The sequence below is a fragment of the Gobio gobio genome (assembly GCF_949357685.1).
Source record: "Gobio gobio genome assembly, chromosome: 24".
NCBI classification, from domain to species: domain Eukaryota; kingdom Metazoa; phylum Chordata; class Actinopteri; order Cypriniformes; family Gobionidae; genus Gobio; species Gobio gobio.
The window spans coordinates 2,534,055-2,606,143 of NC_137120.1; the positions used below are offsets into that span (position 1 = coordinate 2,534,055).

The 72,089-nt window shown below is 40.0% G+C and overlaps 1 long non-coding RNA gene across 2 annotated transcripts; it reads right to left on the bottom strand.

Moving 5' to 3' along the window:
- Positions 1–7,046: 7,046 nt before the first annotated feature.
- Positions 7,047–22,537, bottom strand: LOC307120728. Of its 2 annotated transcripts, XR_013815854.1 has the most exons (5): positions 21,858–22,534; positions 21,569–21,697; positions 19,415–19,577; positions 16,335–16,371; positions 7,047–8,078 (listed from the first exon to the last, which is right to left on the bottom strand). It is a non-coding gene; the product is annotated as an uncharacterized lncRNA (long non-coding RNA). The 2 variants fall into 2 exon arrangements; XR_013815853.1 differs by lacking the exon at positions 16,335–16,371 and having other exon boundaries at positions 21,858–22,537.
- Positions 22,538–72,089: the final 49,552 nt, after the last annotated feature.

Here is a 72,089-nt window from a genome sequence, read left to right on the forward strand (position 1 = left end):
GCCTAGATCCAGGAGTTTGTGTGTTAGCTTAATGGGAACTATGGTGTTAAAGGCTGAGCTATAGTCAATAAATAGCAGCCTGACATAGTTCCCACTTTTGCTGTCGATGTGAGTGAGGCAGGAGTGAAGGACGTGAGAAATGGCATCTTCAGTCGATCTATTGGAACGATAGGCAAACTGAAGAGGGTCCAAAGTGTCAGGAATGGAGGAGCAAATGTTGTTTTTAATGAGTCTCTCAAAGACCTTCATGACTAAAGATGTGAGAGCCACTGGACGATAGTCATTTAGGCAAGAGGGTTTACTGATCTTAGGTACAGGGATGATGGAGGATCGTTTGAAGGAGGTGGGGACAACAGATGTAGCAAGGGACTCGTTAAATATGGATGTAAAGAGCCCTGCGAGCTGATCAGCACAGGACCGCAGAACACGACCTGAAATACCATCCGGCCCAGCAGCTTTCCTGACATCCACACGTTTGAGTGCCCTCCGAACCTCGTCCTCCGAGACAGAGATCACGTGACCGTTGCTGCTCTGAGGGACTCTCTCTGACGCGTCACTCGCCGGAGTCGCGCTGCCGCGATTACCATCAAAGCGAGCGTAGAAAGAGTTTAACTCGTTCACCAGCAACGGATCAGCTCTCACCTCTGCAGAGGATTTAGTTCCAAAAGCACAGATGGTCCTCAGTCCCTGCCACATCCGCCGGGAGTCGTTGAGTTGGAAATGAGATTCCACTCTGTCTTTATAGCGGAGTTTTGCGGCTTTAACGGCGCGCCGGAGGGCGTAACATGAAGCTTTGTACTCCCTCATATCCCCCGTTAGGAGACCGGCATTGTAAGCGGTAGTGCGCGAGTTTACTGCAGTGCGAATTGAACTGTCCACCCACGGTTTCTGATTAGGGAAGGACGTTATAGTTATTGTTTGTGTGGCTTGCTCTGTCAGTGTGTTAATAAAGCAGAGCGCCACTTCTGTGAACTCGCTGACGTCTTCAGAACTCGCGCGGAACATGTCCCAGTCGACGTCATCGAGAGCTGCCTGTAGCGTGATCTCTGAATGGGATGACCAGCGTTTGACTTCCCTCCTCACCGGGGGCTCTTGAACGAGCCTTTGTTTATATTCCGGTGTGAGGAAAATGGCGGCATGGTCCGATTTGCCAAAAGCTGGCTGTGACCGAGCTTTGTAGGCGTTCTTAAACGGAGAGTAGCAATGATCCAGTGTGTTTGCTCCTCGTGTGGGACAGGAGACATGCTGGTGAAAGTTTGGCAATACTTTCTTTAGGTTTGCTTTGTTAAAATCACCCGCGACGATGAAAGCAGCGTCGGGGTGTTTGTTTATGAAGCCGCTGGTCACATCATGGAGGGCAGATAAAGCCAGCCCCGTGTCTGCCTGTGGTGGAATATAAACGGCAGTGGCGATGACCGAGGAAAACTCCCTCGGCAGGTAGAAAGGCCGGCAAATGATAGTTAAATGTTCCAAGTGAGGCGAGCAGGATCGCGAAAGAATGGAGATGTTCCTAGGATCGCACCATTTCTTGTTTATCATGAAACACACTCCACCGCCTTTAGATTTCCCGGTCTCGGCTGTTCTGTCCATCCGAAAAACAGAGAAGTTCTCGGACGGCGTCACGGCTGTATCCGGGACCGCTGGCGTGAGCCATGTTTCGGACAGACAATAGATGTTGCAGTCTCTCATGTCCCGTTGAAAACTTATCCTGGCTCTAAGATCGTCCATCTTATTCTCCAAGGATTGGACATTTGCGAGCAAAATGCTCGGGAGAGGAGGACTGAATGCTCTTTTTCTCAGTCTGTTGCGGATCCCAGCGCGTTTCCCGCGGTGTTTTTTGAATCTTCGCCGTCGACTCGAGTGGCCATTGTTCAACTCGGCGTCCCGGCGAATCTCAGATGGAAGATTGGAGAAAGTGTCCTGAAACAGGTCAGTGTAGCGGTAACCAAATTCCAGAAGTGTTTTGCTGTCGTAACAGATCAAAGCAGATGATCCGTTGGAAAAAATAGAGAGTAAAAGAGAGTAGAATAATAAATAAAAGCAAAGTCTTAGCGGAGCGACCTGAACGGCGACCGAACACGGCGGCGCCATCTCAATTCTACCAATTCTACGGCGCCATCTATTCTACTATCGAAAAAGAGACTCTAGCTATGTTGCTTGCTTTGCAGCATTTTGAGGTATACGTTGGATACAGCTCTACTCCTGTCATCGTCTACACGGACCATAATCCGTTGTTTTTTTTAAATAAAATGTATAATCATAACCAACGTTTGATGCGCTGGGCGCTCATGGCTCAATGTTATAATCTGGAGATCCACCACAAGAAGGGAACTGATAACATCATGGCAGATGCCCTTTCTCGGGGCTAGGGTAAATGTATAATTTCATATACGTAGGTGTGTAAGTTTGTATTATTGTAACTATGTTCTTGGTTGCTTTTACTGTTCGCTCCATCCAGAACCTGTCTAAAAAAGAGGACTGGTTCTTTCTTTAAGTGGGGGAGTGTTACGGTTTGTGTCTCGTGTTTTCTTCTCCTTGTAATGACGTCATGACTCTGTGTTTTTTTTTCTCTGTGTCTGAGCTCATTATTAGGTCTGCACCTGTGTGTCATTATACACCTGCACCTCGTTGGAGTCGTTTTGGATCCACTATAATAAAGGCACTGAAGCGGAGCATGGCAGGAGAGAGGAGAACCAGCAAACAAGCTTTTCGTTTTCTTTTGATTTAGTTAAATTACTTTGCTGTTCGTCTTGTTAATATTTGTTACTTTCATATTATTTGAAGTGAAGTATGTTTTTGTGTTTGTGATACGTGTTTCGTGAGTTTCTATATGTTCGTGAGTATAATAAATGTTAATGCAGTATACTCATGTTTCACGTGTCCTTCTTTATGTTGCGAAACCCTTACGTAGCCACTTTTAACAAAAGGGTTCGTAACAGAAGTGTTGCAACATACTTGTCAGTCCTGGTCATTAGACAGAGGAAATTGACTAACAATTTTTAGACAACCACTAGTATGTGTACAGTGCAACAGAAAAGATCTTGTTAGACATTTCAATACCAAACAGGACCACATGGAGATGCCATGGAAAATCCCTAAACCAACCGCATTGTAGTTAAGGTTGCAGCAACACGTCAACGTAATCGATTACGTAAATTAGTAAAATTGCATCGTATTCATTGATTTGTCGCACTGTTTATGTTCCCTAATTACCCTATGCTTGTTAATTTCTAAAAGTATATTATTAAGTTCCCATAGATCTGTACACTATTAAGGTAAGACTATATCTAACCAGGGGTCATGGCCATTACCATAGAAATAAGATGACAAACTGAACTTTTTATAATGGTAAATTACTTTTTTATAGAACAATATTACAATAACCAGGGGTTGAGCCTTATGGTGCGTTCACACCGGACGCGATTCGCGTGAGTGATTTACATGTTAAGTCAATGCAGAGACGCGAAATGGCATTCTGCGGCGCGATTCGCGCGAATGAGGCGGCGAGATTCGCGCGATTGAGGCGGCGAGAAGGACGCGACTTGAGCGTTTTGAAGATTTTTCAACTTGAGCGTTTCGAAACGCTCAAGTTGAAAAATCTGAACTTTGGCGGATATTTCGCGCCGCGTTAACCAATCAGGAGCTTGCTCTAGTAGTGACAACTAGAGGAGAAAATCTGTATATTAATATCTGGTTCAGACAATATGATTATCACTGTGATAACATTAAATGACATGAAACACAACCCAGTCTCTTTTTGTTAAATGCAAGTTTATGTATGATCAATAATACAAAAGTATAAGTAATGTATAACAAGCTATACATGAAATAAAACAAACAATGCAGTCAAACATTCAAAGTCAGTGCTAGTAGGCTAACGTTACAACTGCAACATACAGTTATAGCCTAAAAATATAAAGTAATGAAACTTATCTTTGCCCTCAGCCTAAACGATTTGCCAGGGAACAAATTATAGATCCATGAGACAAAAGATCGGCCGTTACAAGACGAATTATAGCTCGAGACACACCACAGAGACATCAGAGCCAGCGGTAGACGGCAGAAGGACTGGCCGAGGAAAGGTTGCCCTCGCCGGCTTTCACGTGCGCTGAGCGCGCTGTCCGCTGGAGCTCACAGCTCCGACAACGGCAGATAAAATGTTCAAATAGGCACTGTTTATGTAAATACACCACAGATTTGAGCTTTAAACAACTACATTATCGACTGAAAAAGTCTTAAAACTACGTTTTGTCACACATTAACAGTAGATATGAACAAAAAAAAAGACATGTAAACACAGCCCATGTCAGCCATTTCTCAACGAGACGAGCTGCTGGCGGAAGCCCCGCCCATGACGCGAATTCGCATCTGTTGTGCAGTGAATGTCACGCGCGAGTAAACTCAAAATGTACACGCGTCCACCTTCGCGCGATCAGCGCGAATTATTCGCGCGAATCGCGTCCGGTGTGAACGCCACATTACCCTCTTTAGATTGGTCTAGAAATTTCTTTACAAGCCCCTAGAGTCTAAGTACACGCGACTGATGCCAATGTGTTGGCGGAGCTCTAAATCTTCAGTCTGTGTGCTCCAATGCTCCTCCTAATAAAAGTCTTCCCACACTCAAAGCACACGTTTTTTTTGATGATTTTTTTAATGCTGCAGCAGTGAAAAACTCTTTCCACACAAAGAACATGAATGTGGTTTCTCCTGTTAATGAACTCTCAGTTGTCTCTTCAGGCCTGAAGCCCATAAAAATGTTTTGCCACATTGATCACATTCATGCAGTTTTTCAGTGTGGATGCTCATGTGTGTCTTAGGGGTTCCTTGTTGTGTGAAACTCGTCCCACACTGATCACATGTGAACGGTTTCTCTCTAGTGTGGATCCTCATGTGATCCTTGAGACCTTGAGAGTGTTTGCATGTGAAACTCTTCCCACACTGACGGCAGGTCAAACATTTCTTGTCTGTTCTCTTCAGTAAAGAAATACTTTCAGTCTGTGAGCGAGTTTTTTCTTCAGTTTTGACATGATGTTTCTCCTCTTCACTCTCCTCATTCTAAATAAAATGGGGGAGTCAATAGATTACAATTTTTAATCATGCTTAAATAACATCCATATCATATAATTAAGCATACATTTATCTTGTTTAACATTAAAACTGTTAAAAGAAAAGGCTTAATAAACTATTGCATAGATGAGATAAACTACACATATGTATCTCTTCTCTTTGTGCTTTGAAGTTTGAACTTCAGAGATGCTCAATTGGGTTTAAGTCAGGGCTCTGTCTGGGCCATTCAAGAACAGTCACGGAGTGGTTGTGAAGCCACTCCTTCGTTATTTTAGCTGTGTGCTTATCTTGTTGGAAGGTGAACCTTCGGCCCAGTCTGAGGTCTTGAGCACCTGGAGAAGGTTTTCGTCCAGGATATCCCTGTACTTGGCCGCATTCATCTTTCCCTCAATTGCAACCAGTCGTCCTGTCCCTGCGGCTGAAAAACACCCCCACAGCATGATGCTGCCACCACCTTGCTTCACTGTTGGGACTGTATTGGACAGGTGATGAGCAGTGCCTGGTTTTCTCCACACATACCGCTTAGAATTAAGGCCAAAAAGTTCTATCTTGGTCTCATCAGCCTAGAGAATCTTATTTCTCACCATCTTGGAGTCCTTCAGGTGTTTTTTAGCAAACTCCTTGCGGGTTTTCATGTGTCTTGCACTGAGGAGAGGCTTCTGTCGGGCCACTCTGCCATAAAGCCCCAGCTGGTGGAGGGCTGCAGTGATGGTTGACTTTCTACAACTTTCTCCCATCTCCCGACTGAATCTCTGGAGCTCAGCCACAGTGATCTTTGGGTTCTTCTTTACCTCTCTCACCAAGGCTCTTCTCTCCCGATAGCTCAGTTTGGCCGGACGGCCAGCTCTAGGAAGGGTTCTGGTCATCCCAAACATTTTCTTTAAGGATTATGGAGGCCTCTGTGCTCTTAGGAACCTTAAGTGCAGCAGAATGTTTTTGTAACCCTGGCCAGATCTGTGCCTTGCCACAATTCTGTCTCTGAGCTCTTCAGGCAGTTCCTTTGACCTCGTGATTCTCATTTGCTCTGACATGCACTGTGAGCTGTAAGGTCTTATATAGACAGCTGTGTGGCTTTCCTAATCAAGTCAAATCAGTATAATCAAACACAACTGGACTCAAATTAAGGTGTAGAACCATCTCAAGGATGATCAGAAGAAATGGACAGCACCTGAGTTAAATATATGAGTGGCACAGCAAAGGGTCTGAATACTTAGGACCATGTGATATTTCAGTTTTTATTTTTTAATAAATCTGCAAAAATGTCAACAATTCTGTGATTTTCTGTGCTGTGTGTACATTAATGAGAAAAATAATTAACTTATATATATAATATATATAGTGTTATAATGAACAATATAACAGAGTGAAAAATTTAAGGGGGTCTGAATACTTTCCTTACCCATAGTGTGTGTATGTGTATGTATATATATATATATATATATATATATATATATATATATATATATATATATATATATATATATATATATATATATATATATATATATATATATATATATATATATAAAATAGTTGCATAACAATAGGTGTATGGTCACATTTGACGACCAATGAGTATGAGTGTAACCAATTAGTAAGGAATACCTGAGGGCTAAATACAAGAAAAAAAAATTAACATTAAATGTTAACAATGTTGCATCTCCATCACTCTCCATAATAAAATGATACTGTAAATGTGTAATAATCAATGCACACTATGCTGTACTGTTTATCAAAACTTGCTGCAAACACCTGTATAGTGAAGCTGTTGTGTATCCGCGGCATAAGCCATTCAAATGTATTGACACAGCGCTAGAAATATTGAGCGATCCATGAACCATGTGACCGCACGCGCCGCCGCGAGATGACAGGCTGGCAGCAACAGGAGTATCAGACTGTACTTGAGCAACAGCGCAAACTCTTTCGGAATATTTTGAACAGCTGAATATTCACCTCATGATGAAAAAGTAGAGACGATTGTAGACAAAAATGAAGAGGGATTTAATCTTAGTTTTTGTTTTATGCAAAACATTTAGATTTTTGGGTACATTTCAGGTGATCTCAGCATGTGGAGAGAAGAGATGGGGGAAGAGAGGGTGAAGAGAAGGAAATGAAGCGTGATGTCTAGGATGTGGATGCTAATGTTAAAGAGAGAGTTCAAAAGCTAATTTCCAGAAATGTCCTTTGTTTTCTCAGAGAGTAGCCCGCTCTGAGCCCAGGCCGCTTGGCTCCAGTCTTACAACAGTGTTATTGTGTCACGTTTGGTGAGGACGCGGTGTCAAAACTGAAGGTGCTGGATCTGAAAATTAACTATTTACTATGATTGTTTTTTGTATGACTGTGTAGAGCAAATGATTGAGCGAAACTCTTCCCACATGCAGTGCAATGATACGGTTTCTCTCCGGTGTGGAGCCTCTCGTGTCTTTTCAGATGATCTGAATGAGTGAATCTCTTGTCGCAGTGTGAACACTTGTATGGTTTCTCTCCAGTGTGAATTCTCTGATGCTGTTTTAAATGTCCAGCTCCAATAAAACTCTTCCCACACTCAAAGCACACATGATCTCTTTCACCAGTGTGTATTTTCTGATGATCTTTTAAATTCTGCAGCTGTGAAAAACTCTTTCCACACAAAGAACATGAATGTGGTTTCTCCTGTGAATGAACTGTCAGGTGTTTCTTCAGGCCTGAAGCCCTCAAAAATGTTTTGCCACATTGATCACATTCATGCAGTTTCTCTCTAGTGTGGATGATCATGTGTTGCTTAAGGTTTCCTTGATGTCTGAAACTCTTCCTGCACTGATCACATGTGAACGGTTTCTCTCCTGTGTGGATCCTCATGTGAAGCTTGAGACTGTGTCTGCGTGTGAAACTCTTCCCACACTGACGGCAGGTCAAACATTTCTTGTCTCTTCTCTCAAGAATAGAAATACTTTCAGTCTGTGAGCAAGTTTCTTCTTCAGTTTTGACATGATGTTTCTCCTCTTCACTCTCCACATCCATCAGCATCACATCTGAAATGACAAAAAAAGTCCATAGAAGTTTGAACTTTTCAATGCGGAGCGCTGTGACTTGTTACTTTGAGCTCATCATTCTGTGCACGGGCTGTGCATAAACGCTTTGCTGTTTTATTAAATATCAGGGTTTTTCCTGCATAGAGAATTACAAGGCGGCAGTCTCCATCAAATTTCATGCCGCTTCCGTCTGTCGACAAAACGTCTCGGTTACGTATGTAACCCTTATTCCCTGAAGGAGGGAACGGAGACGTACGTTGGAACTGACCGACGAATTGGGATCTGTCTTCAGAGACCAGTCTACTTCGAGTGTATTAGAAACGAGCCAATTGTATTGGCATGCGGTCCACGCACCGCCCCGCACTGCGGGTATAAATTCGGAAGTGGAGTACTGCATATTGCTTTTCCAACTGAGGAGCCGAAGAAGTGACTCGGCCCTTCAGCGGAAGCACAGCATCTGGCGACGGGACGTACGTCTCCGTTCCCTCCTTCAGGGAACGAGGGTTACATACGTAACCGAGACGTTCCCTTTCAGTCAGTCACGTTCGACGTACGTCGGAACTGACCGACGAATTGGGATCCCTACCAACACGCCAGGATGTTGGCCCTTCCAGCGTCCTGCCTGAGCTAGCTGGACCACTCCTATGTTAGAGTGGGAGTCAGGGCTCCCGGGAGGGAAGGTCAGTCACTGCTGTTCCTGCAAGACCCACTCAGTGTGACTACTGGATAACGCTGGGACGCTGCGGAGCCACGTCCTCCAAGGGAGGAGAGGTGGAATACTCATAAGGACTAACCTATCAGGGAAGTGCAACATATGGCAGTCTCTAGGGTGGATCCAACCTGGTCCCAGGGGGGAAAGAACACACCCAGAGACGACAGAGAGGGGCTCTATCAAAGGAAAGACACAGGGCTAGCCGAGTAGGGTAGCAGATACCGTGGAAATACACATATGGGGTCGCCGTGAGGGGACCAACACATATGGAACCCAGCCTACACACACGTTCCACAAGCATACGGGTGCAGGCCTGGCGTCAGACGGCCACAACGTCTGACACCGAAGGGGTGACGGAGGAGCTCGACAGGGAAGAACGCACGTATCCATCCATAGGCGGGAGTGGCGTAGCAAGCCGACACAGGAACGGGCACTTCGCGTCTACCGGCCATTGGAGGCGAGTACACGGGAAGAAACCAGCTCCACACGGAGGCTATAGAATCTAGCGAATGTGTTAGGTGTCACCCAGCCTGCAGCTCTACAGATGTCTGTCAGCGAGGCGCCTTGAGCCAGAGCCCAGGAGGAGGCAACACTCCTTGTGGAGTGCGCTCGCAACCCGAACGGGCAAGGCACGTCTTGCGATTGGTACGCTAAGACGATATCGTCCACTATCCAGTGGGCTAACCTCTGCTTGGAGACAGCCTTTCCCTTCTGCTGGCCTCCGTAACAGACGAAGAGCTGCTCTGAGGTCCTAAAGCCTTGTGTCCGGTCAACGTAAGCGCGAAGTGCGCGGGCGGGACATAAAGCCTAGGGCTGGGTCTGCCTCCTCCGAGGGTAGCGCTTGCAGGTTCACCACCTGGTCCCGAAAGGGAGTGGTAGGAACCTTGGGCACCTATCCCTCCCTGAGAAAGAAGGTCCTTCCTCAGGGGAATCGGCCAGGGTGGGGCTGTCGCGAGGAGAGTGAGTTTGGCGAGTTGGCCAGTAGGGCGCAACTAGCAAGACCTGCTCCTCATCCTCCCTGACCTTGCACAGAGTCTGTGCTAGAAGGCTCACTGGGGGAAACCCATATTTGCTGTGCCAGCTGTGCGCCAGTGCATCTGTGCCGAGGGTACCCCCGTTCAGGGAATAGTACCACTGGCAATGGGACGAGTCCGGAGTGGCAAACAGGTCTACCTGTGCGGCTCCGAAAAGGTCCCATATCAGCTGGACGCTCCGGGGGTGGAGTCGCCACTCTCCCGGAAGTGGACACTGACGAGAGAGCTTGTCGGCTGTCTGGTTCAGCGCACCAGGGATGTGAATGGCACGAAGCGACCTCAGATGCTTCTGACTCCACAGGAGGAGGTGGCGGGCAAGTTGGGCACTCCGGCCCGTAAGAACGAGGGGTCGGACCAAAGGTTGAAGGTTTGGCGACAGTACGGGGTAACTGGGACCCGATACTGGCCGCTCTGCCACGCCCACCTCGGGACTCGGTCGTGTAGCCAGCGCTGAAGCGGTCTCATATGAAGCAACCCGAGCGGCGTTACCGCGGCTGCAGATGCCATATGCCCCAGGAGCCTCTGAAAGAATTTCAGTGGGACTGCCGTTCTGCTCTTGAATGTATTCAAGCAGTTCAACACTGACTGGACTCATTCCTCTGTGAGGCGCGCAGTCCGATTGACCCAACCCAGCTCCATGCCGAGATAAGAGATCCTCTGCGTGGGACAGAGTTTGCTCTTCTCTCGGTTGACCCGAAGGCCCAACAGGCTGAGGTGACAGAGCACCAGGTCCCTGTGTTCGCACAACTGCTCTCGAGACTGGGCAAGTATAAGCCAGTCGTCGAGATAGTTGAGGATGCAAACGCTGCGTTCTCGGAGTGGAACAATGTCTGCCTCCGCGACTTTCTTGAAGATGCGGGGCGACAGGGACAGCCCGAAGGGCAATACTTTGTACTGATATGCCTTCCCCTCGAACGCAAAGCGTAGGAACGGTCTGTGTCGAGGGAGAATAGAGACATGAAAGTACGCGTCCTTCAGGTCGATCGCTGCAAACCAATCTTGGGGACGGATACATTCGAAAATGCGTTTCTGCGTTAGCATTCTGAACGGAAGTTTGTGCAGGGCCCGATTCAGAACATGCAGGTCCAAGATTGGCCGTAACCCACCCCCTTCTTGGGTACAATGAAGTAGGGGCTGTAGAACTTCATATCGGCTGGAGGAACCGGCTCGACCGCGTCCTTCGCCAGTAGGACATCGATCTCTGACCGCAAGACATTTGGGAGGCCGGTACACGAACTGAATCGCGTAACCGAGTCTGATAGTACGGATGAGCCAGCGAGATGGCTCTAGCCAGGCCCCCAGAAACCGCCAACGGCACTATAGACGTACCCGGGGTGGGGCAGCGAGGTGGAACGTTCAGACCCAACCCGGATGGCCCGGAGGCGACCCGGAGTGGTGTCTGATCATTCCAGGGTGGGGCAGTGTGTGGGAGAGAATTTTTTTTTGTTTTTTACCTCCATCTGCTTCTGGGCCACCAAGAACTGCTGGGCGCAGTTCTCGATGACGTCGCCGAAGAGGCCAGCCTGACAGACAGGGGCGTTGAGGAACCGAACTTTGTCGGGCTCACGCATATCTGCCAGGTTAGCCCCAGCTTTCTGGACCACTAGTGTGGACATTGCCTGACCCAGGGAGCATGCAGTGACTTCCGTCACCCAGAGGGCGAGGTCCATCACAACATGCAGTTCCTGCATAACCCCTGGGTCGGGACTACCCTCGTGCATGCAGAACAGAGGGCAGTGAGAGAGGGAAAAAACTTAAACATATTATGGCCCTTTTGGTGTTCCATATTTTGGCACCAAATAGTTCCACACTGCTAAGTTTTTCCAATGCACATCCGGGCAGCCACCCCAGAAAGCATGGCTGTCAACTCTGAATCTGATTCAGCATGAGCACACTATTATAGTGGGAAACTCAGCATTATCATTTCCAGCGCATAACAGCCCTCTCTCCGATGCAGCAATTGACATCTGTACTCCGCCAGAGCACCAAATGAAACGCTAGGTCCCCCCTTTTTTCAAAAAAGGACCAGCAATCCCATCTGTAAGCTACCAGCAGGCATGTGGGACAATTAGCATGGCCGTCCGACTTGACGGCACACGGCGCGCTGAACACTCAAGCCTCCAAGAAAGAGGCACGGTGAACAACGCGCCGACGTGGTCATGTTCTCATAAGGGAACATGAACCACCCACGAACAAAGTCTCAGCATGCTTGTGATGCAATAAGAGGAGTGGGGGCCCACAGGGAATGTACCCGGCGGGGAAGCCCCACTATAATCCTCAGGCCACCAAGGCTTATTAGCCAAAGTAGACCTTTTCTGGTGCACCAGAAAAGGAACAAGATCGGGGAATAAGCAAAGGGACTCAACCCCGTTTGAGGTTTCACAGTCTCGACCGCGCACCAGAGGACCGAGTGACGCGCTGGGTTGCCGTGGCAACCCCCGCTGTCAGCCGGCGCCAGACGGCACACGGCGCGCTGAATGCTCGAGCCCGAACAACGCGCCGACGTGACCACGTTCTCCTGGGAGAACGCAGATCACCCACGAACGCAATCTCACATGTTTATATGCGAGAGAGATCGTGGCCGTCAAATGAGGACAGGAAACAACCGCATCCAGAAACACACGGTTTGAATGACATCTTGAAAAAGACGCAGGGTCAAACCGTGTTGCTCTTTTTAGAAGGAAATGCTCTTTTAGAAGTGCTGAAGCACTCAGGGAGATGACCGCGGCTCACAGTAGTCCGATTGCAAGCCTGCGTGTGAGCACTCAAGAACGGAAACGCCCAGCCAACCAACACAGGAACAAGTGTATGTTGCAGCGGCCGCTCGCTGACTCGCGTCACACCAGCACCCAGGTAAGAGAGCGATCCTCCTAGAGACTCGTTTAAACACTCTTCGCAGAAACAGCTTGATACAGCAAACCGTTCGGCTTCGAAGTTAAAAGCAATATGCGGTACTCCACTTCCACTTTCACGCATGCGGTGCGAAAAACAATTGGCTCGTTTCTAATACTCAAAGTAGACTGGTCTCTGAAGACAGATCCCAATTCCTCGGTCAGTTCCGACGTACGTCGAACGTGACCGACTGAAAGGGAACTTCAGTCACATGCTCAGATTAGACCTGTCATGATAATTAAATAATCATGAGAATTATATATTGTCACATGATCCTTCAGCAATCATTCTTATATTATGATTTACTGTTACAAAGTCATCTAAAGCCATTCCATATCTGAATGTGAGGGACAGAAGAATATTTACCTCGTTAAATTAAAGTTCATGGAAACTCGTCTTTCCATCCACTGTGGCTGTCAATCATTCTCCGTTCATTATTCAAAATGCACGTCACATTCGGTTACGACAGTCAGCGGCAGCACTGTAAAACTCTCTCCAAGATGATATATTCCCATTATAATACTTGATATGCAGATAAAGGGCTGTGGGTATTTGCATAAAATGACTTTATCTTGCTGGAGTTTATAGCGGTTTCTGAACGATGTTGTACACGCTACCAGGTAACATCACAAGGACTATTAATTAGCATCACACGCACAATAACTAGAATTTAAAATTGTGAAGAAACAAATTATCAGTAAACTGTTGGACAGATATACATTAATTAGATCAAGATTTGCGCGCATTTGTGCCGTGAACTTTTCAATGCGCACTCTGACTCCATGTTGCTTTAACTTCTTAACCAGCAGCAAGGAAAAAAACAAGGAAAAAAACAAAAAATCCTACTTTGTTTGGATGAGCGTTTTGAGTTGGAGTAATCAATCATGTCCATTTTCAATGAACGCTGCACGGAGAGCGCTGACACATCAGATGCGCAATTAAAACACGAAACGGTATGAATACAGAACACTACAGTATTTGTTTCCAAATCATTATAAAGTAATTCATTTCTTGACTAGATGCTGCATTAACAGGTAAAGAACAGCAGTGTGTATGTTTGTCAACGAGGCTGAGAGGAACGCTAACATTAGCAGTACCTCAAGCAGTTAAAACAATGTGATTAAAAACACACGCAAGTCAGACCTAAATGTTGCATGTAGGGATGCACCGATACCACTTTTTTTTCAGACCAAATACAAGTACAAGTACTTATATTTGGGTACTTGCCGATACCGAGTACTGATACGAGTACTTAAAGTCCCTGTAAAGTCAAAACTAAACATGTGTTCTGAGTTCCTCACACCACAGATAAATGTGTTATTAACCACCCAGCCAAATTTGAATCATAAAAAACTCTGGCAAGTACATAAAATAGCTTATCAAAAACTTGAAAAAATTAGCAGCATTCTCTGCTCTCAAACGCTGGGGGTGTGTCCGCTGTCGGCGCCGAAACCACGCCCACTCGCGGGACAGCTGGAGTAGCACACAGGGTTGCCAGGTTTTCACAACAAAACCCTTCCAATTGCTACTCAAAACAAGCCCAATCGCGTTTCAGGGGGGCTTCCCCGGTAAAAATCACATTTGGGGGTAAAATAAGGTTTTTTTTGGCATGGTTGCCTACTAAAATTCGCATTCCCGGGGCTAAATATCACATAACTAGGGTCGCTTCAACCCGCGGACATGAAAAAACAGCCTTGGCAACACTGGTAGCACACAAGACAACACTCGGCGTACTGATCATGACTGTCTATGATCACGACGCACCAGATGTCGGCGGGACGGGAGGATGAAGGCCTGGGCGGGGGATAGTCGCTTCTGCAGCGGATTATCAGTGAATCCCAGTTGTCTCCGGTGAAAGTTTGTAAAACTATCCGGTGTAAAGTCACTGCAGAGGCAGTTGTCGGTGGTGATCCTCAGCTCTCCTTCAAGGCAGCTGTTCACAAAATTAATCCATCTCTTCTTGATCATCGTTTTTGTTTTGAAAGCTGTTTTGTAAGTTGTAGGCTGTAATAACTAACACTACTGACACAGTACTGACAGTAACTCGCGATCGAGCGGGCAAACTGATGCGAATGTGCTCTAGTTATGATCGTGTTAGGGGAGGAGCCAGGCTCGGTGGCTCCAGTGCGTCATCGAGCCACCGTTTTAGCCCTGCCCAGAAAACCCTGAACACAGCAACGGTGAAAAAATGTTTAACGGTCTAACTTCTGAATTCAGTACTACATAGTTCAGTCTTTGTAATGTGTTTCAGCAATACATTTCTAACATTTATAATGTGTTTAGAAACAAATCTCAGAATTGCCTTTACAGGGACTTTAATACCATTACAGTTCTTCTAACAATGTTTTATTTTCATCAGATGTCTTTCACTTTCTGACTGTAACAAAGTAAATACACAATTTGATGCTGTTGCTGACATTTTAACATTCAACTTGGTGTTTTCCTAAACAAACATGGCACTGCTGCCCATTTCACATAAATGTAACCTGTAACATTCAGTGGATTCCAGTACCACAACATAGTAGCAGAACAACTGAATTAAATTAGTATATGTTACCATAGCCATACAGCCCTTTTTGGAGATGAAAAGAAGCTTCTCTGCATTATCAGCTATGAGCCTGTTTCTGTTTTCATCTACAATGTGTGGCACTGAGCTAACTTAGGGATGAGCGAGACTAGTCGATTAAACGTTAGTGCTGCTGCAAGACGACTTGGAAAATACTAGTCATTTACATTTTTTGTATTTTTTTGTATTTAAAGCTGCAGTAGGGAGTTTTTAGAAAACGTTGACTTAGCCTGAAAATTTTAACAAGCACAACTCACAGGTCACTCCCCCTTGCTCTCTGCTGCGCTACAGCCCTCCCTACACAGCTCCTCCCCCATCACAGCGGAGCCTGCCGTGAACGCGCAGGCTAGTAACTAGGGCTAGGCTAGTAGAACATAGCAGGGCCACCGATGACGGCGGATAAACAGTTATGGCACATTCACTGGTACAGATGAAACATCAACAATATGATTTACATTGACTATGGCTTGTCCATACTTTGACTACAAACTTGGTTCCTAAAAACATTACGTATTTTGCAATACATGTAATGTAACTATATGACGTTGCACTATTTCTATAAGTAATAGTTAGTAAGATAATATAACGGTAACTAACGTTACAGTATGCAAGTAATTATTCTATCGATATCAGGGCTCAACATAGCGACCATTTTGGGCACATTTGCGCCTGAAAATTACTGCGTGCGACTGTGAAAAAAGAATTAGGCGCACCGGTGCGAGTGACCCAATCGATTCTCATGAATAGATGTAGCCTATAATACAATCGAAAAACTACAACTGCCAAAGTGCATCAACACTGACTGAGCAACAGTTACGTTTCGATCTCTGAGATCGACTGCTTGTCGTGCCTTCTGTCAGCAGAGTGTGCAACGGACTACACTTCACAGATTGTTAACCAGGTGAAACGGGTGTGACGCGGCCTCGCGCAGATGTTTCTTTGCAGCCAAATCCAAATTAACTAGAAATACCACATTTGGATTATCATAAACAAGGTCGGAAATTAAAGGGTTAGTTCACCCAAAAATGAAAATTCTGTCATTAATTACTTACCTTCATGTCGTTCGACACCCGTAAGACCTCCGTTCATCTTCGGAACACAAATGAAGATATTTTAGTGTAAATCTGATGGCTCTGAAAGGCCTCCATTGGCACAATGCACGGTTCACTCTCAAGACCCTTAAAAGGTACTAAAGACGTCGTTACAAAGTCCATCTCACTACAGTGGTTCTACAATAACTTTATGAATCGGCGAGAATGGTTTTTGTGCGCAAAAAAACCCTAAATAGCGACTTATATAGTGATGACGATTTCAAAACACGGCCTCATGAAGCTTCGAAGCGTTATGAATCAGTGAGTCGATTCAGCGGTTTGGATCGCCAAATTTCAGCAGTTTGGCGGTTTGACACGCGATCCGAATCATGATTCGACTCACTGATTCATAACGCTTCGAAGCTTCATGAGGCCGTGTTTTGAAATTGTCATCACTATATAAGTCGCTATTTAGGGTTTTTTAGAACCACTGTAGTGAGATGGACTTTGTAACGACGTCTTTAACGACGGACAGCTATTGCTCCGAGTTGGCATGATTGCAAATGTGATACTTATCTTGTACAAAAGTCCAATAGACAAGCTGATGTTAAGTAACAACGTTTTAGTCAAACTACAAAATCAAAATCAAAACTACACCAGAACTGTTGCGCATTTCCAAGCGGTTCGATTCGAATGAATCTGCGTTTGAACGATTGAATCAATGACTCACACATAGACTTGACACGCCACCTACTGGCGGTTTTATTTTCATATTTTGCATTTGCATCGACTTTGCATTAACTTTTTATTTAAAATATCAAACTTTTAAAGTTTAACTTGTACATAACCCATTTCTAAATTCAAAAACTTATATTTAAAACATTCATACAACATTATTTACCCATGAGCTGCATTAAACAGTCTAAACACCACTTCAGAGCTGCTGTGACACTTCTACAGTGCAAAGATGGATCTTTTGATGCTGATTTAATTAGATTGGTAACAGTCTAATTGTGTCTTATTGCTCTAACTGAATTTATTGTTTAAATTAAAATTTTAAAAACATTTCTATTTTAATTGAAGAAATTGACAAGATGATCCATATATTTAATAAGATTAGAAAACATTGCTCTTATAATGGTAAAAATGCCCCTGGACATTAATTTAAAGGGACAAAGATAGTCCTGTAATGGGAAAGTTATAATTGGAATGCATGTTATTGATCAGAAAGTGCTCCTAAATTTTTTAAAATTAGGAGCACAAGTGCTCCTCAAGAAAAATGTTAGCGTAGAGCCCTGGATATGTAATGCCAAATAAGGTTTGCTAGTACATTATTTTAGCAACATGACAAGCCAGTGAATTAGTAGGTTTCAATAAATGCTTTGCACAGTGCATGACATTTTATCTGTATGTTATGCGGCTAGAGTTTTGACACTGAGTCAATGGGCTCCGACGAGGAATTCACACCCACAGCGACTTCGAGGAGTCAACGGGCGGTGAGAAGAGGAAGCCAAGATACTTACTTGTCAAGCAGAAATGTGGCTAACTCTGCATCGGTTTTTAATCCTTTTCAGGACACGTAGCCTAGCTCCCTGCACCTCGGAAAAGCTGCTCCGATATTTACCCTCGTTTTATTTTGGGCTCATCTGTCTTTTTCCGTTTACCCGCCTTTATTTTATGAGCAGGTGCCACTCGAGGAATTGGCAGTTTGGATTGTTTGTCCGCCATAAGCAAAGCTGCGGCACACCGGTAATCTTGAATTTGAACGAACACGAGCTTGATCGACACTGCTAAGACACTCCTCCTGGCTCTGATTGGTTGTTACCGGGAGCGGTGTATTTCTGCAAAAGGCAAAAGGACCACTGGGAGGAGCCAGAGGATCTTGATTTTTTCACAGATTATCGGTCTCATATTCTACTCTCAGGACATAATGACAGGTTTAACAAATATGTAAAAAAATACATTTTTACAAAAGTTACCAACTGCAGCTTTAAGGTTTTGCTTTAAATATATATTTTTTACAAAGGCTATGTTTAAATTACTGTCGTGTTAATGTTATATCTTGAAATTAATATATTATTTTGAAAAGTGTATATCTGCCGCAAAACACAATCATTTAATTTTACCTCAGGTTTTGCATGCGTTGGTTTTCTCTGGCGCTTGCGGAGGCTTCAGATAAATCTCCACTCGGGTGAAGGAGGATTTTGAAAGCTTACACAAAACTTTTCCATTTTCTTCCATATCATGTCAAACTAGTATAACAATTAAGCTTGCTTAGGCTTGTTATACTACCGGGGTTAGGCTAATCATTGCGCACATCCCTACTAAACAGCCTTTCACTTTTGGCAGTCATTAGCGAGAGGTATCTGCCTCACGAGCAGTTAAGCTAAATTAATCGGTTAATCGGTATCGGTGCATCCCTAGTTGCATATATAAAATTAGTGATGTGAGAACGCAAACTGTATCGTCATTAGGGTTGGGTACCGAAACCCCCTATGTAACCGGTATGTACCGGACCGAATCAGAACGCAGATGCTTCAGAAAATCCCCAAAAGTGACTGAACCAGCCATCGTAAACACTATCTTTTGTGATAAATAATATCATTAGATAAATGTTCATACATAGATTAGTTACAGTTATTATTTATTGGTGAATTATCCAGGATTAATGGACTATTCAGTAAATAAACAATAGATTAAATAAAATAAAAAACATTAAAATAAAAAAAATGTATAGATTAATTGATTAAAAAAAATAATCGTTAGTTTCAGCCCTAATTGTAGTGTCGACTGCATTCATCAACTCTGTTACCAAAGTTATCACAAATAACTTTATATTAAAAAAAAAACGAAAACTATAAAACACTAAAAGTATAATTTACACTAAATCTGCAATTCTTAATTTTGATATGTTTAATGTTTATTTGTTTAATTATTACATTTCTTTAAAAAAAAATCTGTGTCAGGGTTGAAAGTGTATTTAGGCATGTCCCAAATTCTGCTTAGAGCTTTTTTTCCTCCTACAAACTCTAAATCTGATGAACTTTCTATCGTTACTGTTCTTCAGGCTCATGAATGAAGAATCAGGAATAAACACCAACCTCTTTGTTCTTCAGTGTGTTCTGGATCGCTCATGTTCTCACTGTCCTTCAATAAACTCTGTCTTTGCAGATTTCAGCTCTTCCTGATGGGCTGATGCTCATATTCCAGCATTTATTGGTGAATTGCAGTGGGAGGAGCTTCACTGAAGGAGGAGGAGCAGATCTGACAAAATCAAGAACAAATCACTTATTGAGTTTTTAATACTAACTTAAGTACAATAATTAGAAAGTATGAATGTTTGTATACCAATTCACAAATTCTCTCTTTACTTCTAAGAATTACATCCACATATTTTATCCCTACATTTATCTTACCTCTCATTATCATATAGGCAACGAATTATAGAAAAACATACAATTAAAAGATTCCAAATATAAGCAATGCAAGAATAAAAATGAAGAAATAAACATATAAAAATACCTTTACAAATTTCCAAAAAACAAATAAACCAAATGAGTTCGACAACTTGCGCTTGTTCGTTGTGTTTAATATGAAAGATGGTTTATCACAGATTAACGAAATAATCATGTAGATGTCTCAATCAGAGGTGGACAAAGTACACAACTCCATTACTTGAGTAAAAGTAAAAGTACTGCTGGTCAAATATTACTCTGTTACAAGTGAAAGTTGTAAAAAACGATTTTTACTTAAGTAAAAGTACAGAAGTATTTGTTTATAAAAGTACTTAAGTATCAAAAGTAAATGTCCTTTTTTTATGTCAATGCATTATTGTATTATTGTTGTATGAATGCACTCTATGCCATCATGGTGGTTTAAGCCAGTCAGTGATGCTCCATCCGACATGCTAGCATACGACTACCTTAAACTCATTTAAATACTTGTATAAAAGTTACAAAGCTCTTTACTAAGCTGCTGTCACATTAAGGCAGAATGCACAAATCCTATACACCGATACACATCCGAAATTCCCCCAACTGTTTACGTTCACTTAAAGGGATCCCCAGGTGTTAAGACTTGTATGGCTTAATATAACAAATTATGTCTCTTACTGAAATATGTAGTAGAAAACCCATGAAAGATCCACATTATTTAAAAAATCCATTATACATTTGGACAATTAAGCCAGTCAGTAATGCTGGGAAGCTTCAGATGACCCTACAAAAGAGATTCTTGATAGGCTGTTTGCAAAAAAAAAAAAAAAAACTTTTAAAGAAGAAAAAAAATCATCCACTGTCTTGCACAGCTGCTACAGAAACGACTTTCACCTTCGAGGACCTTGATAGAAATGTAGTGGAGTAAAAAGTATGATATTTGTCTTTCAAATGTAGTGAAGTTAAAGTAAAAGTATCCCTAAAAAATAATACTTCAGTAAAGTACAAATACTCAAAAAGTGTACTTAAGTACAGTATTCAAGTAAATGTACTTTGTTACTGTCCACCTCTGGTCTCAATAGCTGATCGTGTCGTTTTCTTAAGTCTGTTGACACCAATAAAAAGGGCATATTGCAGGTTAGAGACCCCAGTGAGTCAATGTATAGAAAAATAATGTAGGAACTACATTTTCTTTAAAATATACTTTAAAATGCGCCATTAAGGCTGTAATCTCGTGAGAAATGCGATACCTGGCAAAGGTTAATGTTGATTGAATAGCTAATGACATCAACTGGACATTTCGTGACCTTTTGTTTCCTTGTATGTGATTGGTTTAAGCCTTTTCTGTCGCTGCGAGTGTTAAAAAAATCGACATTGAAAGGAAAAAAAGAAACATCGTTTTTTCGCCGCAGCACATTCACGTTCGGTGTGGAAGCACTCATTACACAATCAGCTGATCAAAAAATACAACATTATTTGCGCGTCAAAATCGCATCCAGTGTGAAAGGACGCAACGGCCATCTCGTCCATACTTTTCGCTTCAGAACGGCTCATTAGAATCCTATGGGTGACGTCACGGACACAACGTCCATATTATTGTTTTTGACATAAATGCAGATATAATTGTAATTTAAAAAATATATATATTCTCGATTTTCAAATATTGCACCTGTCAATACAAAATATTCTGTAGCCTATTTTGCTGTCAATACTGCCGACTTTGTCTTTGCTGTATCAGTAGGCTATATTTATTTTTTACATGAAGTATAGGCCTTCTTTGGCAGCAGTGCTGGTGTGTAATGACATAAACGCCACACTCACGCCATGCAGCCAGTGTGTAGCCGGGTATAACAATGTTTGTCTTCATCATATCGCCGGGATGATAATCCTCCGGTCTAAAGTGAACTCCACACACCACCGCGTGCTTCCAAGCAGATGTCGTCTCTTCACCTGCACAAAATACACATGCAGGTTTTTCAAAAAAAAAAATATTTTTAGGAAACCTGTGGACTCGATGTCCTGACAGGGTGGACACAATAATTTACCAAGACAATGATAAAATGAAATAGAAAAACTACCGAAAATACACAGACTCATACTGAATACCAACCTATTCTGCACTGAGCCAACGCAGAGCTCGGCAAGCGACTCCCTCTCGTGATGTAATATGACGCGGTGTTGAAAAAAAGCATTTTTTACAAGCGGTCAACAAAACGGTCACTTTATCTACTAAATTGGTGCTCTTCTGTCCTTTTAAAACATTTTAAATCCTGCATTACCTTTTCATATGGTATTTTCATACAAGGTTATATTAATTTGGAAAAAAAAATTTAATTTATCAACTTTAATGTGACAATGTACGGATGTGAAGACATCAGCATAATGAATGAGGTGAAAACAGGATCTATTGATATGAAATAAAGAGGCTTTTCAGCTGCTCTGATAATAGTGATGAGCCATAGACTATCAATACTCATTCAGGATCAGCAGCAGATCATCTCACTTTATTCACACTATTTGCTGATAGAAACAGATTGTTTGAGTCTGAATATATGATGAAAGTGTCCCATATGGATCTAAAAATAGTTCTAAAGTAATGAGTTTGTTAGCATCTTACCGTATGTGAAGAGCAAATTATTAAACTTTCTTCTTAAAGCGTTCTTTAGATAACAGACACACATATACCATTCAGATATGACCGCGTAAGAGGATTTTTAAACTGTTTTTAAACTGGAACTGTTTACCTCAGAAGATTCGACACTGACTGACGGGAGCGCGCCGCGCACTGGTGATGACGTCATCGCATTTTATCTAATACGGTTTAAAACGGTTAAACGTATATAAAACGACATATCAAACCAAATAAGTGTATTCCATATGGATTTTAGATCGAACTAAACTTACGAATTAAATATTTATTATTTATTCTTGATTCAAGAAGAATCAGCAGAAGTTTAGTTTGTGTGAAACAAAAATAAAAAGTTAAAGTAGAACACACTTGAGATAAGGGAAAAAACATGTCCTAAACACAAAAGCGCTATTTATGCTATATCAGTTACATCTAAAGGAAATTTGTATACTCGGGGCCTTCACTGGTTATAAATAACGTATTTAGCATTATATTAAAAGCACAGTCAATACTTAGAAACATATGTCATTTAACCTCCTCATGAGGTCACAATGTAAAACTGCCAAACAAAGTGTCCAAAAATGCAACAAATTAAAAAAGTACACAGTTACATTAAGACATGGGAATCTTTAAGATATCAAACACTACAAAAAGTAAATCTTGTATTATATAAAAGTTTTGTCCTCACTTTGCATCAACTCCGTCAGGATTTATTATAATTATGAATAAATCGGGCAATGTCATGGGTAGCTTTAACTCTGAGCACCCTTTTCTATTTCCTGCTCAGTGTGGCTCTCACTGTCGACAAATAGTTCTGGAAGTTATATATTTTTTAATATTTCAAACAAAACAATACTGAAGTCTATTCTGTCTCTGCTTTAACATGTCAACTCCGTCATCTAAGTGTAATAGTTTCTGTAAATAGTAGTGGGATAAATCTTGGCATGTTGATATGTTTATTAGGGCAGATACAACTGAGAGAAAAACACAATTGCTCCAGCATCCCCACTGTAAAACATTCAATTTTGTCAATTCTGTCAGACATCAACTCCGTCAGATTATGCTCTCAAAAAGTCTGTGTAATGTGATTTAATTTTTTTTTGTTGCATGAATTCTTCTAACGCTGTTTCAGGATTCTACTTACATATTAATGGACTATTTAGAAAATAAACAATAAACAACTACTTACATATAATGTGCTTTTGGCACATCAAAGATGTAAAAAGATGTATTATTTCTCACATCATCATTAATTGAAGATAAAAGTGATTAGCATTTTAGCATAAAAAGGCGGGCAGCTTAATTTGCTGACATTTTTCATCTGTGGCACACATTTGGTATGCTTGGACATCGGACAAAATGTTTTTTTTTTTCTTTCTTTTTTTTAAGTTAATAAAACCCATGTTAGCTACTACACTTTATTAACACTTTAATTAATCTCTTAGCCATTTCCACTCCCTAATACAGGGCTTTTCATTTGTATTGTACTGAAGTATGAAGGATAATGTAGGAAAAGTCACAAGCCTTAACAGCCTTTAGCGGTTATTAAACCCATGAAGCCTTATTCTTGTCTATCATGATTTTCGACTTGTCAGAAATATCAGTTAATATCGGGGGGGTTTCTTGAAATTTTGTGACTTTTTCTCATTTAGGGTCATGAACATGCATGCAAAGTTTCAACATGCTGATGTGTGGTGAAATGTGCATACAGAAATCTTAAACGATCTTGCTGTTCGTGGGTCAGTTTGACCCATATCGGCAGCTGCTCAAACTGTTCAACTGTACAGACCCAAAAAAACAAAACACTTCTGCGTGTGTGTCAGAGCTCTTCAACTCTAGTCGTGAAGTGCCAGTGTCCTGATGGGTGTAACAACATATTATTTTCAAAATTTGTCTCCCACTTTTTGAGCATAGACAGAAATTGACGTTTCCAACTTAAATAGTTTGGGGGGGGGGGGGGGGTCCTTTGACGCGATCAGAAAGTTTGGTCAGATCGGTGTAGTTTTTTTCGCGACCTGAGGAGTGAGGACACAAACCTTTTTCCTGTTTGGAATATGAAGTGTAATCTTATTGGCTGGTGAGTTGATTAGGGAGTGGTGTGGGATAGCATCGGCCGACGGCCAGTATAGGTCCGGTAGCGGAGCTGTCTCACAGCTTCTGGTTGGTCACTAAGCTAATAACTTTGTTAGGATGGCAGGGAGGCAGGTGGATAGTATGAAGTATAGTGAACTAGAGTGGAATGGCAGTGATGAGAGGAGGGAAAGTGATTGGGAGGAGGTAGGGAGAGTGTGCAGGGATAAGAAGGCCGCTAGTCATAAAAGAAAGAAAAAAGGTGAGGCTTGTTCAAATGGGACAGAAAGTGGGGAAAGAGACGATGAAAGGAAGTGAATTTAATGTAGTGGTATGATTTGAGAGACAAGGAGGAGTTAAACCCGCTTAAGTTAACCAAAATAATAAGAGAACAGGTAGGAGAAGTGAAATATGCAAGAATGTTGGGAGATGGAAATTTACTTGTAGGATGTAATAATGAAGTACAGATGGAAAAAGCAAAGAAGATGAGTTGCGTTGGAAAAATTAGTACAAGTAGCAAGAGTTGGGGAGAAAATAACTGGTGGCAGTAAGGGAGTGATGTATGAAAGTGTGACTGTGAATATGAAAGAACTGGTGGAGAACTTGAGAATGCAGAATAAGTCAGTTAAAAATGCCATAAGAATGACAAGAGGAATTGAAAAAATAGAAACGGAATCAGTGTTGGTTGAGTTTGAAACAAAGGATGTACCAAAAGAGCTATATTATGGATTTATGAGATACAGCAGAAGGGAATATGTACCCAAACCAATGAGATGCTATAATTGCACAGAATTTGGGCACATGGCTAAGGTATGTAAAGGAAAGAGAAGATGTGCTAGGTGCAGTGGGGATCATGAGTATGGAAAATGTGGGGAGGAAGTAAGGCCAAAGTGTTGTAATTGTGGCGGGAGTCATAGTGTGGCCTTTTGGGGATGTGAAGTAATGAGAAAAGAAGTTAAGATACAACAGATAAAAACAAAGGGAAAAAATCTTATGTTGAGGCTGTTAAGAGAACTGAACAGGAAAAGGAAAGTCAGAGCAGAGAAAATGTAACGGGGGAATGGGAATGCCAACAAGAAAAGAAGGAACAATGGGAGGAGAAGAAGAAAATACTGACATTCATAGCGTGGGTGATAAATGCTACAGCTGAAATTAGTTCAACAAAAAAATGACATGATTGCCGCTTTCAATATATTGCAATATATTTGAAAATATAAATATTAAATAACATATATGGGAATATATTGCCTAATGTATTACATGATATTTTACAGTATACTGCAATATATTTTGGTTTCGTAAGGGTAGCAGAAAGGCAGCGCGATGTAAACAAACCAGACCAGAACTCCACACGCCGTGACAGCAGCTTCACATTCTGTATATCAACTGTCTTCTAGACGGCAGGCAAGTCTTCTATTTCAGTAAAAAAAAAAAAAATGCTCCTCTTCATAAAATAAGGACCACGTCAACCTATGTTGTGATTTTCTGTTTATAGCTTTCTTAACCAGCACATTTCCTCCATCTCGTCCATTCTGTTTTTCACTTCCTGCCCTCCACCTGAATGTCATCCGTCATCAGAACCATATGATTGCAAACAAGCTATTATAGGATATAGAAACCTTTTTTATTAACCATGCAGGTCTATTTTGACAAAGGCATACATATTTCGTTGCTACAGTTATCACTGTCAATCATAGCAATTTCATCACCGAACAATTTAGCGGAATCGTTCGTCACTGAAACTTTACAGTTTATGCAGACACAAAATACACAATAAAGACACTACATTTATATCATTATGCTTTAGTTTGAGTTACATATTACGTTCAATTTTCATATGTAATTTGTTTTGTGAAGAAAAGTACAAGTTTTTTACAAACAGTTATTGTTCATGAAGCTGAAGATCAGAGGAAGATTTGTAAGTTGTTTTTAAAATAACTTGTCATTCTTACACTATATAGTGTATTAAAAAAAACACGTGTAAGATATACTGTCACACGGTTTGCAACTGTCCATCTTGACTTTTATTCTCTTGAGATTTGCTATCCTGTTAGTCAATAAAAAGAGAGATCTGTGTCATGTTTGTTTACTTTTAGTTTTTGCTCACTTATTATCTGCTGATTCTTCTTGCATCAAGAATACATTCATAAATTTAGTTACAGCTAAAAACCCATGAAATTGTTGGGTACAGTATTTGGCGCGTTTTTGATAATCTTCGATTGATCTCGTCTCGCGGTGATGACGTCATCACCAGCGCTTGCTACGCTCGCTACCTTCAGTCAGTGTCGTCATCTCAGGTGGGCAGTTCACGCCATTACAGGTAATTGTAAAATACTATTTACAAAGTATAAATATCATTTTATGGGTGGTTTTCATTGGGTTCGGCGGTATTTGTGTTTGTGCTGACTAAAACGCTTAAAGAAGAAGGTTTTATTTCGTATATTTCAAAAATATTTAATAATAAAAGTAATGTTACAGCACTTTAAACATATGTTCAGACTCCAACAATCTGTTTCTAGCTCAGAATAGTGTGAATAAAGTGAGATGATCTGCTGCTGATCCTGAATGGCTTGTTTAATGAGTATTGATAGTCTATGGCTCATCACTATTATCAGAGCAGCTGAAAAGCCTCTTTATTTCATGTCAATAGATCCTGTTTTCACCTCATTCATTATGCTGATGTCTTCACATCCGTACATTGACACATTAAACTAATTTTATTGGTGTCAACAGACTTAAGAAAACGCCAAGATCAGCTATTGAGACATTTACAAGATATAGGTAAGTTTCATTTGTGTTTATTTCATTAATCTGTGATAAACCATGTTTCATATTAAACACAAAACTAAGCCCCATAAACGAAAATAAGTTAAAGTAAACTCAGTTGGGTTATTTAATCGAAATACGTTAAATTATTTTTCTTTTTATTTAAAAAATATTTGTATTCAAATTTCTATAATAATAGATTATCTGCCTATATGTTAATGAGAGGTAAGTGAAACTTTAGAAATAAAATGTGGATAAAATTCTTAGCAATAAAGAGAATTGGTGAATTAGTAAACACTTTGCAATTAATGTACTTAAAGCTACTTTTCTAGATCGATAGATGATCATAAATATAGTGTGTGAATTAGAATAAAAACAAACGCTAGCCAATTTTCCAACCACTTTTTCCACTGTTTTGTCTTCGACAAAGTGAATATACGTTAAAAAAAGATATGTCTCCTGCCTGTTTCCGTCCAATTGGCCTTTTACCGATAAAATGGTGTGCGTAATGACATCATCCCTAAAAACCCACATTGTCGCATAAGTTTTGTTGTTTCGCTAAACAAATCTGCCTTATATATATATATATATATATATATATATATATATATATATATATATATATATATATATATATATATATATATATATATATATATATATATATATATATTTTGCATCTTTTGTGTCCCAAATATTTGGAAAATGCAGAGTGTAATGAGAAGATTGAAATTGACTTACTATTTTCAGAATAATTGGCCTATTACTAAATTAGGAAGTATTAATCAGAAGATCACGGAGAAGAGGGACTGACAGGACTGATGAACTGCCTTTATGATGAAGATCATGGGTGTGGACACAGAGCAGCTCAATTGACCTGTATGCAACATGTTACTATCCATAAAAAAATTTTGCTACAGTAAATGTTCGGTCATAGAGCAACAATCTTGAACATGCCATGGTTTGAAGTGGCCGAGAACGCATGTCAGATCATTCAAACCAAAAATAAGTTATTTGTTCTGGTTTAATAACATCAAATCAATCAAAAAGATCAAATTGCTGATAATTTTTTCCCCCTCAGAGACAGATGCAGCTGTAACCTAAACGTTTTATTTGAGAAACCTATATTTAACTGTTTTTAATAGTCTAGCTTAACTGATGCCATCTTAACAATTCTAAAATTAGTTTAGAGATTTTTGGATTCAACCAACTTTTTTTTTTTTTTTAGTTAAAATTATTTTACATATTAATAAATTGTATTTATAAAACTATTTTATTAACAAGTGTCATGTTTGTGATTTTCCTGCCCTTGAAATCGGGATTTTATGGCATTCATTTTATTTATTCAGATACAGACGTAGGCCTAAAATGTTGTGTATTTGATCTTAATTTTTGACTGTATTGTAAACTCCAACAGCCTTCCTTTGTTTGACAGACGCCTCATGTTTATTTTTGACGAGCTGCCAAGATTTTCATCCATTTTGAAACACAATTTTATTATAGGCTATATACAACTCCAAATCAGAAAAAGTTGGGACAGTATGGAAAACGCAAATAAAAAAAAGAAGAAGTGATTTCTAAATTTACTTTGACTTGTATTTCATTGCAGACAATATGAACACAAAATATTTCATGTTTTGTCTGGTCAACTTCATGTCATTTGTAAATATGCATCCTTTCCTGTCATTCAGACCTGCAACACATTTCAAAAAAAGTTGGGACAGTAAAGCATTTACCACTTTGTAATGTTGCCATTCCTTTTCACAACACTTAAAAGACGTTTAGGGACTGAAGACACCAAGTGATGTTTCAGGTGTAATGTTGTCCCATTCTTCCTGCAAACAAGTCTTAAGGTGGGCAACAGTCTGGGGTCTTCGTTGCCACACATTCTCTATTGGAGACAGGTCGGGACTGCAGGCAGGCCAGTCAAGTACCCGAACCCTCTTCCTCCGCAGCCAGGACTTTGTAATGTGTGCAGAATGTGGTTTTGCATTGTCTTGTTGAAATATGCATGGACGTCCCTGGAAAAGATGTCTTCTTGAAGGCAGCATATTATGCTCCAAAATCTCTATGTACTTTTCAGCATTAATGGTGCCTTCACAGAAGTGCAAGTTACCTTTGCCAAGGGCACTGACACAACCCCCCCATACCATGACAGACCCTGGCTTTTGGACTTGTTGCTGGTAACAGTCTGGATGATCCTTTTCTTCTTTGGTCCGGAGCACACGGCGTCCATTCCTCCCAAAAATACCTCAAATACTGATTCATCTGACCACAGTACACGTTTCCACTGTGTCCATCCCAGATGCCTCGAGCCCAGAGAAGTCGACGGCGCTTCTGGACACTGTTAACATAGGGCTTCCTTTTGGCACAGTACAGTTTTAACTGGCATTTGTGGATGTAACTACGTATTGTGGTACTTGACAAAGGTTTGCCAAAGTAGTCCTGAGCCCATGTGGTGATATCACTTATAGATGAATGACGATTCTTGATGCAGTGCCGCCTGATGGATCGGAGATCACGGTTGTTCAGCTTAGGCTTGCGCCCTTGTCCTTTACGCACTGAAATTCCTCCAGATTCCTTGAATCTTTTAATTATGTTATGCACTGTTGAATGTGAAATATCCAAATCTCTTCCTATCTTTCTTTGAGGAACATTGTTTTTAAACATTTCAATCATTTTCTCACGTATTTGTTGGCAAACTGGCGATCCTCGGCCCATCTTTGCTCCTAAAGGATTAGACCTTTCTTGGATGCTGCTTTTGTACCAAATCATAATTACAATCACCTGTAGACATCACCTGTTTCAAATCACATCATTATTTGAACCATTTACAAAAAATAAGGATGAATGATGGTTGAGAGGTAACGTGTCTTATTCTTACCAATAATATAGCCCATTTATTATTGTATAGCCCATTCAACAACGCTCGGTTCAGTGTTGCCATGTCTGGAATTGGGCTGCATTTACTGTTGGTGTGGGTTGTTTGTAGCCTATAGTCCACATGTTTAAGTTGTCTTTACTTTAGCAATATTTCTACCCCCCCCGCGTTTTGCCATATTCAGACCTGGCAACCCTGTCCCTCGGTTCGCCCTTTTACAATTATTTAATATACAATTTAATAATATGAGTATAATATTAGTAGTGCTCCTTTGAACTACAGGGAAATGGTGCTTTAATGGGAGGAATGCCATACGCGTATGTGTATATAATTTTGTCATGTGACACCACATTTGTGTCAAAGCCCTTTTTCTCGACAAAACGTGTTTCCAAACTAGCATTCACGACACTTGAAGTATCGACATAGAATTTATGCGCTAAAGTTAAACTAAAAAAGATTGTCGACATTTGCAAAAAATGATAGATAATTGGCATTTCCATCAGCTATATCGGTAAACATTTTGATGCACTTAACCTTTTTTCTTGGATGGAAACCTGGCTACTGTAAGTGATTTGTTCTTGATTTTGTCAGATCTGCCCCTCCTCCTTCAGTGAAGCTCCTCCCACTGCAATTCACCAATAAATGCTGGAATATTCCCATCAGCCTACAAGTGAAGACGAGCATCAGACCATCAGGAAGAGCTGAAATCTGCAAAGACAGAGTTTATTGAAGGACAGTGAGAACATGAGCGATCCAGAACACACTGAAGAACAAAGAGGTTGGTGTAGGAGTGTGACGAGATCTCATGCTTTTTATAGAAATAAAAACAATTTAATTCCGGTGGATAACATTCGCTTCAATTCCATCAGCTCCAACACGAGCTGTTCGAGTCGACCATAGTGCGCAGCACTGACACTGATCACGTGACGAGAAGACTGACAGGACCGTGGCGGAGGATTCATTGCGCAACAGAAGCGTTAGACAAATGTATTATCTTTTAAAATTCGAGTTCCGCAACACCGCTCCCTATTCACGAAGTACGCACGATCGTGAAAGTGAAAGTAAACCACTGTGCGACTCCCTGAGGCAATATGAAAACTATCTTAGCCTGGGCTGTGTAGTTAACCATATCTTAGCTCTGTATCATGCTTGAAGAAAAAATTGCACTTTGAATATTGAGATAGTACTTTGATTATGGTTGCACTTATTGTTTGCACGTAATATTTATGATCACTTTGTGGGAAGGAGTTCAGTTAGGAGGTCAAAAGTTGTAGAAGCTCATAAATCATGTGCAGTTCTAAGGTCTGAAGTGGACATACAGGAGAGAAGCCAGTCAGTTGAGTTTGTGCAAAACCTTTACAATGCTTAAGTATTGTTGTCTTTTACAGCATATGATAATTCATACTCAGAAAGTAGAACTGAAATTACATTTAAAAATGCAGTAGTTCAGCTGGATACGTCTTTATTTGTTCTCATACCGCTGACATGCTTAATCTTTGATAGGCAGACGCGTCGCGTGATAACAACTCGACCATGAGTGAAACCTAAGCGCTTGCGGCGCACGGATGGGAGGGGCGGATGACATTCATTTTCGGTTTACGTTTTCGGCTGTTTTTTTTATTTCGGCCCGAAACCGTTAATGCCATTTTCGGCCGAACATTTTCTGCGGAAAATTTCGGTGCATCCCAACTCTGTACCTATTAAACACGGTTCGCAGAGCATGGTTCGGTTGGGCTTGGAACAGATGTGCGCCTCTGTCATCATTACGACAACAAACACCAAAGTATTACTACTTGGATACACTAATTCAAGTATATTTAGGTTTATAACGGGTCTGGTTCTCACCGTATTGACGAACAGGGATTGTAGTTTGTAGCTGCAAATTCCTCCATCAAAGTCAGCTGTCTCCGTAATAATCTTCTGATACGTGCAGTGAAATCAAGTGAAATCCCAGTTTGGCATAAATGATAAATCTATAAGGCAGTCTTAGCGAAAGTGCTTTTCTTCCGGTCTTCTTCAAAACAAAATGTTGCATCGTGAATGACGTAAGCATGCTCCGGCCCAGTACGTTAAGTGCAATGTGAGTGCAGGCACGCGGGGTAGTGGGGACAATAGCGCTCTGGCACGGTACAAGGCAACCGAGCCTAGTGTGAGTACACCCTAATATTAGCATTAGGGATGAAACGGTATGGAAATTTAACATCACAATTATAGTGACCCAAATTATCACGGTTATCAATATTATCACGGTTTTGTTCAAACGAGATGAAAGTGTTCAAAAAGAACAGATGCACACACTTAAAACATTTCAACAAGTTTTATATTTGAAATTCAACAAACAACAAATAACTAAAGCAGCTCTATGCACTTTTTTAAGCTAGATTCTGTGGGATTTCCTTCCTTAATGGCCGACGTCAATAGCAACGCATAACACATAAATAATAATAATTTGTCATAAATATAATCTCTAATATTATCTCTGTAAATATATTCTCAAGCAATATTCCCATCAGTGTTCAGCAATGATGCATTTAAATCTAGCATATTTTGTGTTAGAGCCCAAACTGTATCCTAGTGAAATAATGCATATCCATATTTCCATATGATTTGACAGTTTATTTTATTAAATATCAAAATGTGTGCATCATACCTGACACCTAAATGATCACTTTACAGTCAGTTTTATGACTGTCATTCTCTTCAAATGCTAGTGAAGTTTGAAACGTGTATAACGTTACCAATGTTGTGTGTAACTTTAGAGACGGTCCCTAAATTCGCCAGCGTTATGCCAGTCATATCAGATGCGCTGTGGTTCTGCTGTTTTTTTTTAAAACCATTTTCGCTGCTGAAATAGAACAAAAACAGTCAACAACTGTATGATGAATGAATCTCCTGCATACATCGCACGTTTATCTCTGCTTTGAGTGTTTATTTCAGCGAGTGAGAGCGGCGCGCGCTCTGAACAAAACTCTGGCTAATCTGAACGACTCTGATTATGAGACATTGCATTCATAAACTCAATAGAAACACGTGTGAGTGGTTATAATGCACAACGCGATTATAACAGATGGCTTTTGAGAAGACTATAATAAGTTCAACAGCCAGAGTGGCAAGTGTGCAGCCGAAATAACGTTACACCCGCAAATGGCGGTTGTTAATGTCAAGCCCTGATTATTATCCCTTAAATGTCACCCTACTCTTGTCTGAATTTGTTTGTTCGCTTCACGTAATAATGTGCCAGAAGTAGTTTTGGTATCGAGGTCAAAGTCCACTTGCCTTGGGTTCGCAGATTTGAAGTGTTTCCCCGTATTACAGACTTTCTTCTGGCATGTTCTGCAGACAGGGTGACCATCTTCGATTAAGTTTCCCTGATAATTAAATTTTATACAATATTACTAACCGTCACAAAATTTTATCGTGAAACCGGTAATCGTTTCATCCCTAATTAGCATAGATGCCATTCTTCTTATGATGTAACGAGTACATCAAGTGTTATGGGAAGTGTTCCCGGTTCCGGCAGACCTAGTTAATGCAGCCTAACAATCATTTAGCTCGCTCAAGTACTGGGGAGCCAAACTATTTAGAGCTTTGTAAGTAATAAGCAAGATTTTAAAATTCATGCCATGTTCAATAAGGAGCCAATGCAGTGTTGACAGAATCGGGCTAATATGGTCATACTTACTGGTTCTAGTAAGAACTCGAGCTGCTGTGTTTTGGACCAGCTGGAGTTTATTTATTAAGCGAGCAGGGCAACCACCCAGTAGAGCATTACAATAATCTAACCTTGAGCTCATGAACGCATGAACTAACTGTTCAGCATTTGGCAATGAGAGCATATGTCATCATTTTATTTCATAATATATATTTTTAAGATGGAAAAATGCAGTTTTACAGATGCTAGAAACGTGGATTTCAAATTAAAGATTGGTATCAAAGAGCACACCCAGGATCCTCACTGATGACGAAGAGCAGCCATCATATACTTGCTGATAAATAGGGCTGTGACAGTAAATCGATGCTTAGTTAATCGAGAAATTATTCTGAGATTTTGCGAAGGCATCTCTCGAATCGATTCTGGGCTTAGTTTTTAACAGCAGAAGGCACTGCATGCTTTAGAAACAGCTGTATTGGCTCTCCTTACACACGCCATTTGAACCTTCTATAAAATAATTATTCATAACGTTTGAAAAGGTTGAAATAAAGGTAATCTCGCATCATAAAAGCATTCTGAGGAGCAAGTACATTCTCAGACTCGGCTCAACGCACAAGCACTCTTTTTCGTAAGCATTCAAGCGTGCGGTTGAAAAACTAGCCCAGAATCAATTTGAGAGAGAATCGTGATGCATTGGTAAAATCTCTGAACCAAGTGATGCATAGTTTTATTGTCCCAGCCCTACTGATAAACTTATATTTCATAATATTTCTCTTATAACTTTGGTAACAGGGTTGATAAATGCAGTAAACACTACAATGGATTGAGATTATTTTCCTGTCATACTCTAGAAAGAGTTTAAAGGGGTCATATAATGGTACATGCACTTTTATAAGTTGATTATACGGAAATGTGTGTTGGCAGTGCCTGTACACAACCATCCTATAATGATAAAAATCCATCCAGTGTTTTTTTTTATCTCCTTATATGTTTTCCCCTGTCTCAAATCAAGCCGTCTGACCGTGTGGCGTTACACGGTCGGACGCCCCTCCAACTATTGTTAATTGACAGCAGCGTTTCAACACAGACCCGCCCTGAGCGAGCTGTCATCAGTCCGCCATTGTTGATACGCTGGAGCAGAATGGCGTCTAAGCGATTGTGGTGTTGTGTTGTTGGGTGTAATAACGAACACAGCAGTCATTTTGATGTTCCTAAATCCGAACCGCTGAAGACACAGTGGCTGCTGAGTTTTGTTTTCAAAGGGAATATTCCCCCCGATCAACGTCAATGTTTGCGCGAATCATTTCTCAGCAGACTGCTTTATAAACGAGGGTCAGTATAAAGCAGGTTTTGCTAATAAGCTGCTCTTGAAAAAAGGATCGTGTTTCTGCTGCACCTTCAGAAGAAGTGAGTGTAACGTTTTATTAACCTTTATATTAATCTTTGCAAATCGCTTGCACGCTTCACGATGAATGAGGCTAAAGTTTACAGAGTAAGTTACATTACAGCATGCTTTCTGTGTATGACGTTCTCAATATAATTCATAATCCCACGTTTATAATGAACAACGCGTTATGGTTGTTATTACAAACTGTGTACGCGGGTGATAAAGTTAACTTGGTAACACTACACTAAGCTTACTTTTGTAGATTTAGGTTTATAACGGTGTCTGTTACTTATTAAGAAGTAATATCAAAAAAAATCTTATAACATAACATCAATCTGTCAATGAACTAACGTATACATCAGTAAACACATAGAATTCGTATCTCACTACGCTACTCTGCCAGTACAAACATAGATCAAAGCGACATGACGTTAACCAACCATTCAGAAACGTCCTGTTCGAACTTCGTTGGGTTCATCATCTTGTTCCTGGTCCGACTCCGGTTCAAAATGATAAGGTTGCTCAGATGTGTCCTCAGAGACTCCCGTTGCCATTATTTCTTGAAAATATACCCTCAACTGTTGTCAAGGCAACACTCCACGTGTGTTGTGGTGTTGTGTCGAACCGAACGCCCCACAGAGCAGAGGGGGCGGGGTGAGCAAAGCTCATTATCATTTAAAGTCACATGCACTGAAATGGCTTGCTGAAAACAGAGCTGTTTTTGACCAGGTAAAATGAGTGTTTTCTTACAATACTAATGAGAATTTTAAATTAAAGTATATTACAAACTTTTCATTTAGACACTAAAGAATCATATTAACGTGTACAAAAATGGCATTATATGACCCCTTTATATTGTCACTTTCGGAGTGTCACCATTTTAAGAAATTTTATATTTTTAAAAATGAGGAAATGCAATGAAAGGAATGATTGTCTTAACAGTGTTGAATACACATGAGAGGATCCACACCAGAGAGAAACCGTATCAATGCACTGCATGTGAGAAGAGTTTCAGTCGTTCATCTTCTCTACGCAGTCATACAAAAAACAGTCACAGTAAGTAGATCATCTTCAGATCCAGCGCTTTCAAGTGGGAAGCCACATCCTCATCTAACGTGAAACATTAAAATTAACTTTTTTGGTCACGCCCCCCTTTAGACCTTTAAAAAATATAAAACATTTTCTGTCATTTCAGACGTGATGCTGGAGAATGAGGAGAGTGAAAAGAAGAAACGTGTCAAAACTGGAGGTAAAACTCGCTCACAGACTAAAAGAGTTTCTTTACCGAAGAAAGAAAAAGACAAGAAATGTTTCACCTGCCATCAGTGTGGGAAGAGTTTCGCATCCAAAAAGAATGTCAAGGATCACATGAGGATCCACACTGGAGAGAAACCGTTCACATGTGATCTATGTGGGAGGAGTTTTAGACAGTCATCAAAGCTTAACAGACACATGATCATCCACACTAGAGATAAACTGCATGAATGTGATCAATGTGGCAGTACGTTTTTGTGGGCTTCAGACTTGAAGAGACACCTGACAGTTCATTCACTGGAGAAACCATATTCATGTTCTTTGTGTGGAAAGAGCTTTTCACTGTTGGACAGTTTAAAAGGTCATCAGAGAATACATACTGGTGTAAGAAATCATATGTGCTTTGAGTGCGGGAAGACTTTCATTAGAGCTCTTGATTTGAAAGTGCACGAGAGGCTCCACACTGGAGAAAGACCTTACAAGTGTTCACACTGCGGCAAGAGATTCAATCAGTCAGGAGCCCTGAGAGCACACGAGAGGACTCACACTGGAGAGAAACCATACATGTGTTCACACTGCAACAGGCGCTTCAATCGGGCATTTTATCTGGAATCACACGAGAGGATCCACACTGGAGAGAAACCGTTTCACTGCACTAAATGCGGGAAGAAATTCACTCAAACATCTGCTCTACGCTGGCATACAAAACATACTCCCTGTGAGGACAATCTCAAAGTAAAAAAAAAAAATTCTTGTAGTAAAGTTGTTCGTGAACTAGCCGGCTCCTTTAAGTGAACGGTGAGCGTCAGTTCCCGTCTGAGAGCTGTTTAATAATAATATGATCATTATTCTTGCTACAATGCTCAGCCACACGTCAAGTAGGCTAGTCCATACACTAACTGAACGTTATTTTTATGGCTGCAGCTATCAATTATTTTAGTAATCGAGTATTCTACCATTATTCCAGCGATTAATCGAGTAAACGGATAAGAAGTACTTTTTCTTTATTAAAGAGCAATACTAAATATACAAGAGAAAATAAGATGGGTATCTTAAAATGGACAACTAATTTGTTTCCTTTTTAGCAAAATTTGAAATGTTATTGCTGAAATTGCCTACATTAATATCTGTAAAAACTAAACCAATTTAGTGCATTCAATTTCCATATTATATTCAAAATGCAAATACAAATATATAAAAATTCAAGTTACTTAAAAAAGGTAAACAACCTAAAATAAAAAGCAAAAACATTCAAATATCAAAATAACATTAATATAAATAAGCCTAAACATTGCATTTATGTTGTGCAACTTAACTTTCAAGTGTCAGCTTTGGCTCAGCCATGACACAAGCCTTTATGGTCTTCTGAAGGCTTTGTGCCTTTTGTAAGAAGCAAAAAATATTGGACAAGAAGGAAACTTGGAACAAGAGTAGAGATGGGCACACTAGTAGGGTTGGGTATCGTTCACATTTTAACCAGTATCGGTACCCAACGGTACCTTTTTTTCAGTACTTTAGGGATGTTTACATAAATAACTGTAAAGAACCTGTAAGTCATTTATAGAAGTGTTATTGACATTATGCCAGAGCTGCCCTGGTCTCTGTCTGCCGTCATCTGTGATGTTTGATTACTGTAATATTTACTAGTAAATAGTAGGCTACTAGGTACTTAATTTAATTAATAAAAACAACCATATTATTATTTTTTATTTTTTAATTTCATTTCTATGAAAAGATTTCCCACAAATCATGTGTTGTGTATTTTCTGCTAATCAAATGAAGACACAAGACATTCATTGAATTTAATTTATCTTTTTAATTTAATTAAACTTTTTTTGTCAAACAAAGTGCTGCACAACTGAGCTTTATATGGTTAAAATTAAAACATGAAGAAAAATTTAAATTTTTTACTTACAAAAATAAAGTTTTGCCAATTTATTATTATTGCATTAGTGTTAGTATTATTAATTGAGACGTATCTAAATTCTACTGTACAACAGTGATGTATTTGTCAAGTTAGCCAAACTTTTATTTTGATGGGTTGCCGTGAAGAGCTTTGAGTTTCTGTGTGTTTATGACGTGACGGTAGTTTTTCTCAAATAAGACACTCATAAAGTGACTCTCAGTGGCTCTGGAGATGATGTTTGTGCTTTCATGTCCTCATATGAGACGGCAGAGATGGAAACATTCGACCCGTCACGCGCGATTAGTGTGTGTTTGTGTAAACCGCATGTATACGGCATTCATTCGCATAGAGACACGCAGGATTCGTATTTAAATGGTCTTTTTGCGGTTTAATATTCACAGACACTAGTCTATATCACAAGATGCGTTCTCAGGTACCGAAAGATTTAACGTGAATCGGTACTCCGTAGGACCGACGTAATTCGGTCGGTGCCCTTAAAAGTATCAAGTTCGGTACCCAACCCTACACACTAGAGATGCGCGGATCAGCTCTAACGTCACCGAATCCGCTGTTAAAAACAAACCATCACCCACACATGATCTTCTCTGATTTAGATCCGCACCCAATCGTCAAATTACAATTATTCAGATTCTCAGTGGTAAGCGCGTTGCTATCGTAACATATTAGCAGTGGCGGTTCTACATTGAATTGCACCCTGGGCAAGAATATGGGCTCCTTCGAGGACATTTTAAGTCAGTTGTGTTCGTTTAAAAATAGCAAGACTCAATTATATTAGCAGTGCTGATGCCGCTCTCTCTCGCATTGCAGTCTCTGATCTTGAAATGAGCTGAAACCAGAAGTTAAAGAATGACACTGTGAATTGAGAGATCTGCATCTTTATTAAAATCAACACATTAATGATTAATCTCCCATCCACCAGCAATTTGTGAAATTTTACTTTTTATTACTTTACCCACCTGACCCGCGGATACAACCCACCATACTCTTTCTGCAACATGACTGTGTGTAGTTACATGGACTAAACTAAATTTTTTTGAATTTTAGTTACTCAAGGAATCATTTCAGCCCTAGTTATTTGGATGTATATGTGCTCACGATCACGTGTGATGACATTACCGGCGCCACTCTCGATTCATCGTACAGTAGACTACACATTAACACAAAATTCAGTCACTGTATGGAGTGCGTGTGCTCGGGCAGTGTGGTGAAAAGATCATCCTAAACATTGGGTCAGAAAACAAGATGAGTAACACACAAACAAAGTAGCACTTTAATAACAGACAATTAAAGGAAGAATGTAAAATGTGTAAGGTAAAATTATCATATCGAGCAGGGTCTACTTTAACAACCTTATGTTGTATACGTTTGATTTGTATATGTTTGGTTTGATTTGAAGTGTGATTTGCTATGAAAGGTTTTATTTTTGATAGTTTAATATAAATGGAATGTTCAATACACATGTATAGGCCTAATTGGTTTTACATTATTTATGGTAAAAGGAAAAAAACGATGGAAAATTTAAGGTTTAATATAATTACATGGAATAATTTAAGTGAAATATGTGCATATCAATCACGGGCCAAACATTACTAAATGTGGCTGAATTATAAAGGCAGAAGGGGTACTAAATGAAGAGCTGTTTGAATGAGCGGAGCCAAATGATCCGGTTCCCTAAAAAGAGCCGGAATTCCTATCATGAAATTCTTGTAAATGATTTTGCTTCATGATATAAATTTATATAATTAAGCTTATTTTGAATGTCATATTATGTTCAATTTTCACATGTAATTTTTCACTTTTGTGAAGAAAAGTAGGTTTTTACAGGTTCAGATTGTTCATGAAGTTGAAGAAGAGGCTGATTTATTTGTTGAACTTCATTGTTGTTTTTAAAATAACTAGTCATTCTTAAAAACACAGATGGAAGATATACTGTTATGTTGGTTTGCAACTGTCCTTCACTTTTATTCTTTTGAGACGCTTTGCTATCCTTTTAATCAATAAAGAGAGAGATTCTCATTTGATTCTACTTTTTGTTTTTTCTTACTATTATTGTCTGCTGATTCTTCTTGCATCAAGAATAAATTCATAATTTTAGTAACATCGCAAAGCCATGAAATACCCTTATTTTGTTTGATATGATGCTTTATAGATGTTTTGCCGTTCAACAGTATTTGGCGCATTTTTGATAATCTTGCGCTGATCTCGTCTCGCTGTGGTGACATCATCACCAGCGCGCACTCCCTTCAGTCTTTGTTGAGTTTTCTGAGGTGAGCAGTAAATACTATTTACAAAGTGTACAGTGTATCCGGAAAGTATTCACAGTGCTTCACTTTTTCCACATTTTATGTTACGGTCTTATTCCAAAATGGATTAAATTAATAATTTTCCTCAAAATTCTACAAACAAAACCCCGTAATGACATTGTGAAAGAAGTTTGTTTGAAATCTTTTATTATAAGAAATGAAAAAAATCACATGTACATAAGTATTCACAGCCTTTGCATGACAGTTGAGCTCAGGTGCTCCTGTTTCCACTGATCATCCCTGAGATGTTTCTACAACTTGATTGGAGTCCACCTGTGGTAAATTCAGTTGATTGGACATAATTTGGAAAGGCACACACCTGTCTATATAAGGTCCCACAGTTAACAGTGCATGTCAGAGCACAAACCAAACCATGAAGTCTGTAGACCTCCGAGACAGGATTGTATCAGATCTGGGAAAGGGTACAGAAACATTTCTGCAGCATTGAAGGTCCTCCATCATCCGTAAATGGAAGAAGTTTGGAACCACCAGGACTCTTCCTAGAGCTGCCGCCCGGACTAACTGAGCGATCAGGGGAGAAGGGCCTTAGTCAGGGAGGTGACCAAGAACCCGATGGCAGAGCTCCAGCATTTCTCTTTGGAGAGAGGAGAACCTTCCAGAAGAACAATCATCTCTGCAGCTCTCAACCAATCAGGCCTGTGTGGTAGAGTGGCCAGACGAAAGCCACTCCTCAGGAAAAGGCACATGACAAACCATCTGGAGTTTGCCAAAAGGCACCTGAAGGACTTTGACCATGAGAAACAAAATTCTCTCGTCTGATGAACTCTTTGGCCTGAATGGCAAGCGTCATGTCTGGAGGAAACCAGGCATCGCTCAACACCTGGCCAATCCCATCCCTACAGTGAAGCATGGTGGTGGCAGCATCATGCTGTGGGGATGTTTTTCAGTGGGAGGAACTGGGAGACTGGTCAGAATCGAGGGAAAGATGAATACAGCAATGTACTGAGACATCTTTGATGAAAGATCCAGAGCACTCTGAACTAGAGTTCTTCACGGGTCCAAAAATTTATACCCGAACCCGAAGAGACCCGTAATGTGCTAAACGGAACTGACCCGGACCCGTCTATTATTTCAAAAGCTGGACCCGGACCCGTGCAGATCCGAGCAATGCCAAAAATGTAGTACCCAAAACCGACCTGGACCCGTCTATTATTTAAAAGCTGGAACTGAACCCGGCTGGACCCGATTGTCACATATTCCACAATAAACTGATATTAACAAGTCAATAAACAAGTTGCGAAATATATAACTTTTTGTCTTACCTATGGCCGTCGTCTCCCTTCCTTGTAATGTTACTTGATTGTGATGCATTACATCCTTGCCAAAAAGTTGTTAAGATGTTATTCCTCTCTTGTTATTCCAAGCATGCTTAATTCACTCATCATTTCTGCTTTAAAAGTCCACTTTATGTCACAGTGACGGATGACAAATGCGTTTTTGCAGATTTGCCTTTCGCCTCAAGTTAACTCGCATAATAACTTTGACTGTTTGCCTTTTTGAACTATAATAACGATTGCTCGTTGGCCGCTGACGTCTGCATTATTTATTTGCTATCATCTCTGTGAGCCGAGACTGACCACCAAAACTTTAAGATTAAACAAGACAGTTCATTCATATTACGCGCTTGAGACTGCACATGCACGTTGGCTGGAGCAACCTGAAATACGAATCATAGAAAACATTTGTGACAGTTCACCTGAGATTTTATTGCTGATTTGAAATATTATTTAAATATAAGTTCAAATCAAACTTCAACAGTGCGTCACACGTAGGCTAATACACTTGACAGCACTTACTTTTTTCCTCATGTTTGTCCACAATATGCATGAAGGATGCCCAGACAGAAGAGGTGCCCGTGGGTTTAACTTCTTTATATTCGTTGTTTTTTAGCTTTTTTCGCACATCACTCATGAAGGTATCCATTATTATTACTGTGCACTTGCAGAGAGAGCGAGCGCGCGCGTGCGAGAGAGAGAGAGCGAGCGTGAGGTGAGCGAGCAAGAGAGATTGCTTGTGTTTTTCTTCTTTCTTTTTTTAAACCTTATTTCCCGGCTCACACTTTTCTTATCCTAATTTTACAAGTTGCAAGTTACAAAAAACACACAAGCAGTACTGACTGACTCTGATCACCGGCAGTGTTCTCCGAGTCCGGATCGACTCGGGTATTAGACACAAATGTTAAACAGACCCGGGACCTGAAGTAATAGATTAGGACCCGACCCGGACCCGGCTGATCATTTAAAATATAGACCCGAACCCTTATGGGTCCCGGGTCCACGGGTCTCGGGGGCTCCGTGAAGACCTCTACTCTGAACCTCAGATAGGGGTGAAGGTTCTTCTTCCAACAGGACACCGACTCTAAGCACACAGCCAAGATAACAAAGGAGAGGCTACGGGACGGCTCTGTGAATGTCCTTGAGTGGCCCAGCCAGAGCCCAGACTTGAACCCGATTGAACATCTCTGGAGAGATCTAAAAACGGCTGTGCACCAACACTCGCCATCCAACCTGATGGACCTTGAGAGGTCCTGCAAAGAAGAATGGGAGAAACTGCCCAAAAATAGGTGTGCCAAGTGTGCATCAAACTCAAAAAGACTTGAGGCTGTACTTGGTGCCAAAGTTGCTTCAACAAAGAATTGAGCAAAGGCTGTACATTTTTTATGTACGTGATATTTTTTTAGTTAGAAAAATATATTTTTAATAAATTTGCAAAGATTTCAAACAAACTTCTGTAACGTTGTCATTATGGGGTATTTGAAGATTGAAGTCTTATTGTTTAATGTTAATTTTTAGGGGCCAAGCACCGAAGGAGTTCTTATTATTCCGCCATTGAAGTCTATGGCAGCCCATAGAACCGTTTGCGGGAAAGTTATGAAATTTGGCACACAGATAGAAGACTGGCCCAACAATAACCACACCAATTTTGGAGTCTTTAAAACAACATGCAGCGTTTTGGCGCAGCACCACCTACTTGTCCAGAGATACGAAAAATGGCTATTTTTGCTTATAACTTTTGAACCTTTTGTCCAAAAATCATAAAAGTCCAACATGCCGAGTCGTCTGATATCCAATTTTACCATATCGGCCATTTTGGCTGTCAGCCATTTTGAATTATGTGCTAAAATGCTGTATTTTATGAACTCATGAATGGATTGTTACAAAACTTGGTATGTGTCATCACGATGCCTTGAAGGTGAAGGGTCAAGGGTCAAGCCAAACATCACTTGTCTCTTCATCAGACACATATCCTTCAAGAATGATTTTATGTTCAATATTAAAATAAGAATTAATGATAATCAAGTTATAACCATTCCCTACATTTGATAAATCAGTTCTCTATATTCAAGGAGTGATTTTGGATATTGTAGACAGGCAAATGTCCTTGGTGTTTGAAGTGAGAAGAGATCAGCATGTGTTAACTATATGTCTTACTGAGGTGACCCCTGGGGTCATCCATGTAACAGCTATGTGACTCTTTTGGGGAGAAATGTACCTCTCTGATACTTTTCTTTCTTTATAGAATAAAGTCACTTCTGTACTAAATGTAGTATCAGCATGTTTTGCAGATTCAGCTTTGTTGATAGTTAGTTAAGATGTCCCGACCTTGATGGAAACTGTTTTTCTGGGAAACTTTGTGTGTGCGTCTCATGATTCTGTGCAGATCCAGTATTGGAGATGGTCCTTTCGGCAAACGATTCCAGACTTTGAGGCGTCTTTTCTGTGACCTCCGAGGTCATTGAGGATTAATCTGGGCCTGGGCGACACGGAGTCTACGCATTTTTAGTGATATATGCTCCTATCTGTCTACGTGTGGAAAGTTGCTTACATTGCATGTTGTTAGAACCAATCAGAATCATTCCACATGGCAGTAATGACGTGTCTAGACCTTGAAAACCGTATAACTGTTCAGAAAATTGTATGTACGTTAGACGGAGGCGGGGAGACTGTTAGAGGGAGCGCGGCCTACGAACTCCTCTTGAGCTGGCTTCTGCTGATGAAACTGCAAACTATTCTTCAGTAAATTTTCTTTAATTAATCTGATTCCTGACTCCTGGTCTTCATTTTTCACTACTGGTCCTGGGTCCTAAGCTGTTACCCCAACAAAGGACCCTGAGAAGTTTTGAAACAGCGCCACCTAGAATGGGATTTTTTTTAAACGCATATAACTTTGGGTGTGATTGACTTATTTTCATGGGAGTAACTTTTGTTGTCTCCTGAATCCTTGCTGAGTCCAACGATACCAGACATGCCAGGTTTCGGCGTATGGTTTGTGCAGCGTGGTAATTTAGCGCTTATAAAACGTTAGCTGATATCTTAGAAACCGCTAGTCCAATCGAGACGAAACCAGCATCAGAAGTTCGGAAACATAGGTCAATAGTGAAATATATCCAAATGTCAAAATATTGATAGTAAGGGGGAGTAAAATCTAATCAAAGTCAGGTGTCAGTCATTTTTTACGTGTTTTTTCCTATAAATGTCTATAACTCCAAAACAAAATGAGATATTTTCACCAAAATTGACACAAATGTATGGGCTCACTCCGAGGACACATTAAAAAATGGTAGGATTGTGCCTCTTGGTGGTGCGATAATAGACAAAACATGAAATTCCCATAGACTACAATGCATTTTTCAGCCTTTTTGCCTAAAATCATCTCATTGCTGCCGTTTATTAGATTAGATTTATTCTTTATTGTCCTCAGTAGAGGAAATTCATTTCCACAGACTGTACCAGAAACAACATTCAACACGTATAACACCAACATACCTACAGAATACACAGAACACATATTTTGGTCACATAAGTAAACAAACAAAGATAGCATCAGCAGCAAAGACTGTATAAACCTGAAATTATACATTATTTAAATTCAGTGCTCTTATAGCTGAGAGTACAAAACTCTTTCCTAGGCGTGATTTCTTATGAGGCAGCTGTCTGTATCTGCGGCCAGAGGGAAGAAGAGTGAAACATGAGTTGAGAGGGTGACTAGGATTTAGTATAATAGTATTTGCTCTACGAAGGATAGCAGTGTCAATAAGAGCTGACAAATTGGGAGTTGGGAGACAAATTATTTTTGAAGAGGTGATGGTAATTTTAAGTAACTTGTTTCTGTTGGTCAAAGAGAGCATGGTGAAATAACAAGTGGCACAGTAAAGAAGGATAGATTCAATGATACTATGATATAGACGAAGCAAAAAGTGTGGTTTAACTGATAAAGTCCTAAGTTTACGTATGACAAAGAGTCTTTGTTGGCAGCGTCTATGAATGTCCATGATGTGTTGATCAAAGCTTAGTTTATTGTCCATGGTAATGCCAAGGTACTTAAAGCTGTCCACAATTTCTACCGCCTGGCCATTGATGGTAATAGGGCAGTGAGAGGTAGAACGTTTTTGACGTGTATCAATAATGAGTTCCTTAGTAAATCCGTATTTGACACTCCCAGCCATTTTGGCATGTCTTGTCTTCTTATTTGCGCTTGGCCCCGGTATTGCTGCTTGCAGCTAAATTTTTTAGTATTATTTTCATAATCATTTCTATAATGTTTTGTAAAGTCAGGCTGTGTCTGCATGTGTCCCAATGAGAGACATGGGATGAGCTATATTTGGTACAGGAATGTGCATACATGTAGCACATTTCGACTGATGCATTTGTTCTGTGATGTATCATCAGCAGATGTACAGAATTCCTGATATAGGAGGCACGTTCAAGCATGAAGCATGCGCTCTATTTTAAACATAGGACGCATGTTTATCTTCCTTCTAAGGAAATCTCCTCCTAGTGAGTTCCAGAGAGAGACAGAAGGTGGATGGAACAAGGGAGAGGGCAGAGGAACAGAGGAATGGAGAAACACATACAGCTGGCATGAGACACTAACTTTTCAATGTCTCTACTATGTCTGACATATCAAAATAATAAATATAAGAGATCTCTTCGCAAATTATTGGTATCTGGTCCTGTGATTCAACCATAACGTGGACAAGGCTTAATTTCAACAGATGGCGTCACACGAACCAGGACCTGTATTTCAGACATTTTCCATTTTCTCAATCAATTCATCAGGTAAGACATTTCTTTTTCTTAAAAATTCTTAAAAGTCTGCCTGATAGATAGATAGATAGATAGATAGATAGATAGATAGATAGATAGATAGATAGATAGATAGATAGATAGATAGATGATAGATAGTAGGGGTGGTGAAAAAAATCGATTATCGATTAATCGCGAGTATGTTATGGACGAGTATGAATCGATAATTACATTTTCAAAAATCAATTTTTTTATTTATCTAAACCTGACACTACCACCGTGTGTGTGTGTGTGTGTGTTCATTAGATGAATGTAAATCCGTCGTTAATGCTGAGATGATTCTGAGGGAACACTCTAGAAATCCTCCCGCCTCGCCTCCTCTGGAGCTCAGGCACATTAGCGCGATAGCATGGCTCAGATTCGCGCACAAACACCGAATAAATGCCTTCAATCCACAGATTTATGAGCGCGTCAGATGAGCGAGCGCGACACACATCGACGCGCACATTCGCGGGAATAAAGGCGATCCTGAGGACGCAATGAGCGGATCACACACACACACACAGCCGGACTGATGCTGGAAACACACACAACGCCACACTAAAGCAGCACAGATGTCTGATAACGGGATGTGTTTACCGGACAGGCCCGTCTGATCTCCCCGGGCTCGAGTCCCGCGCTCCGCTGCACCGACCCGCGGCTCCCGCTCACGGAACCGAACGGGCCTCGACACTCCTCCGACACGAACCCGTTTTTCTTCTGTCGTTTTTTCCCCTTTTGTCTTTCTCACGTCAGGAAACGAACGAGAGGAGCTCGAGCGGTCCACGCACCGCATCCATCACGCACACTCTTGACATTTTGTCACTGTGTTCTACAGTAGTATATAAGCTGAAGCTACAGTAAGTTGTTCTTGACAGAAATGTTGATCGGTGTAAACCCGAGTTCTGGCTGTCTTTCTCTGCCTTTGAGAAAATGACAGGCCAGACGAGCCAATCCTGAAGTCTCCTGGTTTGACGTCCAAGCAGGAACGGTTTCCTCCCTTTCCTCCGCCCAGAGAATCTGGCACGCCCATGCAAACACTCAAGAGATCATTGCTTGTGAACGAGTGAATGCTGGCAGTTTCTCAGTGTTTGGATGTACAAATGAAAACAGAAGTCTTTTTTCAGTTCCTTCTGATCTGTGATCAGTGATTTCTGATGTGTAGCTAATTATTTATTATTCGTGCACACACTATGCGGCTTCTCTCTCTCCAGACAGAACAGTGTTTTCGTGTTTTCTATCTTGTGAGTCAGTGTTTTTGTACGTCCTCGTCGCGTCTATCGGTTCTAGAATGTGCATACAGTCATAAGTTTCTGCTCAACATCGGCAGAGTAACATCTTTAGAGATAAACCTCACACACGCCGAAGCTCGGGCTGCACTGGCCGGTGGCCTTCAACATCCCCGACCCCCAGTACTGCATCTGGCCCACAGCGGAGGCACCAAACGCGGCGTGAGATTAAGCAGAAGGGGGGTAAGCGTGAGCATATTCGGGCTAGCCAGCCTAGCCCCATTATAAACTGGATTACATTCGATTACTGCTGTTGTGTCTTTGTTTGCGCTGTGTACTCAACGTGTACTCACTGATTGTACACAATGTGTACTCACTGACGCTTTTATTTTAAAAATAATGCTATTATCAACACTTACTTTTAACTCGTTCATCTCGACAGCTGTAATGGTACTTTGCATGTGTTACAAAGTTGGTAATAATGATGAAGACGGACTCGGCGTGACTGGGACTCGTGTTTATTCAGAACTCTCAAATACAAACACAATAAACTCGCGCTGACTGACAGCGCTCTCATAACTCAGTAGTTACTATAAATAACTTTGTTAGCAATCGCTGAGCTCCATCTCTGGTACATTAGTGATGTCCGGTTCGCGAACGATCTTTCTTTTGAACCAGTTCTTTTTAGTGAACCGAATTAGTTCACCAAATTGGACTGAATCGTTCTAAATGGTTCGCGTCTCCAGTCAGCGCTGATCCATAATTTACTAAAGTTACTAACTTTCTGACATGAGTGACAGTCCCTCTGACTAGAAATAGACTAATAACCTGAAGTATATGCTGTAACTACAACAGTTCAGACATGCTGAGAACTGATGTGAAGTGAACTCAGGTCCATCCGTCTCTCTGGCAGCAGCTCGTGCCTGCTCGTGCCTCGTAGACCTCGTTAAACCATGCCCCCTCCGCTCATTTAAAATGCAAATATGTCAGCCAATCACAACAGTGGGCGTTTTTACTGAAGTCTCACAGCAGACACGCCTCTTGAAGCAGGGCATTCAGCCACAGGGCAAACAGCAGTATAGAAAAAATGCCTTTTATTTCTAAATTATGACATTTTATGATGTAAAAATCATACTAACAATATAAGTACACCTCAGGAAACATTATAAAATAATAGAAAAATGCCATGCCATGGGACCTTTAAGTAATTCAGTAGCTGACTTTTTTTTTATACTGCAATCACTTTGTAGTGTATTTTCGTTTACTGTTGTGAAATGGAAAATCAATAATCGCTAATCAAGAATCGTTAATAATCGAAAATCGACTGTAATCGAATCGGGACTTCAATAATCGTAATCGAATCGGGAAATCAGACAGATTAACCACCCCTAATAGATAGATAGATAGATAGATAGATAGATAGATAGATAGATAGATAGATAGATAGATAGATAGATAGATAGATAGATAGATAGATAGATAGATAGATAGATAGATAGATGCGCAAAACTGGAATACTGCATAAATCATTTGCAAATAAACCACAAAGTGTGATGAAGAGAACAGACGCATCACTTCCCAATAAAATGGAGCCAAATATTAAAAAGAAAAATGGAAGTTGCTGCGGTAGGAGAAACCACTGTGATCCCCTTTTTGTCTTTAATAAATTACTTGCGTCTCAGAGCACGAAGACGAAAAGCAATAAACGCGGTCATGTCATCTTGCTCTCAGAGGTGGGAGCCTGCTCTTTGGGAACGCAGACGTTCTGGGATAGCCTAGAAATCTAGGCGCACCCTAGCGACAGCAAATCTAATTTGCAGCCAGGGTAGTCTAGCAACTCTCCGTTGGCGTGCGAGCTGGAAAAACCAAACTCTGATCAGGCCAATCACATCATGTATAGAGTCAGTGGGCGGGCTTAACATAATGACGGCAGAGTTGACGCAGTTCCGCAGGAACTCGTAAACAAAGAAGCTGGCAAACAGCAGTCTTTCGAATCGGCTTTGGCCGCGATTCTAGAAGACTTGGAGTTAAGCTCTTCTTTGAGGAAAGAACAAAGAACGGCACTGAAGTCATTCTATTGCGTGCAGAGGGAATTTGAAAGACAACCATTTATCCCGCCCCTCGGATTGAGCCCTGCCAATGGTGAGTTCCCAGACCCAACGGTCTGGCTTGTCAGGTTAGTTCTGGGATTTAATTATACCGAACCACTTTGACTAAGGCATTTTCGAATGACCAAAACAACATTTCAGATGTTGTGCAGCAAGATCGGTGCACTGGTTAGTCCATTGATGCGTATCTGAGTTAAACAGAATTTTAAATTCTTTTTCCTTTCCTCGAGTTTCTCATGTGATCAGAAGGGAATCAGAACTCCCTTTGGAATTCACCCTATACCCTCCTCTCTCTACACACACACCCACACCCACACCCACACACACACACACACACACACACACACACACACACACACACACACACACACACACACACACTTATAAATAAATAGCCTGCTGTTTCTCTAGTTCACAGAGAGAGTATTAACTTAAGACATTCACAAATTATTTGCAAAATGGCTGGAAACAAAGAAAGTGCCTGCAAGAGCAAGATCAAGTGAGAGAAATGTCTGGTGTTAAGCCAGAGAAAAAAAACAGTAGAATGAAACTGTTAAAAGTTTATGAAAATGCTGAATTACCAGTCCTCACTTTTCCTCAGTGGACTTTCTCTTTCAAAGTCAGCTAAATGCTGCTGTTTGAGCCTGTGTCATAAGTGACCAGTTATTTATAGCAAAGCACAGTGTTTCAGTTGGAAATCATAGACACAGAGATGTTAAGAGAAATGATACATGCCTGGACAAACTAACATAAACGTTGATGTTAAAGAATCCTATCCCTTGGGGTTGTGAATCAGTAAGCAGGTGTTGTGTTCTGGGCTGGTCCGTCTCTGGCTCAGCGCCAAATCGCCAACACAGTGCTATTCATATCAGTGTGATCATACGCTTCTGGGACCAGCCTACAGTGAACACAACTGTGTTCTTTGGTTTTAAAATGTAGGCCATAAAGACTTTCCAAGTCACAAGGTTAAAGTCCAAGTCAAGTCATGAGTAATTGTTGTCAAAGTCTATGTCGAGAGTAAAGTTCATTTTCCAGACCAGCAGTTTCAACTGTGAGATTTGTTGTTGCCTTTGTGAAAAAGAATTCTCTCTCTGGATTTTGATGCCCGAAGAATACAAATAAATAAATCCTGGTAGATCTACAGAAACAAGCTCCAGATTGGTTTCTGATAGCCTTAAATACAGTTTTCTATATAGTCCAATCAAGGTGGAGTCAATGCATTTCATATATACCACATATATTAAGTACAACAAGAGTTCATCCCATGCTTTCTCATATAATGGTAGCACAAAGAGTCTTCAGTTCATCACATGACAGATCATAACATGTTTTCTCTTTATGGCTACTGAGCTTCTGAGCACACACACACACACACACACAGCAATATATATATATATGTATATATATATATTGATACTATATTCATTCATTTATGTGATCAATAGAAATATTCCACAGATTCAGATAAACTCAATGTTTAAAGGTTTTATTATTGTGTATCATTTTACCTCTCGTGAAGCTTAAGAGAAGAGGCTGGTTTATTACTTGTTCTTCACTGTTGTTTTTAAAACTTCTAGTTATTCTTCCTTTTATATTGTATTTAAAAAACAGAAGATATACTGTTGTGTAGGTTTGCAACTGGCCTTCATCTTTTTTTCTTTTGAGATTTGCTATCCTGTTAGTCAATAAAGAGAGAGATTTCTGTCTAATTTGTTTCAGTACTTTTTCTTTTTGCTTCACTCAAATACTGAACTTTTATTGTCTGCTGATTCTTCTTGCATTTATTTTCCTAATAAATTAATAATTTAAGTTACATCTAAAAGCCACAAAATGCACTTATTTTTGTAGGTTTTTTTTGTTTGTTGCCGTTTTAAAGAGAATTTGGCACATTTTTTATTTGATTTTGAGTCTACTGTTGATTTCGACTTGCGGCGATGGCATCATCACCAGCGCGTGCTCCCGTCAGAAAGCGTCCTTCCATAGGGGTAGCCATTGCTAACCAAGCCATCACCTGCTGTTAGCATCCCATTGACTCCCATTCATTTTGGCGTCACTTTGACAGCGAATAACTTTACATCTGAGGCGTTTAAAGACTCCATTTGTCCATTGTTTATTTCTAAAGAAACACGACAGTGTACGACAAAGGCTCCATTACCTTGTATCTTGCACTATCACCCAGTAGAAGCCGTTTTTGTAAAAATAGGGCGACTCTGTCGCACAGTAGAGAATCGACAGGACGAGAAGCTCGCAGGCAATCTTTTACTGTCTATGAGGCAATTGGGGGGACGTGGAGGCATAAAGTCCGATAAAGACAAGGCAGAAGCCCATAGAGAGCCAAAAGCAACGGGACAAAATATTTCAACAACGTGATTCAGATTTGACTTTGCACAACTACTAGAAGACTTACGACTGTCAGACTGGTTGCTCACATCACATCTACGTCGTCAAGCTCAGTCTGAGTTTGCGCAGTATGCTCAGCCATCAGGAAGTGAGTGCTTCTAATTGACTTCACTTTTCCCCGTCGAAGCCTATGGGGTCGCTGTGTCCATTTCTTTTACTGTCTATGGTTGAGTCCGTGTTGAGTGTTCTGAGGTAAACGGTTCCCGCTATTTCGCGTGGCAGTAAAATAATACTCTTTACACAGTTTCAATATTTCACGGTAACATTTCTGCATGTTTTTTTCGTTGAGTTTCTGTTTGTTTCATCGTTTGTGTGTCTGTTGAGTAAAGCATATAAAGAAGTTTTTATGATGTGTTTTTCTTCACATACAAAACGTTGAGATGTTAGCGAACTAATCAGTTTATTGTTATGAATGTTATTAGGAAATAGGGCTATATTTAGATTCATATGGGCAAATTAGTGTCTGTCTATATATTACTGTTATTTTTCTGTATCATTTGAGAAATAATAGAAATTTCAGAGCACTTGTATAGGCTTTCATCATATATTCAGACTCCAACAATCTGTTTCTATCAGCAAATAGTGTGAATAAAGTGAGATGATCTGCTGCTGATCCTGAATGTGTCTTGTTTAATGAGTATTGATAGTCTATGGCTCATCACTATTATCAGAGCAGCTGAAAAGCCTCTTTATTTCATGTCAATAGATCCTGTTTTCACCTCATTCACTATGCTGATGTCTTTAACTTGACATTTTTGTACTCCTTATTATAGGCAAATAAAAATAGGAAAAAAATAAGTTAATGCAAGGCAAGATAAAACGTATGAATAAAATATGTGGATGAAATTAGAAATAAAAAAATGATTTTTTAATTAGTATAAAATGCGTTGCAGTTAATTTATTTAAAAAGTTATTTCAATAGATATAAACAATTAAAATGTGTGAAATAGTATAAAAACAAACTCTCTAAGGGGTTCTACTTGATTTTGTCAGATCTGCTCCTCCTCCTTCAGTGAAGCTCCTCCCACTGCAATTCACCAATAAATGCTGGAATATTCCCATCAGCCTACAAGTGAAGACGAGCATCAGACCATCAGGAAGAGCTGAAATCTGCAAAGACAGAGTTTATTGAAGGACAGTGAGAACATGAGGGATCCAGAACACACTGAAGAACAAAGAGGTTGGTGAATAATAAGGATATAAAGCAGTTCATTAGATTTAGTTTTTATAGTAAAAAAATATATATTAAGAGTTCAACCAATGAATCATATAGGGAACACTTTCTATGCACTGTGCCTTAAACACAATTGTCATTCATTTTCTTGTTTTGATCAAATGGTCAGTGAAACAAGACTCTATAAACATTAAACATACCAAAACTAAACAAAATTGAGAATGGCAGTCTGAGGCCCGTCCAATCGGCCCAACGCCTGTTTCCGATAAGTGGGTGAACGCTTCTTGCGTGTTCTGTCTTTTCTGCGTGGTAATGTAATTTAAAGGCGTTATTGCATGAGAAATCAAACTTTCCTATCTTTTGCCATAAGAGGTCTGTATCATTATTACATCCTAACAAGTTACATAACTTAAAACCAGGGTTGCCAACTCTAACGCTTTGGCTTAAGACACACGCTTTCAGGCTCTGTCTCACGATCTCACTGTGCCCAACTTAATCTCATGCCAAATTGCCAAACCTGCTTTTTATATTAAACAAATTCTAAGCTTTTACATTTTTTTAAGTTTTAATGCGAAATTCAAACAATAAATAGCATTTTGGCGCTAACGTGGCATAATGTTAAAGCCAGAGGCGTTGAAAAAGAGAGTTGCTTTCATCTCGCGGTGGCGCACGCAGTCACGTGGTTCATGGAGCGCTCAATACTTCTAGCGTTGTGTCAATACATTTGAATGTCTTAAGCGGATACACAACAGCTTTCACTATACAGATGTTTGCAGCAATTTTTGGTAAACAGTACAGCATAGTGTGCATTGATTATTACGTCAACCATGTTTACAGGATCGTTTTATTATGGAGAATGGTAGAGATGCAACATTGTTAACATTAATGTTAATGTTTTTCTTGTATTTAGCCCTCAGGTATTCCTTACTAATTGGTCACACTCATACTCATTGATGGTCAAATGTGACCACACACCTTAACTATTTTTCCATTAAATAAATGTTCTACACTTTAGTTCAATAATATTTATTGAATATTTTGAGGAGATCTTTTGGTACTAAATACTATTTGGGAAATAATTATGGTCAATTAATGACCACTTAAATTATTTTTTTATATTTTTCTTATTTATATTACAATTAGTGTAGTAATTAAGGTCAAAATAGAGAATTCCATTTCAAAAAAGCAAATTAGAGTAATTTTGTGGCAAAAAAAACAAAAACATTCATTTGTAATGCCATTACCAGTAGGGGCCTTTATGGCTCTTTAATAAATATACATGTATCTAATAGTTTCTCAAAAAATATATCAGTTTTGCATTTTAATAAATATTTAAATATTGATCAAACACTAGATTTCTTTAAAAGTGAAATTTCAAAGCGTTAACAACTTACATCCTAATATTTTTAATGATCAGGGGCGTCGGACTGGGGGTAATGGGAGTTGTGGCTGGGAGGGGGGGGGGGGCTTGTATGGGAGTGGCGGCACTGTTCTGATGTGTAATTATTAAAGATCAGGCAGATTTTCTTTGTCTTTGTCTACTGTTTATGCATCAGTAAATCAAGCCTGTGATTAAACGATCAACTTCACATTGTTTCTCTTAGTACCATGAAAATATTCTGGTATTTAAGATGTGATTAAACTACAGAAAGCGATGTAGGAACGCTCTCTTTATAATGACTGAAGCTGTCAATCACAGCGCAACTTTATCTGGACACTTGCCAAAACTGCCTTTATAATGAATGACGCTATTACACTGCACAGCGAAGCTCTTACTGTATACTGTATTCCTACTGTGTTAGTGGTGGTGAAAGCATTTCATGAGAGAAATCGTGTTGCAATGACGAGATCAACGCATTTATGCGATCAACAGACTCATCTACTTAAAGGGATAGTTCACCCAAAAATGAAAATTTTGTCATCATTCACTCACCCTCAAGTTGTTCTAAACCTGTATGAGTTTCTTTGTTCTGCTGAACACAAAAGAAGATAGAGTGAAGAATGTTTCTAACAAAGCAGATAGAGCAACTATTGACTACCATAGTATTTGTTTTCCTACTATGGTAGTCAATAGTTGCTTGGTTACAAACATTCTTCTAAATATCTTCTTTTGTGTTCAGCAGAACAAAGAAACTCATACAGGTTTGGAACAACTTGAGGGTGACTAAATGATGACAGAATTTTAAATTTTGGGTGAACTATCCCTTTAATGCTCATCACTGCAGCCTTTCATGTGATGGGAAAAGATCTAACTATAATGCCATAATCAACACTTTTCATGATTCATTACTCTCGACAGCTGTAATAGTAAAAAACGTAGTAAAAGTATTCGAGAGGGTTCCACATTTAACACTCACATTATATTGCCAAAAGTTTTGGGATGTCTGCCTTGACACCCCATTCTTAATCTGTAGGGTTTAATATGGAGTTGGACCATTTGCAGCTATAACAGCTTCAACTCTTCTGGGAAGGCTTTCCACAAGGTTTAGGATTGTGCTTATGGGAATCTTTGACCATTCTTCTAGAAGCGCATTTATGAGGGCAGGCACTGATGTTGGACGAGAAGGCCTGGCTCGCAGTCTCCGCTCTAATTCATCCTAAAGGTGTTCTATCGGGTTGAAGTCAGGACTCTGTGCAGGCCAGTTAAGTTCCTCCACACCAAACAACGCTTTGTGCACTGGTGCGCAGTCTGTCACACGGACGACGCAGGAAAAAGGCGAGGATCCAATAGCGAGTGCAACTCAGGTCTTTATTTACTAACACAGACTAATTCAGAGCAATGAAAAGCATAAAGTCACAGGAGACGTGAGAATGTCCGAAGCAGGCAGTGGAGCCAGGAAGACTTGGCGAGACGTGACACAGAGACGCAATGGGCACGGACCAGGCAACGGGAACTCCAACACAACCAAACACACATACAGTATATAGAGAAATGAGCCAGTGAATCCATGAACCGTGACACAGTCATGTTGGGACAGGAAGGGGCCGTATTGAATCCCACACTTTGCATTGCACTTGGTGATGTAAGGCTTGGATGAGCTGCTCGGCCATGGAAACCCATTCCATGAAGCTCTCTATGCACTGTTTTTGAGCTCATCTGAAGGCCACTGAAGTCTGCAGAAAGTCGGGGACTTCTGCGCACTGTGACCTTCAGCATGCGCTGACCCGGCTCTGGGATTTTACTTTGTGGCTGAGTTGCTGTTGTTCCCAATTGCTTCCACTTTGTTATAATCCCACTAACAGTTTAGTGTGGAATATTTAGTAGTGAGGAAATTTCACACAGGGGGCAACTTATCCTGGAACCACGCTTGGATTCACTGAGCTCCTGAAAACGACCCATTCTTTCACAAATGTTTGTCTGCCTGTGTAGGTGCTTGATTTTTACATGGCCATGGAAGTGATTGTGACACCTGAATTCAATGATTTGGAGGGGTGTGAACCAATTTGCTAACCTTCTCTGACTTCACAGAGGATAAACCTTCTACGTAGAGGATAACTATTGTTAAAAAAAACCTGCAGCTTTCTCATTCCACTCAACGCTGCTCGCTCATCCCAGAATGCACAGTGTTGGTTCAAAAATATGTGAAAAAAGTAGCCTAGGGCTGTCCCCGACAAAAGTTTTTTATATACTAGTAGTTGTTCATTTAAGACAATCGTTGACTAAGCACTTTTATTAATATAATTACATAAATATGAGAGAATTCTAAACCAGAGCGTTTACTTAATATATTAATATATTATCGTAATGAGTAGGCTACCGATATATTATTATCCCCACTCAAGCGCATGCATTAAGCTTGCCACAAAGAACCAGCAAAAGTATTGATTATGAATGTGTCAAAATAGCAAGGAGACATTTTAATTGTTTATCAATAAACTCTAGAGTTTTCTGTGTCATGTTGGCTGACGGTGCTGACTCGCCATCGCCGCAGTAGCGGACGCCAAGAGAGAAATGCACATTTTATTACTTAATCAGAGAGTAGCTTATTTTTTCCGTTTTGAATTGTTTCGTTTAAAAGTAGACATTTCAAGCGACATGTTTCTCATGTCTGTGAGATGCGCTCCAGTTCGCATGCAATGCAATTAATGTCGCTGACGCCTCCATGTCACGGTTATATTGACTGCTATATGTCCTAATTGTTTATTAAATCCAGTCAATTGGTTTATGAAACATTGATTAAAATTAAGATAAAAGTTATACAAAACGAAATTAATTTAAAAAAAAGACTTTATAGGAAACTAAATTCAATGAAGTGCTCAGAATCCATGTCCCCAGACATATGCGCATTTGATTATGTGCCTTACTCATGCTGCTCACTTTTCATAATCAACTTATGAAATTAAAATAATAACAATATTTAAACATAGCCTAACTATGAAACTAAATATGCTACTTTTTTTAACCCTCTGTACGAAGAAGTCGCCTGCACCTTCTGATGGATCTTTTCCTTTATGACAGCGGAAACAATTCACAATACTCCGTAATTTTTAGCCATACAGATAAGTGCAAACATAATTATAAACTATAAACTCTCTACTTTTATTTGTGTACACTCACAATAACAACAAAGGCCGTGGACTCAGGGAACTGAGTTACCACCATAAAATTCAAACATTTTGCTCTTCTCTATATGTGGCAATGCGTCACAATAACCTTACCTGGCATAGGTAACAGTGGATCATTCTTTACAGATGATGGTATGTTTGGATAGAAGACGACACAGAGTTCTTTATTAAACTCATAAAAGACAATAGAATAGAAAATGCCACAATCGACTTTTAGAAAATATCGCAAAAGTGTTGTGCAAATTTGTAATGGAAACGCGGCTACTGGTGCGCTATGGTAGGAACAAACCATTTCATGCAGATACAGGGGGGTGGTCAATGGGGATATTTAACTTTTATTACCAAAATAAGTAAATCAAAGATATCATTCATTTTTATTAATATTTGAAATATACTCAATGATGATGGTTTATATAGTGTATAATATAATATAATTTTTCTATTAGTTTTCACCTATTTGTTGGGGCCCCTGTCAGTCAGGAGCCCTTGGAATTGTCCTAACTCCCCCCCCCCCCCCCCCCCCTATACGGTGCCACTGTACTGGTCTGTAGCGGTTCTTGGATAGAGTGAAACTCGCCTTATTGTGGTTCAGGTGCAAAAAAATCAGTCTGGAGTGATGTCAGGTGATGAGCTCTATCCGGGTCATGGCACCAAAACGGTTGGAAATCTCAGAAGGGAAGACCAGGAAACTTGGATGTATCTTCAGCAGGATTCTTTATCGAGAACTTGCTGTTTGTTCACTGCAGTCATCAAGTCTAACTAAGAGAGCTGTAAATAGTTTTTTTTTTTTTTTTTAAAGGAATTCAGTTGGCAGTCCTTAAGGTGTTGACCTTACACACAGCCTTAGGAGTGACCACTGTACATTTCAATCCATTAGCCCAAAAACCGGATACTAATAAATTGGTCAAAAGGAATTCTGCGTGTAAGCCTTTTCAGCCTTTCGGTGAAGTTCTCTTAATTTATTGATATCTCATTTTAAATCTGACTCCATTAATAATTTTATCTGACTCCAATTCTAAGTGACTCCATAAAGTGTGCTATATTTAGAGTTTATCAGCTGATTTTACGATTAGTTGCGATTTAATTTAGATAGTTGATTTTCTTTGTATCTTCCTAGTTTTCATATTCGTTCATCGAGAGACCCTAAATCGCAGAGAGACAGACGCGTCCGGACCGCGCGCTCACGGACACAAAATGGTTACTTCTGTAATTAGTCAGAGGGTGTAGAGTGAATATTTTACCTTTAAGTGGTTGCACATGCTCACTCAACAAAAAGTGTGATTTTAGTAATATTCACGGACTACGACGTGCTAACCCAGCGATAGTCAGGAATCGGAATATCGCACACGCTGCGCTCCATGCTTCAGTCGTACCGTCATCGGTGTGATCTATCATAACCCTAGATTTTGCGGTAATAAAGGAGTATAAATCGATCCATACTAGAATAATGATTTCGGAACCATACAAGAGAAATCAAGATTAACATTTATTTTGGCCAGACATGAAAAGTAAATACGTAAACAAGAATCCATGGTACACAACTGATCAGCGTAAAAACATAAAACACAATTGCAAAGCAATATGAAAATAATTTAAAAGAGTCATCATGTCTGGCGCATCTACATGCAGTTTGCACGGGGGGTTCTGACTACAGAATATTCCCCCGAGAGTTAGAACATCCAGCCTTAAATACTCCAACTAGAACAAAAGGGTTGTAAATATTTGCAACACCCCCACCTGGTTTTGGGGGAGTGGATCAGATATCTTTGAAGAGACTACTCAAAGGAGAACTGAATTCTCATTAGTTTTCCAATCTTTCTAATACTACCAGTGACTGCAGTGAAACTGAGACCATTTTACCATTCGCACTGAGACCTTTAAAAAGACATCAAACATGAAAAGGATAAAACAATAGATTTACAAAATACATCATCACTGGTATATCTGCATTTGGTGACTTGAAACCAGGACAAGGAGAGGGCAAAATGGGGAGGGGGGAGGAATGTTTGTCAGGGTGTTGTCACAGTTTCTGTGAGATCTTTTTCTCAAGATTAGTGACTTTTATTGTTCAATTGCTGAGGTGTGTATCTCAGCTTTTGTCTTAGCACCAAAACCGACTCTCACACCACTAAAACATAAGCATCTAAAGACAATACAGAACAGAGGAGGGGGGTTACCCCTGATCGTAAAACTCCAGCAGACCTATCTCAAATAATCAAAACAAAATCATCAAAGGGTTTGAGCACCTTCTGATTACAGATGGTCAATATCACATGGACAGCTGACTCCCATCAAAGAGGAGAGAAAATGGTTAATTGTAATTACAGTGTCTTTTATATTTTATTCCCACACAGTCTTACAGTATATTTAGCATCAATGGTGCAAAACCTGTTTAATTTTCTAATAAACTTTATACATGTTATTTTTCCTGATTGAACTTTGGCAACAGGATTGATGAATGCAGTCAACACTACAATGGATTGAGATAATTTTCCCATCATACTCTAGAAAGAGTTTAAATTATGTCACTCCCTGGGTGTCGCCATTTTAAAAAATGTTTTTTTTTTTTTTTAAAGGAAATTGTGTCATAAACATTTGATCAAATATTTAATAGTTCTCACTACAGAAAGTTCTCACTACAGAAAGTTCTCACTACAGAAATATGGGATTTATGCCTATAATTATAATTAGAAGATCAATGTACTTAATTCGTGGAAAGGTTTATAAAAATCCATCAAAATGGTAAATTTCATGTAGCCATTGTGCACTTTTGGGTTCATCTCAATTTTCTCTCTTGATTTCAGACTTGGAGAAGAATGAGGAGAGTGAAGAGGAGGAGAGACATCATCATGTCAAAACTGGAGATAAAACTCACTCACAGATGAAAAGTGTTTCTTTACTGAAAAGAAAAGACAATAAATGTTTAACCTGCCGTCAGTGTGGAAAGAGTTTTGCACGGAAAAAGGGTCTCAAGATTCACATGAGGATCCACACTGGAGAGAAACCGTTTACATGTGATCAGTGTGGGAAGAGTTTCAGACAACAAGTTCAGCTTAAGGAACACATGAAAATCCACACTGGAGAGAAACCGTTCACATGTGATCAGTGTGGGAAGAGTTTCACATACAAAAAGAGTCTCAAGGATCACATGATGATTCACACTGGAGAGAAACCGTTCACATGTGATCAGTGTGGAACAAGTTTTGCACTAAAAGGACACCTTAAGGAACACATGATCATCCACACTAGAGAGAAACTGCATGAATGTGATCAATGTGGCAAAACATTTTTGAGGGCTTCAGGCCTGAAGAATCACATGACAGTTCATTTACAGGAGAAACCACATTCATGTTCTTTCTGTGGAAAGAGTTTTTCACATCTGCAGAAGTTAAAAAAACATCAGAAAAGACATACTGGTGTAAGAAATCATATGTGCTTTGAGTGTGAGAAGAGGTTTATTACAGCTGAGCAATTGAAAACGCACGTGAGGATCCACACCGGAGAGAAACCATTCACGTGTGATCAGTGTGGAACAAGTTTCTCACAAAAAGGAAACCTTAAGACACACATGATGATCCACACTGGAGAGAAACCGTTCACATGTGATCAGTGTGGAATGAGTTTCACATACAAACAGAGTCTCACGGTTCACATGAGCATCCACACTGGAGAGAAACCGTTCAAATGTGATCAGTGTGGAATGAGTTTCACATACAAACAGAGTCTCACGGTTCACATGAGCATCCACACTGGAGAGAAACCGTTCACATGTGATCAGTGTGGAATGAGTTTCACATACAAACCGAGTCTCAAGGTTCACATGAGCATCCACACTGGAGAGAAACCATTCACATGTGATCAGTGTGGAACAAGTTTCTCACAAAAAGGAATCCTAAAGCAACACATGATGATCCACACTAGGGAAAAAACATTCTATTGTGATCAGTGTGGAAAGAGTTTTGCAAGCAAAAAGAGTCTTGAGATTCACATGATGATCCACACTGGAGAGAAACCTTACAAGTGTTCACACTGCAATAAGAGATTCACTCAGTCAGATAATCTGAAAACACACGAGAGGATCCACACTGGAGAGAAACCGTACAAGTGTTCACACTGTGACAAGAGATTCAGTCGGTCAGAACATCTGAAAACACACGAGAGGCTCCACACCGGAGAGAAACCATATCACTGCACTGCATGTGGGAAGAGTTTTGCTCAATCATCTGCTCTAAATGCTCATACAAAAAACTATCACAGTAAGTAGATCATCTTCCAGCAGATCCAGCACTTTCATATTTTTTTGGATAGAAAAAAAAATTATTTAAATTTGTGACTGTGAATAAAGTTCATCTTCAAGACCTTCAAGATTCAGATCAACTCAAAGATGCAGTTCCTCCCCAGAGACTATCTAAATGTTTTATTGTTGAATCAATCCTCAACAATGCGATTAAATCACTTGCATATGCGACTAAATCTTTACTCTGGGCGACTTAACAATGTCTATCATTAGCCACCATTGGCTATTAAATTCTTAGATTATACTTGGGGTGTGACGATACACTCGTGTCACGATTCAATATAAATTGCGATACTTAACTCACAATACGATATTTATCCCGATATTTTAAGCCAAAATAAAGAAGAGGGTTTTTTTATTTTTACTTTTATTATTATTAAAATATTATTTTTATTATTAGTGTATTATTATCAGGATCACAAATATTCCCCCATTGCATTATTATACATTATATTCAACATCATATATAGTCATTTAATGTAGTAATGTCACTGAAACTCCGTAAACTTTTATTCTTTTCTCTTGTGCATTACTCGCGCTTTCAATGTCCCCAGCATTCTCTCCCGGTGCTCGCTATGTCCCATCTCTCCAGCTATTAATGCACTATACATATAAGAATAAACCATCTAAAATGCTTTGAATAATCATACTATTAAAACTAAATGTGATTTGATGATTTAAATTATGTTTGTGCTTTGACTTTGAGGAGTGCCGCTTTAAATAATGTTGCACTTCAGATGATCAATGCAATCAATAACAGTTCTAATTGCAAGAAAGCGTGTCAAAATGACCATTCTCAAACTGTAAAGGTTTAGCTCGTCCAAGAATTTTAATTCTGCATTTACTCACTCTCGTGTTGTTTTTGCGCGTCAAGTACGAAATCATTTAAATGTCGCTGTTTACGTGTCTACAGTATGCGCGTCATTGTAAATCTGTTCATCATAAACCATCGTCCGTGTCTTTTATAAGACAATTATATGTCCCGAAAACCAGGCTTGTTCGAGATGCATCGCCACTGCGCAGACCGATCCACGTATGATATAAAAAAAAAACGCATGAGTGTATCAAAAGCATAAGGAGTCGTGTGCTCTCGCTGGACTCGTTATCATACGGCGATCGGTCTCTGGCTTTACAATCCTACATCGGCATCAAAACACAACGCAAACACAGTGGATCCAATGCATTCATGTAGTTCGCCGTAATTTGTATAGACGGAGATTACAAACGAACAGCAGCTGTTAGCTCCATTAGCTCCATTAGCTGCTATTTCAAAATGGTGGATCTCAAGTTTGTGTTGGTCTTGTTGACTCCGCCCCCAGCGCCTGACGTAATCGGTTCTTACTTCTAGCCCTGTTCTAGCCCAGCAATGTTTTGGTGCTACTTAAGAACCACTTTTCCTGGCTCGGAGCTGGAGCTTTGGGTGTGGAAACACAAAGAACCGATTTAAAACTAGGCTCTGGCTCCGATCTAGCTCTGGCTCTGCTTTGGTGGAAAAGGGGTAATTGAGTACCTCAGTGGTTCCTATCTGGGACATTTCTGTGGTTCTTAGGGACCTTAAAGGCCCTCCTTTTGAACCAATCCAGACTGCCGACCTTCGGTCCTTGTCGCTGAAATCCGCCTTGCTGCTAGCCTTGACAACTTGTGGGATACTTACAGGCACTCTCTGTGATCCCCTCGTGTCTTGAGTTTGGGCCTAACGACTCTAAAGTCGTCCTGAAACCAAGACAATTATATGTCCCGAAAACTCCTATCCACCCCATTTAGGGCGCAGATGGTCGTTCTCTCCACTCTTCCTCCTCAGGATGAACAGGAGCTGAACCTACTCTGTCCTGTCAGGGACCTGAGGTCTTATATTGACCGTTCCACCTCCTTTCGTCAGGAGGAACAGCTTTTTGTCTGCTTCGGTGGCAACACAAGAGGTCTTCTGTTCACAAAGCCCAGACTTTCTAGATAGATAGTTGACGTTATAACACTTGCTTACTCCTCCTTATGCCTTCTATGCCCCTTGGGTGTGAAAGCACATTCCACGAGAGGTATGGCCTCTTCGTGGGCATGGTCCTGTGGCATTTCTTGTGCGGCGGCTGGCTGGGCCTCACCATCCATTTTTGTCAGGTTTTATAATCTGGACGTCCCTGTGTTATAGTCGCAGGCCCTTTCTGCATAAACCTGCCGCCATCAGCTTGTGGGTTTTTTTGTTATGTCCCAGCTGGCCCTCTATATATATATATATATATATATATATATATATATATATATATATATATATATATAAACTGTATATATATATATATATATATATATATATATATATATATATATATATATATATATATATATATATATATATATATATATATATACATATATACACAGTACATATACTGTATTTGTTTATAAACTAGGCCCTAGTCTTGGGCTTTGGTGGATGACTACAGTATTCTGTAGGCTGTATTATCTCGAGTGTCTGTTCGAGCCCTTTTTCAAGTGCTCCGCTCAAATACTCAGTCATGCCCCTGCGTAGCGCGGCGTGATTGTACTGTCCCCATAGCGTCTTATCCTGACACGATTAATAAGGTTTGTTTTCTTTAACTTTACGAACCAATCGACTAGCAGTTTTCACGGCATGATTGTATAAAACGCTTCAAAATCGTTTCTTGTCTTATTATGATTGATAAGACGAGCGACGCAGTAATCGTTCCGTATCTAAGGGAACTGCGGTTTTACGTAAGTAACCAAGTATGATTTCGCTCTCTGTCAAGCGATCTGTACTGTTTCAATTCAGGTCAATGGATGTGAGCACACCTGTATTTGACATACTGTAAACTCTAGTGTGAAGGCGCAAAGAGCGCTGTGTTTCTCACACACAGAGAGTCTTAAATACCATGCAGAATCGACACTCCACATGTAAACCATATTCTTTGTTGTACTTTCCTGTCAAAACAAGGGAGTTCATTTGTTCAGTTAAATCCTACATCCTAAGTTCAGTTAAAATGACAAATATGCATTCATGCATGATTACCAAGTGTGTATGTGTGTGTGTGTGTGTGTGTGTATATATATATATATATATATATATATATATATATATATATATATATATATATATATATATATATATATATTAGTCTGGCGAGTAAACAAAAAAATTACTAGCCAATGGCGATTCTGTTGCCAAGGTGAGGGTTGTGAATATAATTTTGCTTTATGATTTTGTTTTGTTTGATTTAATTTTTATAATGCGTATACATCACTTAGTTCTTTTACTCTCTTTTCTGAAAAAGTAGAACATTTTAAAATGTAGGCTACAAAACGTTCTTGTGCTTGAACGTTCAGGAAGCTGGAGAAGAGGTCATAACACTTTTGAGAGAGACATGTATCTGATATTTGTATTTAACTAACTTCCCTTGAGATGCTCTGACGTGCTTATAAATTGATAACGAGAGAGATCTGTCTCATGGATCATGGATGAAATTCATTACTCGTTTTATCAATAACTTTTATTATCTTTTTTTGGTCTGTTTATTCTACTTGGGTCGAGACTTAATCAATTGTAATCATATCTGTTTGTCATGAACTATTATTATTGCTTTTTTGGATTTCCATGTTTTAATTTTCAGGATAAATGAAGCCTTTAAATAAAGCCCTTACATTCTTAATAAATTGTTTTTCACCCGACTGAGACTGAATGAGCCTGTTTGTTTACACAAACTGTTATAGCTTTATTTTTGTCATTGTGAACAGTATTTGGAGTGTTTTTGATTAGCTACCTTTGATTTTGCATCACCGTAATGGGAGTCATTGCAATTTCTTCCTCGTTCAGTCAGCGCATTTGTTGTGTCTGAGGTGAATTGTGCAGTTCAGATAATTTGTTTTTGAATTGTTTTTGAATATTTTGAACAGATAATTTTTCTGAATTGTTTTCAGGGTTTTCAACAAAAACTCATCCACACTTCCTCCCCATAATCACCTCTCATCACTAGGTACCAACAGTGCAATTGATACTCTTTTCTCCACTCTTAACACTAATCAATACTTCTTCCCTCTCTGCTAATGTCTCTACTGCTAAAATGACTTGCTACCACAATGAAATTAGCAATTCTTCTGCCTCTCATGCTTTTCAAAATCTCTTCTCTTCCTCCTCCTTCATTATCTTCAACAGCTGACGACTTTGCCACAATAAAAGCACCACCATCAATGGACATTTTTCCATATCTAAATTTGTACCCACACTCTCTCATTTCATGAGATTTTATTGAAGCTCTGAGACTGGCAAGAGCAGCTTTCAAATCTTGCTGGATCTGTCTGCTGCTATTGACGCAGTTAAACACCAGATCCTCCTGTCAACTCTCAAGACAAAGGGCATCTGAAGAACCGCACACCAATAGTTCAAGTCTTACCTCGCAGGAAGGACAGGTAATATCTGTGTCTGATAATTGCATAGGTGACATTGACGAACGGTGACAGACCAGTGACGCTCAGATGAACGTACATGCGTTTTTTGTTTGTGTTTATGTGCGGTTGTTAATTTTAACAAGTTAATGTAAAATTTGTGCATTCTAAAAATCTAAACAATTAAGATAATAAGGTATATAGAATTATTCATTGAGTTGATGCATTTTGAGGCAATTTGACCTCCACCTCTTTACTGCAACCGGCAAACGACAGACCTGAATTTGTCGTTTTTTTTAATAAATGTTTTTAAATTAATTATCCAAATACTTTATTGCTATGGACGTAGAATAATCTAACTGTATTTTTATATTTTCTATGGTTAATGACAGTAAACAGAAAAAAACTAACTGTACAAAAAAAAAACTCCTTTAGTAGTTTGTGTGTTTTATCCGTATCAAATGTGAATACTATTATCAGTAAAATGGAGATGTTTTATTTAAGATGTTCTAGTTCAGGAAGCTGAAGAAGAGGCTGCAACACTTTTAAGAGAGACTGAGATTTATTTTTAACTTGTTCTGTGCTGTTATTCTTCCACTGATACAATATCGTGTAGCTTTGCAACTGGTCTTCTTCACTTTTCTTCTCTTGAGATGCTTTGGCTTGTAAGTCAATAAACAGATCTGTCTAATAAATATTGTGATTGCGTTTTGGGGTTTTCCGTGGTTTCATTTTCTCGTTCTTTTTTTTTTTGTTAAGTGCCTAATAAACTATATTTCACCCCTCACATGACTGAATGAGACGGCTGGCTGTCCACATCAGCGACCGTTTAAACCTCGCATTTATTATTTGATGTGTTTTACAGGCGTTTTTCTGCGTTTGGCGATCTGCCGTTGGTTCCTGAACTGCTCACCTCAGAAGACTCGACGCGATGAATGAAGAAGAAATCGCACGAGGTGACGTCATCGCCGCGAGACGAGATCAGGCAGATCGCCAAACTCTGTTTACAGCAGAAAAACGCCTGTAAAAAACATCAAATAATACATGCGAGGGTTAAACAGTCACTGATGTGGACAGACAGGCGTCTCATTCAGTCATGTGAGGGGTGAAATATATATTCTTCAGTGGAAGAATAACAGCACAGAACAAGTTAAAAATAAACCTCAGTCTCTCTTAAAAGTGTTACAGCCTCTTCTTCAGTTTCCTGAACTAGAACATCTTAAATAAAACATCTCTATTTTAATCTAATCACCTAAACATCGGACACAGATAAAACGCGCAAAACTACATCAAAATACTAATAAAAAACATTTTATACAGTTTTTTTTCTGTTTACTGTCATTAACCATAGAAAACTGATTATGCCAATATGAATCCAAATTCAGTTTGATTTATCTATGTTCATAGCAATAAAGTATTTTGGATAATTAATTTAAAAACATTTATTTAAAAAAACTACACAAAATTCAGGTCTGTCACGGTTGGTTGCAGTAAAGAGGCGAGAGGTCAAACTGCTTCCACCACTTCACTATGGAATTCCAAAGCTGCCAATATTAAAAATAAATAAATACATAAATAAATATACGCACAACCAGCGCAACGTCATAGATTGTCTCTGAACAGATTCACGCCCACTTTTAGGGGAAAATAAACTAGACTCCCATAGACTTCAATACAAAATAGCAGCACAAAACAATGTCCGTACACAGCCGGCAGGCTTGAATAGCTTAAGAAATCACCAATATTAAACATGTCAAGTAATTATATGTCCAGCCTGCCTGCCATAGAGTGTGAAAGATACATCCACACTTCATTTGGTCAATTTAAAAAACATGTCCCGTCATTCTCCCACCGTCAAATTGGTGTACCAACCCCACCCAGTGGCCAGAGATGTCTTACCCGGACATTTACACGTACCTCATCGAGTCACCAGGTAAGCCAGTGAATGATTTAACTTGAGTGTGAAGCATACAGCACAGAAAGAACTATACTATTAGAACAAGTCAAAGAATTAGGTTATACACAATTATCAGTAGAGGGTTTACTTTCTTTTTCTACATCAAAACCATCAGTATGGCCAGTTCTCATTAGGTACTTAAAGGAAACAGGTTTATTTGATAGAATTTAAGATCAACACTACACCTTTTTTTTATTATTTTTTTTATTATTAGTATATAAATCTGCATTGAAGCTCCACACCCCAAACAGTTGGTGACGGTAATGCACCAAATTGGTATGCCAACCGGCAATAATTTTAAAGAAGAAGAAGAAGAAGCTTGTGATGCGTCATGCCTGTCACGTCCGGCCCCTCCCCTTTCTGTCGTCAACAGTAGCTGAAGGTATGTGCCGTTAGCAGGTAGCATTTTGCTTGGTTTACATGTTAGCTGCTGTGCGGTGGTATTAATTAATCATTGTTGCATCCTAGCCTGTCTTTTCATCTCCGGTTCCTTCGGCTTGCTACATAAGTGGATTCTAAACTGCTCACCTCTCAGGTAGGTGTGAACTGTTCGGTGTAACGCAGATTGTTCCGCTTTGCTGGGGCTTAGGGATTGGCTGACGTTTTGAGTGTGTGCAGTTCCCTGTATCCCAGTTGAACGGCGGTTTATACGAATGCTGTGAACCATGCCTGTGAAGGGATAATAGTGCACATAGTCCTTTCCCGGTGAATGTCGTGCATGTAGCTATGACCTGGAAATTTCCAGCAAGTGATGCATACGTTTTTAGTAATTGTTTTGTTTTCTGTTTGTATTTGGTTCAGGATTCTCCCTCTCGTCTGTGACGATCACTTTCTCTGCTGTTGCCATAGTTACAGCTCTGTCGTTTCTCCGCGCCCATACAGAGTGAACGTCGTTGTAATCTCTAGTTGGTGAAACAAGACATGATTGCTTAGTTTTAACAGCTTTATTAGGTTATTACGTTCAAAGAGTCTAGTATTTTGCTGCCCATCTTTATTGGTGTTAGGAGGCTCCGCCTTAAACCCGAGGCCACAGGCAATTACCTACTCTGCCTATAGGTGGCGCCAGCCCTGAAGATAGCAAAGCATCTCTAGAAAATAAAAGTGAAGGAGGACAGTTGCAAAGCTACTTGACAGTATTTTCTAAATATACAAGTGGAAGAATACCTAGATGCTTTAAAAACAACAATAAAGAAAAAGTTAGATAAATCTGTCTCTCTTAAAAGTGTTGCAGAAAGAACGGTTTGTATATGGATAAAAAAACGTATACTTTCCTATATAAAATTTCAAACTACAAGTGATACATGTGCAGTAAAAATGTAAAAAAATTACATTTCTAAACATCAATTTATATCATGTAGCAAAATTATATTCAAGAATAAAACATGAGTTTATTTGGGGTTCCTCCATCTTTTGAGTTGATGCGAATTTCTCAGTTGAAACTGCTAGTCTTGAAGATTAACTTTATTCACTGTCACAAATTTAGATGATGTTTCTTTATCTTATTGATCGTTGTGGCAGGTTACAACAGATTTTTTTGCTTGACGTTATTGTGTCATGTTTGGTGAGGATGCGGCTTCACACTGGATCTGGGGATGAACTACTAACTGCAATTGTTTTTTGTATGACTGTGTAAAGCAGATGAACGACTGAAACTCTTCCCACATGCAGTGCAGTGATACGGTTTCTCTCCAGTGTGGATCCTCTCGTGTGTTTTCAGGGCTTGTGATTGACTGAATCGCTTGTCGCAGTGTGAACACATGTAAGGTTTCTCTCCAGTGTGGATCCTCTCGTGTGTTTTCAGGGCTTGTGATTGACTGAATCGCTTGTCGCAGTGTGAACACATGTAAGGTTTCTCTCCAGTGTGGATCCTCTCGTGTCTTTTCAGGATTCCTGACTGACTGAATGTCTTGTCACAGTGTGAACACTTGTAAGGTTTCTCTCCAGTGTGAATTCTCTGATGCCATTTTAAATGCTCAGCTGTAATGAAAGTCTTCTCACACTCAAAGCACATATGATTTCTTACACCAGTATGTCTTGTCTGATGTACTTTGAAGCTCTGCAGATGTGAAAAACTCTTTCCACACAAAGAACATGAATGTAGTTTCTCCTGTGAATGAACTCTCAGGTGGATCTTCAGAACTGAAGCCCTCAAAAATGTTTTGCCACATTGATCACATTCATGCAGTTTCTCTCTAGTGTGGATCATCATGTGTTCTTTAAGGTTTCCTTGATGTGTGAAACTCTTCCCACACTGATCACATGTGAACAGTTTCTCTCCGGTGTGGATCCTCGTGTGAACCTTCAGACTCTTTTTGGATGTGAAACTTTTTCCACACTGACAGCAGGTGAAACATTTCTTGTCTCTTCTTTTCAGTAAAGAGACACTTTCAGTCTGTGAGCGAGTTTTGACATGATGTTTCTCCTCTTCACTCTCCTCCATCAGGTCTGAAAATTACAGTTTAAAAAAGTTACATTTTAAATAATAATTATAAAATCAGATCGAAATATGAAGTGAAAGTAGACAATGGCTACACAAAAAGTCTCAGGTTGAGACTGTAACCATGGTTCCCTGAGAAGGGGAACAAGACACTGTGTCATAGTATTGCCATACAACGCACCTGATGACCAAGAGCTTAGCCCCCCCCCCCCAGAAACCAATTACTACTCCCCAAGAGGGGGAACCAGAATATATAACTGAATCTGAGGTGCTAGCCCTAAAGGATAACTACACCAAAAAAGCTTAGCAAATTGTTCCTTCCACAAGGCCGGGAGGGTCATACTCACTAAACCGTCAGTGCTTCAGGGAAAAAGCACAAGTACTTCCTGAGATATACGGTAAGGATGGAGCACCTATGTAGCTTCTACAGCCTCTCTATCACCAAAAACAAGGTGTTGGCCCACCGACTGCCAACCTGAACACTTTAAATTACGCATATGTTGCCATATCGCCTCCAGAACCCAAGTTCGAAGGGCGACAGAAGAGAGAATGGGACGCAATGCTACAGTTCTGACAGTCACTCAGAGGGATATTTAATTGATTTTAATAAATGATGTTTTATTAACAAGGTTCGGGAGAAGCACGTTCAGATAATTGACACAAGTGGAGAGCACTCAGCTAATCAACAATAAGAGGTATATATACACGCAGCAGTCTTACCGCCATTCATTGACAGTTTTCCAGCATCCCTCCACCACCCCTTCTCCACACTTTTATTCATAAACCACTTACATACACGGGGATTACTCTGGGTTCGGGCCAAATTCCCA